The sequence below is a fragment of the Anomalospiza imberbis genome, chromosome 2, assembly GCF_031753505.1.
Source record: "Anomalospiza imberbis isolate Cuckoo-Finch-1a 21T00152 chromosome 2, ASM3175350v1, whole genome shotgun sequence".
NCBI lineage: Eukaryota > Metazoa > Chordata > Aves > Passeriformes > Viduidae > Anomalospiza > Anomalospiza imberbis.
In genome coordinates, this window is record NC_089682.1 from 112,938,417 (window position 1) to 113,010,069 (window position 71,653).

The following is a 71,653-nucleotide window of genomic DNA, read 5'->3' on the forward strand; positions in this document are numbered from 1 at the left end:
TTTGAAGACTTTCAATGCTATTTGTGTTAATTAAGTACATACTAAAACTGCACAGGATCACAGTGTTGCAAAGGTTTATTTACAGTTGCAGTACCGAGCTCATGAAATAGCTGACAGGCCAGTATTAATAGTTATAACTGACAAGTATAATTTTATTTTCTGTTCTTGCCTTGCATAAAGTTAATTGCATGTATTGGGGTAATTTGGTGCTACTGGTTGGAAGATCAAAGCAATTTAAACACATTCTAAATAGCTGGTTTGTGCTTTAGAAAATAACTGGGCATTTAAAAATTACAGTAAAGTTACTGTAGCATTATACAGCAAGCCTGTCAAGCTACAGGAAATCATTCTAATGAGAGGAAAGAAGCTTCATAGCAATGACAAGAAGTAACAGCTTTATTCTGGTTAAGAGGTCTTGTCTCACTTTGTGAAGAACCTCTTAGCAAGGTTTAAGCACTTTTTCAAAGTAGGTCTTTGCAGAAAAGCTTAGGTGCCAGGAATTGTGGGTTTGAACAGAGGAAAAAACAAATTTCACTGATTTTTCTCCCATATTTTACATCTGCTCCATTTAAGTGGATTTTAAGGGGACAAACAGTTTTATAGATGATTATATTCTTTTATAGGCTGAAGTACTTGTCAGCAGGATCCATGATTTTCTTTCATGCTGGGGAATCAGGTGTGTTTTTGGAAAGTTGGATCATTCTTCAATTGTAGTTATTTCCTCAGTATGACATTTTGTTGGTAGATTTACATACTCTGTCTGAAGAGAAAAAAAATTCTATACCATGCAGTAAGCTACAAGTTGGTATCATTCTGAACTTCAGTTTCAGCAGTATCAAAGGTCTTGGTCAAAAAACAAAAAAAGTATCAAAAAACCAAAGTATTTTGGTCTTTTAATACTGAATAAATTATTGCAAGGCAGGAGAAAACAGTTCTAAGGACAGGGAATGTTTCAATATGTCTGAGCAGTACTAGCTGTTAGCAGGAGGAAGAACAGAAGCTGGTTTAGACACTGGATAACCTTAGCTGAGACAATAGAAGGAATTTATTCAGTTAGTATTGGCTGAATTTTCCATATGTAGGCATTGGCTAGATATGTAGATAAAATATTTTGGTTGCTATCACACATTTTTATTTACATTGGCTAACCTGGAGTTCTAGGAGAGTGCCTGCTGCTAGGAAAGATTGTAGTACTCAGAGAATTTGGAGTTTAAAGTTTTGAGGGAAGATAAATAATTAAAAAAAAAAAAAAAAAAAAAGGAGGTATAGTACTGGTGAGGAAAACAGGTTAAAAAAGCAAGCTTGCTGTCATACTGAGGGTACGTTGCAGAACATCAATCCAGGGTGTTCTGGGCACATTCTTCCTAAGAAAACTGAAGAATGGGTAAAGCACTGCAGGGCTTTGTGGTCATGGTGTTTTGGGCTACTTTACTGCTCTCCAAGGAAAATGCACAAAATATGTGTCATGCAAGTTCTGGGAATATATTTAACTCCAGGCAAGAGGCGATACAACTTGGTAATGGTGAGGAAAGCATATGGGGAGAGAATGACTAGAAAGCCATTGGTCTGTAGTAAGATGAGTAAAATAGAATGGATTAGAGGAGTGCAAGTTGTGTAAGGCACTGAATGATTTGGTTGGGAGGATCTTAAAGCAAATAAAATTGTCAGTTCTTTACCATGAGTGTTTAAGGATGCAGTGCAGAAAGTTAGGTATTTTTAGTAATGAGCCTTTCCAGCGATCTCAGGAAAAGTATTATGTAATAGGAGAAAAGAATGAGAAAATGTGAAAGGTCATTGAGTAAATAGAGGGAAAATGAGGAAATGCAAGCTTTAAAAATGTGTGATTAGCAAAGGATATTACAGGTTTCAAAACAGCTCAAAAATCCATTAGCACTAAATGTTAGGGAGAGTGGTATTCAGTGCAGGAGAGCTTTTGAAAATGTACTTTTTGTACTGTGTTATTATTTCAATAACTTTGAAGAATTGCAGCATTCAATCAGTGTTGAAGGTGCTGAGTTTGGAGAGAAGTAAAATAAAATTAGGATTTAAGAGTAGATCGAACTGTTTAAACATGTCAAAATCATATGAATTATCTTCACAGCACTGGTTGGCAAGGTGAGGGCTTCATTTAACTCTGGCAAGTGCTGCTGCTGCACTGCTCCCTGCACAGAAGTGCCTGTGCCACAGTTTGCAGACCTCATCCACAAAGGCCTCTGGCTCGTAGTGGAGTGATTTGAGTTTGTTTGGTAGTGTATCTGCACAGGAATTTGTAAGCCACTCCAGTTCAGGAAAAGCAAGCAATCAGTATGCAATTTTCCAGAAACCTGCTTGTTACTTTCCTACCTGTTATTACTTAATGTGATGGATTGTGGACTGCTGCTGCTCTGTAGCCTTAGTTCTGGCAGCCTGGTAGGAAGTGAGATACCAGGTATTTATGGCTTAAGGTGTATGAGGAAACCTATCTAACTCATACTCCTACCTGCTTTCTATGAAAGCCAAAGGTGGTAGGACCAAAGACAAATTAATCAGGACAGCAAGCTGGTATATAGTTACCAAAACAGAGTTTTAGTAGTCAGAGATTTGGGGATTCTTTGTAAACAATTGAAGGAAAATATATGTGTCACTTCTGGAATCTTCATTGGAATGTGTGGTGTTGCCCACTGAATTTTAGGCAATTAATGACTGATTTACTGATTTCAAGTATGTCTTTGCTTTAGCCAGCTGAGGGAAAGCATCCCCTCACTATGCAGTCACCATACAAACCACTGCTCAAATGGATGGATTTGACAAGCATGAATGGTTTGAAGCCTGTTTGTCGTGATGTGTGCAGATAGACAGAAGAATTACTTGCTGTTGACAGTGTGCAGGTGTGTAAGATACTGTAAACAGGAAAGGAATAAGGATAAAAAGTAATGGATTTTAGGTGCATTAAACCAAGCTATTAAAAAGGCTTTTTAAAAGTAAGGCTAGATAAACACACAGAATAGGCTGCACAGGGGTGCTACAGTATATTGGTCAAACACAATTCACAGGAAACACTGAAATTGCAAATCCTGTGTAGAAGCAAGAGGAAGTTTAACTGTTAAGTCTTTCCAGCCCTGCTGATTTGCACTAAGTGTGACAGGATTTTTACATGGGTATAGGTCAGGCTTAGGAAATATTCACATTACCATTGATGTTTGAAAATGCTAATGGAAAATGCATCCTCACTTAGGTAATTTTTGAAGTGAGAACAGCAACCTTGTAAAGCTGATACATACAGAAACTACAGGTCTCAGTAAAAGTGAAGACTCTGGTCTTAAAATATGTTTGCAAATATGTCCAGGACAATATTTTGTTTTAGTGTTGGCATAGAGCTTTTCAGGTTTCAAAGCAGCATATCTTGTGTGGCAGAAATTTAGTTTTGGACCAAAAGTTAACACTTATTTTTATAAGTCAGTTCTTCTAGTCTTTGACCTGTTGTGGTTTGTAGTTAACAAATTTGACTGAATTGAAAAGAAATCATACCTGGATATCTTCATCAGTTAATGCATTGAATTTGTCTCTTGGTTGTGGTATGGGAGGAAATATGTTCTTGAAACTGCAGTACCTTTGGGTAGAAAATGGGATTGTGGAGAAATTGAAAATACTGCTAATATAATTTACACAAACATTTTGTGGTGTAATTTAAGGACTTTTTTATTTTCAAGATTGAATATCTATTGCTTTACAAATTAAATGAGAAATAAAATATTTTCAGTGGGGTAACTGGTGGGTAACTATTATTACACTTAGCATTTGGGTTATTAAAATTTATTTTGCTATTAGAGTCACAGTAAATACGTTATTAATAAATTACTTTGAATAAATCACATGACATAACTTTCACCACTGAGTGAGAAGTTTTCTCAAAATAACAATATGTTAATTTGGATTCCCTCTTGTCTGGTACTGTATACAGCCAATGCCTTCAAAGCTACCTGGATGTAAAATGCTTAAAAGTAACAACAAAAAAGCTTTTGTAGGATCTGGTAGAATCAATCGCTCAATAACATCAACATCCTTTCCCCCTTTTCCACTTAGTGATTTTGCATGCCAAAGGGCCATCCACAGCAATCCTTGTGGTAATAGTTCATGACACTGATAATCAGATTATTCAGATTTCAGGTAGGAAAGTAGGAGGTTGGAGGAATGTGTTTCATATAGATAATACTCTGTCAGTAGTGTCTAGAGAAAAAAAAAATTGATTTACCTTTTGAAAAGACAATACAGGAGAAGTGTAATTGAGATTGTTCCAAGTGCAATCAGAAATAAAATCACAAAAATAAAGTAATCTTTCCCTTGACCTGAAATAGCCAAGAGAGAGAAATATTTTAGTATGGTAAAAAGCTGCCTTTGTGACTGTACGATGTAATGAATGTGAATTTCACTACATTTTTTTAATGTACTAAAGGACTTCAACTTGACTTCATTATAGAATTTTGTCCAAAAATGCAGATGGGCTTGATACATTTTAAACCTTTCAAATATCTAAAATTTAGAGAATTAAAGTTTAGAGATTTTTTTTTTTTAAATTCTGGAAAAAGAGAAGAATAAACAGACTTACAGAACAATTAATAGAGCAAAATTAGCGTAAAGGGTGAAAAGAAAGATGCAGGAGGAAGGGGATGATATTCATATAAAAACTTAAGAGAACAGAGAGGCAGCCTCATCACAGCAGACCAAAGTCAAGGGTGGGTGTGTCTCAGTCTGCTTCTGTAGCCCTGGCATCTGAGTAACTGCTGCCTTCACAATCCCCGCTAATCAAAGGCTCTGCTGCCACAGTACCGGAGCTACTCCTCCACACTAATAAAATCCCCCCCGTTCCTTCCTTGTAATTGGGTAAAAATTAATATTTTATTCATTTCCGTGACTGTGAGGAAGAAAGGGAAGCAAACAAGGTAATACTGAAAAAAAAAAAAAAATCATGGTCTTACCAAACTCAATGGGTTTACTCCATTCCCCCCAATTTGAGCTTACGAGACAGTTTTCTCCACGTGCTCTGATTTTCAGAGTGTATATTTTTTTCTTATTGTAATTTTGGAATTCATATCTGTCATTCCTTACCTAAAAGGAAAGTGATCAGACTCTGCATTTCACCTCATAGGCAAATATTAACAAAGTTGGTGGGTAAATTTCCTGATACGGTTTCTATAAAAAAATAATTTGTATGATTTTGTTTAGGTATGTACTATCTTGCCAGCAAAACTGTCTGGTTTTTGAAGGTTAATTTTTTTTAAAGCTTATTTTGTCTTTGATTTCTTTTATTATGCTTTTTGGACATTTTTTTTTTTTTTTTTTGGTGTCCTTGTTTGTGGACCCTAAAGGAATCTAAAAGGCACAAAGCAGAAAGTGGAGAAGTACCCTGTAAACTCCCCTTGCAACCTTCATGGGGATTAAAAAGGTGTGGATGGTGTCTGCCATTGCTAAAAAGATTTCATGTTCTTGAGACAATACAATAACAGATAATTTATATTTGGCCTCATGATACTTTATACATAAAGTCTGGAATCTGTCAAGCTCTTCCAAGGCTTAGAAAACCACTCATTTGTTGAGGGAAGAATGACAGTATTTATCAAATTCCCCAGATTTTGAAGATTGTTGTACTCCCTTTGCCTAGCTGTCCTGAGCTATCAGTGGTATTATTCCAATGAGAAAGAGTGTTTCAGATTTTTAGTAAGCAAAATGTCACATCTGTCAGGAACAAAATCTATTTGTGCAATAGATGGAATGTATGAAGTTTTGTGAAACGCGTGGAAAGTTTTGCCTAACCCATCCAAAAGGGATGTATTAAGTTTACACTTAAAGATATCACAGGAACATATTTTTCTGAATTCTCATTGCTACCTTGATACAAAATCTGTAGTTCTATAAGAGTATTTTCTGTATTGGTATTTATATGCTTAAGTAGGCAAAAGCACAAATTTCTATGTGACAAGAATACTTACACGAGGAAGCTTTTTCTCTTCTTTGGGCTCATCCTGCAAAAGAAAGACAAATCTTTATTTTTATTATTTTTTAATCAAACATTTCTCTATATTTTTCTCATTTTCTTGCTTTTGAAGATAATAAGTTATTTTAAACTGAAAAATCAATCAGATATTATTTTCCAGTCATGTCCCAGAATAACAGCGTTTTATTCAGAGTTTTGTCTTCCTACATTTCCTTTGACAAAAGGAAGGAAACATTAATTATTTGTCAGTAGATGTGAGAAGCTGTATTTACCACTAAGGGTATTTTTATACACACTGTGCATTCTCATCCATATCCAAATTACACAAGCAATCACATCATCCTACAAACAGAGCAGATGTGGAAGCTGTGATTTCACAACAGTGTGTGAAAATTGATGTGAATAGCGAATTTATCCTCCTTCCAGTCAAAGTCTCTGTTAGACTAATCCATGCTCAGGGGCTTTCTGTAAAGAGCTGCTTACACATCCTATGCAATCAGAATTTAATTAAGTGGAATCAAACATTGACCTTGGTCAAAGAACCTGAAAATTTTGAAGAAAAGGATAGGTTCAAAAACGAGTGAACAAATTCAACAGCAGTGACTTCTAGCAATGATCTCAGAAAGCATTGAAAGGCTGAGGTCCTGGAAACATCTCTCACATGTAATATCAGGATAGCCAGCATTATGGAAAAGTCAGAGAGGTATAACTGGAAGGAATGTCTCATTACAGAAAACACACCCACAGCATGTCTTTTACCGTGAAGCAGACTAGCATTTCCTCATCACTCACTGTCAGCTGAGTGCTTTCAGCTTAGGACATGATGGAAGTCCCCAGCCTGTGCTGGGAATGAGCAGGGTGCAAACGAGTTGCTTAAACTTTAGATGTGTAGTGCTGCTTTAGCTGTCTTACCTCTGCTGGCCCCTCCTGGAAGGTGTGGGTTCTAGCTGTCATCTCCATGTCAGTACTGCTGGTACCTTCAGCACCTCAAGGGCTGTGAGGCACCTACTGCTCCACAGCAGGGAGCCCTAATGTGCACACTGACCCTTAGGAGATATTCATGCTCCTGTGCAGATGCCTGCATTAAGGTGTCAGTCTAGGAGATGAATTTCCTTCCCAAATGTAGAAATCTACACTGAATCCCACCCATTCTGACTGTGGCACAGCATTTTACAGGAAACAAGAGTTAACATGTATTTCTTTCAAATAAGTGTTTTGACACTATTGCTATGTTGTGATCTATATCTTTATGTAAAACTTCATAAGTATTTCACACAAGATCTTATTGTCAAATTACACCACCTAGCTGGAAAGCTACATTGCTGCCATTGCATGTACTGCAATTGCTCCTTGTACCAATAGGTATCAAGATAGATACTATTAATGTGTGAAAGATCCAAAATCCACATAATCCAAACAGCCTGCAACTCATTGGTCTTGTGTTTAATAAACAAATGAGATTTAATGATGTGTTGCTTTATTGCAATTTTATATTTATGTTTAACCCTTAGCTGATTTTTCCTGTAGTGGTCTTGTGGCTGAGCAGTTGCTACCATGGTAAGCTTGTGAGCTGCAGAAGCTCATGAGAGGTGGGAAACTGTAGCAGGAGGACACCAAAACTTATGAGAGAAAAATTAACAAGTAAGGAAGTCAGAAATGTACACATTATAGATATGCATGAGCATAGGTATGGTAGCAAACACAAACCAAGAAATTGTTTTTACCTTATTTTGTATGCTAATTTCATACTGAAAACACTTTGTGTTTTCCACATGACTTGTAAGGGGTGGATGCCATGTAATTATGCAACCTGTTGGATCTCTGGTACAATGGGCAGTGACATTTAATGGAGCAGTGAGTATTTCTGGGGAAAAAAATTGAATAATTAATATAGGCATGGTCAGTAAACAGCTACAACTCATGCCTTCACAGCAAAATGCATGTGAAGGTGAGGCAGCTGATGTACAACTGTGTGCTGCTGGTGCTAACTGAAGTTATCTGGTAAATAGCAGTAAAACTCCTTTCCAAAACTTGAGAATATATCACTGCAGTTTTTGGACATCTGAAGTAAATGAAGTTCATGTAAAGAAAAGGTATGAGAGATTCAGTATAATCCAGTAGTGAAATCAGCAGAGTGCCATTTTCTTCTACATCTGTTTTCCAACCTCACATTGACAATGCAAGTTTCCATAGGAAAAGGGAAGGACGTTTTGGTATATGTGGTCTTATTCATGATGCATTCAAGGCATCTGAATTGGAGTGCCTATAATTGATTCAGTGTGACCTGATTTCCCTTGGGGCTTAAAGTCACACCTAAAGTCTCACAGAGGTACCCACATATTTAACTAACGCCATCCTCATTTGGAAGCTGAAGCCTCACTCTGGTTTTAGGACATGTAGCTCTTGTGGCTCTCAGAGAGGTGTGAGATTAAGGAATGGTAAAACAATCCCTTAAGAAAGGTGGCCTTGAAAATCTGGCCATTGTGTTTTGTTACTTGGAATCCATGACTATGTCCATGCCTCTTGTCTCAGCAGTTTTTTCAGGCTGCCTCTGCTTGTTTTAGCCAAGTTTTGGAGCTGTAATCTGTCAACTGTTGGAAACAAAGTCTGCCCTGCAGTGCAGGATCCAGCAACAGCTACAGACTTTATTTTAATACGCTTTTCAAGAAAAATTCCCCACTTCCTTATTTTGTAAAACAGTAATAAAATAAAATGTTCAATTACTTACCAATTTTATATAGGTCAATGTACTCATCATAGAACTGGATCAGGGAGTCTTTGCTAGACCCATTCACCAAGAAGTAAGCTTTTTCAATCCCTATGCTCACATTTTGGAAGATACATCCCATATTTCTGCAATTTTCATCTTTAATGTAAAGCTCACATTCCCTCTCCTCTTCATCACTGCGTACAGCAAAGTATTTTAGTTAAACATGGGCACTGTGATGTACTGAATGAGAATTCAGAATTCCCTGGACCAAAGAGATCTACTTACCTTGACTTCTGCCAGAAGAGAAAATACTGTGTGTCTGCTGGAGCATCCCTTCCTGCCTGCCACGTGCAGTTCATCAGGAAGATGTTATAAATCACACAGGAGAAGTTTTCAATGGCTGACCCATTCATGCCTGCAAACACAGGAATATCCACGATAAGGAAAAATCATGTGACTCTTCCAAGCTGGAGGATCATGGCACACGCTTAGGTATGTTAGATACCTGCAAACCCAGCTAGTTATTGCTTGGGTTAGGAATGACAACTGAAAGAAAACTTTACTGTCACTCCACTGTCTCTGAGCTGTGAAACCTGTCAGTGCAACATTCCACAAGTAAAGGAAGGCACATTGCCTTTTAATACCATCCATGCTGCTGCAGAGAGAAGTATTTCTCCTTTTGCAATTAATGCCCAGGAAACCACTTCTGACATGTTTACACAGAGGATTAAAAGAGCTGAGATTTTCAGAAGTAAGGTTGGACTTTTTCCTTCTCTCTAATCAAGAAGGCTCGTCCTTAGATCTTTCCACTTTCATATGAGTGACAGTGACTTGTTCTTTTGCTTTTCTGGATCACATTGAAATGGGAACCTCGTTTCTTTTGAAGGTCCCTCATGGTTGTGCAGGCATGCTCAGCCTTTTCCTATCTTCTCCTTCTACCAGTTTTCTGCTTCTTTCTGTGATATGTCCTAAATTCAGTGAAGGCATGGAGGCTTCCTCTGCTACTGACTCCAGCCCTCTCCAGTGCCCGGTAAAGTGGGTAGCCTTATGGAAGAACAGGGGAATCCTCTGGGGAAGCAGCACACTTGGAAAGTAGGGCCAGCTGGGGAGGCACACTGAAATTTTATGTGACCTGTCTTGTATTTTGAGGGTCACCATGAATGTTTGTGCTGGCAAGTCTACAGGAAGAGAAGAGCAGTGAGCATTTTCTCTGCTCAGACATGAGAAAGCTGCTAATCCATCACCTCTGTCATGTCTAAAATACCCCAGTTACACACAGCTGCTGCACCACTGGTGGCTGGAGAATTTTAGTGGAGAACTCTGAGCTGATAAGGAAGGGAAAAATGGGTCACAAAAACTCATCAACAGCCCAGTAGAAAGGCATTCAATAAAAAAGTACTAAAAATCTTAATTTGTAACAGCCAGAAGAGTTATTTGAGTCCAACCTTAAACCACTGTAATTTATTAGCATTTTGGAGCCTTAGTATAAAAGAGAATAATGCGTTTATGGATACATTTGTTTTAATACATCTCTTGCAGAATGATGGAGACATTTATTACAGAGCAAATAATTTTAACAGATATGAAAAAAAAAGCTTTTAATAGAAAATATAGTTACCTACTATGTAAGTAACTGTTTTCTGAGGCAATGTTTACCTTTAAAAGATTGGAAATGCATAAAACCTTAGCCAGACCGTATACATTACCTCCAGGGAGAAAGTTGCATTGTTTTGAGAAGTTTGTGTTTGGCACTTCAATGATAAAGGTTAGCCCTTTGTGCCGAGGCATGTGTAGTTCTGCTGGAAAGCTGCATAGTGGACTATCCACCTGAAAAGAGAACATGTTGATATTTTATTTCCCTGCTTTTCCTCTTCTGGTGTCAGATGAGGCTGGCTATGGAAGTGCAACTCAGGAATGCAATTCTATACATATGTATGGTTTTGGCTCAAGAGCTATCTCTCTCCTTTAGCACTCAAGGGTGATATAGAATGGAACTGAGGGATCAAAAACATAACTACACATAAAGCTTTGCAGCTCAGGAGTTCCATGCTACACTAGTGCACAGCTATTTTAGGAGACTAATAGTAGCCCAGTGGCATAACAGAAGATGGCAAATACATAGGGGAGTCACAAAGAAATTTAATCAAAGGAGTAAGCAAAATAAAAATCCTCATCTGACCTGCCCAGGGGTTAAAAAGTGTCTATGGTGTTATACATATAATCATCAATAAAGATGTGATGCATTTTGTACTGTGTATTTTTAGGCCACCTGCTTTGCTAGGCTAAATAAGGCATCTCTCTTTGTCAAGCTTCCCATTTTCCTCTTTGGATAAAGTGGGTTTATAACATAGCCTGTGCTACAGGCATGATCCAGTTTACTGGGAAACAAGTGAAGAACTTAACATAACCATAATCCATGGCAGTGTTTCTGGGATTTTTTTTTTTTTTTTTTTTTTTTTTTTTTTGTGGGGGGGGTCTCTTGCTATGAATCTTTAAAGTCTCTGGAAGTCTCACTTAAACTCGCAGGTCCTTTCTTTTTTTCAGCAGCTACATCCCTACTCATGACTCAATATAGCTGCAGTTCAGGCTATCACTTTCTTTCTGCTTTGGTGTCAGAACTTCAATTCTTTAGTATGCATTGGGTGCTCATCTCACAGTAAATGCCCCTAAGAGATCAAGCTGTAGACTGCAAACAGCCACATGTCAGATGTTCTCTGCGACATTCATTTTTTTTCCAAGTAAGTGAAATTGAGAAAAGGTACGATTATTTATCTCAATGAATAGCAAGTTCACCTCTGTGTCTATATATTCCATGTCTCTGTCCATGATGATACATTTGTACTCAGAGAAATTCCTGCTGCTCTCCCAGGACAGTTCCGTTTTTCTCCAGTCCACATTCACATTTGTTATAGGTGATTCCTGTGCGTCTGCTGAAAGTGTTGCAGCATGAGTTCAGTAAGGATATGCTATTGCTTTTGTTGAACACAGAGGATGGTATCTGTCAGGCTTAAGATAGCAATTGCCAGTTTAATTGCAAGTATCTCTGATAAATGAAGAGTTAAACCTTGTTTCTCAGATTATATCTGCAAAAACATACTTACACTCCATACACTGGATGTCAGCATGCAAGGGATGAAATAGCATCATGTACCACAAAATCATACAAATGGGTCCAAGAGTATCAAACACATTTCCTTCTCTGGAAAGAGATAATGAAACCTTCAGAAAGAAAAATGAAAGTATAAAAAAAAATTAAACGAAAATCATGTTGAAGTATATTTTGGTTTTGCAAAACTTAATTTAAAAAAAATATTCTTTAGAAAAGCCAAGCAGAGGATGTGCTTCATGCATCTCTTCTTTGAACTGAGTAGCCACGATACTGCCTATAACAAAGTAGTTTGAGATAAAGAAGCCACAGACTCTCATGGTGATAAATACACTGACTGTATTCAGTGCAGAGACCATGACTGAGAATTACTTTTTCCCACACATCTATACTAACTGTACCATCAGAAAGTCAGGTTTTCTTGCTTTCTGACCCTGTGAACATCACAATGCTGTGCTTTGTATTAGCAGCTAGGATGGTGTTGATAACACACCAGTGTTTTGGCTGTTGCTGAGCAGTGCTGGCACAGCACCAGGGTTGTCGCTCCAACCTCCTCCCACCAACACTGCAGAGGCCAGTGGGATGAGGGTGAGCCAGAGGCTGGGAGGGAACATGGCCAGGACAGCTGACCCCAGCTGATAGGGATATCCCATATCATATGGCATCGTGTTCAGCAATAAAACCTGGGAGAAAGAAGGATTTGGATGGGATGAGGCATTTCTTGTCCAGACATTTGACTTCCAAAGCAACTGCTATATGTACTGTGGCCCCCTGTCTCAGGGAGTGGCTGAATATTTTCTGCTGAGGGGAAGTAGAGAATAAGGAAGAGGGGGAGTAAGAGAGCAGCTTGGTGGGCAGCTGGTGGCCAGCCAAGGTCAGGGCACCACAGTATTTCTTCCTGTTTGCTATCACAAATGGGTCTCCACTTTTCAAACTACCTAACTCCCAAAAGTCTTAGAGGTTTGCATCCATACAGAATAGTCTACTTCAAATTTTATCTTGCTTCAGTGTCAGAAACCAAGGAGTCAGATGTTCCAGATCACTGTAAGCAATTTAAATTACTAAGGAAGTGTGAGCACCTGCAAAGGGCGACTCCACGTTCATTCATGTGGTATGGTGGACTGAGCAAAGCTAGTCAAACACTGGCATCAGCTCTTGTCATATATTTCTCATCCTATGTACAATTTTCCTTTTCTCCAAGAAGGTTAAAACTCTTTAGAAAAGATTTCTCTATTCCCAGCTTTTTTTTTTTTTTCCTACTTGATGAGGCAACTCTGGTTAAATTTTCACTTGCTTTAGCATTATCTAGCAGTGCAACTTCATAGTAGCAATTTTATTGATTACAGATAATAATAAGGATAATTCTAAAACTGAATTAAATTCTTAAAAAGTCATGAAAAAGAGAAACATAGTAATATTTTGTTACTAATCAGCTCTTCTATATTAATTTTTATAGTCATCTCAGAATGCTGATTTCAAACTGACTCCACTTGTGGTGAAAGCAAAAACCTACCACGATGTTGAAAGCAAGTAATTCTGTAGTCTTGAATATTTTCAGAAGTCATGTAACATTTCCTGGAAATTGGCTTGGACATGTCCATCACGTCCCCAGGATTCAAGCTAGGCCAGTATACCACGCTGAGGATGCAACAGAGACAGACTCTTCACTGTAACCTGCTTATCTCTTGCAGCATCCATATTTGTAGATCATCAAACTACAGTAAGGATGTGGCCAAGGCTGCTGGGAAGTGATACTGAAGAATCTCAAGTACAAACAGTATGGAGGACTGGCCCTGAAATTCTCTGTGAGATATTGTCTCAATAGTTATTTCCACTTTCCCATGCTCTCAGGGACTTCCTCAGTAATGCACATGAGAACCTGAAGACCTGTTGTCCTTCTAGTCAGCCTCTTAATCATATTTTTCTCCATTTTGGCCCTTCTGTTCAGTTACTCAACAGTTTCCCCTTCCTTGCCTCATCTTATATTGCTTTTCTAGGCATTTGTTTTCCTATTCTTTGCAACTGTCTGCTCACCTTTCCTTTATTTTATTTGTTTAATTTTTCTTGAGATCTCCCTCTCCCTGTTCTGATTACTCCTGCTCTTTCAAAACCTCCCTCAGGTTTCCTACACATGACTGTAGCCTGATGCTGCAAGTACCCTTCATGCTTTCTCAAGGAAATGCTCATCTGGGATATTGCCGTAGTAATCATCCACAGCCCTGTCTGCTTAGAGAAATGTTTGCTGACATCATTGTCTCCACACCCTGGACATTTCACTTGACATGCAGTGGGAATAGCAGGGCATGTAAGCATTCACTTTCCTCATAAGAAATGACCATTCCAGCTGAATGCCCTAACACATAGCCAGGTTCTCTGTTTTTTCTCTGCCTGCAGAGAGGATGAGTGATGTAGGAGCTGTGGTGAGCCCTAAGCCATTCAGCTGAGCAATCCAGACCTTCTGTACGGTGGCCAAGTGGCTCCAGCATCGTATTGGCAGGAATTTTCTGTCTCCAGGACCTCCACTCTCTCCCAGACTGGTCTTCTTCTGACAGGTGTGGTAAAATTCTCTTTGGTCTAAAGTCACCTCAAGTATTGAGGGTATCAGAAAGAGCACTCATGTCAAAGTGATTGTGAGTGATATTTGGAGGATCAGACTAGAAGAACCATACATATTCTGCTGTAAGCAGTATTTCCTCATATTTCATCAAAATAGAACTTATTAGCATGAAATGCCCAAATGGGATGATTTTTTTTCTGCCTTGCTTCTTTCCTCTTTCTCCCCTAGCCAGCCTCAGAAGCATGTGTCTATCCTGCTACACAGGGGAGGGCCCTGGGGGGTACTCAAGCACCTGGTTTCCAGACCCCTCAACTCTTAGCTCACTCCCTAGCTCTCTCCAGGGCAGTTTGTTATAAACTCAATCTATCCACCTTATCAATGTGTCAGAAGTAAAATACTATCAGGTAACCTGTAGTGGTTTCTACAGAAAGCATGCACTAAATACTGAGTTAAACACTATCAGTTCTTACCCTCTTAGTCTATTGTCTTTGCTCTTAGGTTGTGAGTGCAGGATGGTACCAGAAAATGTCAGCTGAGACCAGTGACTTATTTGCTTCAATGTCTCCAGGAAAATTACTCTTGTCCATGACACACTTCCAGAAAGGAAACTTTGTATTTTACTCATAGGGTAATGTGAGGATAAACCGATACATTGCTGAAATATGGAGAACATAGTACACGGGCTAAGCCTTCCTGGAAGCATGAAATAGGAATAAAAACCATACAGTGCGTACCAAGCAATGAAATATTATTATCAAATTGCTGCCTAAATACAATTATGTCAGTTTTTAGGTCAGTATTCTGATTCCTGTAGACGATACAAAACTGGGACAAGTGGGTGGTATGGGTATATTTTTGCTTCAGAGGGACCTGGAGAAGATGGAGAAATGGGATGACAAGAATCTTTTGGAATTCAGCAAAGGAAGGTGCTGAGTCCTGTGCTTGGGGAGGAACAACCCCTGGCACCAGCAGAGGCTGAGATCTACCTGGAAAGCATTTTACAAAGGGCAGAGGCTGACCACGGGCCAAAAACGTGCCCTTGCAGAACAGAAGATCAAGGCCACCCTGGGCTGCATGAGACACAGTGCTGCCAGCAGGTCAAGGGAGATGTTCCTGGAGTGCTGGCTCTTGTTCTGGACCCCCAGCAGAAGAAAGATATGGAGCTACTGGAGGCAGTCCAGCAAAAAGGCTCTAGTATATGAGAAGAGGCTGAGAAATCTGGGATTGTTCATCCCAGAGAGATGAAGGCTCAGCGGGATGTTATCCCAGCTGTGGGGAATGAGAAAGAGCCAGGCTCTGCTCAGTGGTGACAACTGACTGGACAAGAAGCAAAGGGCAAAAACTGAAATAATGGAAATTCAATTTAAACACAAGAAAACATCCTTTACTCTGAGGTAGTCAAACACTTCAACAGGCTTTCCAGGAAAGCTTTGAAGTCTCCAGTGCTGGAGATACTGACTGGACAAAGCCCTGAGCAACCCGCTGTAGCTGACCCTGCTCTAAGCAAAACAATTTCCAGAAGTTCCTTCCAGCCTCAACTATCCCATGATTTTGTGATCTCCCTTTTCCCCCCGCTGAGAAATATTTCTAGTTAGAGTAATTTATAGAAAGGGTACAGAAAATAGCATTTCTTTCAGTTATTGAAAAACAGATGTCAGATAAAAAATGTCAAATAGTGCAATAGATATAATAGAAATTTCATAGTCTTCCTTGGATCTTGCAGAAATCTTTAGATATATACACATTTCTACTTTTAATCAAACAGGTAAAAGAATCCTCAAAATGTTCTCTATAATTCCTTAAACTCAAAGGGCACTAATCCAGGTTTTGTACATGGGCAAATATGACTGTACCTAACTTAATCCCTGGAAAATATTTTTATCCTGCAAAAAAATCTTTTGTGGCACAAAAAAATCAACACACAACGTAGAGAGACATACCTGCTCTTGAAAAACTCTCCTCATTTATCTTCTTTGATTTTGGTTCACAGCAACAAGGACGCTTTAACGTGTAGTTGTAGTCAAACGCAGAAAACTGTAAAAGTTTTGCTCTGCCAGTTAGCTTTGTTTTACTGCATGGCAGTATTAAGTAACAAATGCTGCAAGTTCGAAAGCTTCCCTTATCATTTCCCTTACTGCTTTTGAGCTTCCTTAAATTTCCTGATTGGCAGATGTTAACAACTTCACATGAAGAGATCATGCAACTAACTCTTCCTTCCTGTTATGTCAGATGAACTAAGCATTAATAGTCACAATATACAAACATATTACCCAAAAACACATAAATACTCAGTAGGGTCACAGTATGTCAACATGCTCATAGAAATACCACTTCTATAAATAAACAGATTTTCATAAATAATATGTTCTGCAAATAACAGCAGTGTTGTGTGACTAGTCCATGTTTAAAGAGACTGCCTGTCTATATTGGTTATGGCACCTGCACAAGTCCAGGTTCTCCTTTGAGGAAGATCAGTCCTTAGCAGGTATATACAAACAGCCAAGAAAGTTCTAGTTTGCATATTTGCAGGCAAAGAAATGCCAAGGAAAATACCAGACCCAAATTTCTGAACTTTCTCACTGCTGACTATGGGTTGTTTTTGTTTGGTTCATCTTAGGCTGCGATGTCATGTTAGGTGAAAAAATGCCTGACTGCAGAAATTAAATGTCCAAAGTGTTTACTGAATAATATAATATTGAATTTCCAAAAAATTTTGCAGTCATGTAAGTATGAGAGGCATAATCCATTTTGTTTGCTTTAACTTCCAGCAACTTCAGATGTGGCTCTGACTGTTAGTCACTTCCCCATTTGTTTTATATGACATCTGATGTGCAGTTATGTAATCTGCATGTAATGGATATTTTTTTTATTATTTCCTGCTGTTCTTGGATGCTTTTAGCAAACAGGAGTCCATTTAACCCCTACCTTCCTCTCCCAACACAGGCACAAGTGCAGGAAGGTGAAGAATTCCCTAGGCTTCTAAGGAGTGATAGACGATCCTTAGTTGTAAGTCTGTTAAAGGAAGAACTGTTCTTAACCCTGCTATCATTGAATCAAAATTATAGGGTGGGTTTGTTTTATTTTGGTTTTGGTTTTGGTTTTGTTGGGTTTTTTTGGGATTTTTTAGTTTGTTTGTTTTGTTTGTTTTGGTTTTTTTTTTTTGTGTGGTTTTTTTTTGGTGTTTTTTTTTTTTTTTTTTTTTTTTTTTTTTTTTTTTTGGTTTTTTTTTTGCTAGTGTATGTGGTCAGATCCAGCAACAGCAAACTACTTTACAGACTTCAAACTTTAACATCTTTGCTTTTCCATCGACACTGCTCAGTCTTGCCCACCTTTACCCAATGATTCTCACTAGAAAGGCATATTGATATTATTTTCCTTTTCAAATCCTTGGGTGAAAAAACCTAGGTAAGTGAAGTGAGTAACAGTTTAGTCACAGCATGTGTGAGGCAGGGCTCAGTGGCAGAATTTTGTCTCTAGAACCACATACTGGCATTGGCTCAGTCCTTGTCATCTTTTTCAGTACCTTGGGGAAAGGATATGTGTGTTACAAATCTTCTACTCACTAAAGGACTTAATTTACTTATTCTATGTAGCCTAAAAAAGCACATCCAGTACATGTGTAGTCCCATTTCAGTGTGATCTGAAATTGTCTATTCATCAAATGTGCTCTACTTGGGTACCACCACCCACCTCAGTGACCACTGCCACCTTGAGCAACCTTCTTGAAGCATCATCCTTCCATGTCACACATATCTGTGATGCAAGGTGTGTGTCAGTGTGCCTGCTTAATTTTGATGAGGGGATTTTTAATCTTAATTTTGATGAGGTTCTAGGTGATGTGAAGGTGGTATTACAGTATCTGCTGACCAGTACCTTCAGGCTGCCCAAAGAGTGGCTAAATTAGTTTTAACTCATCCATTTGTAAGCTGTATGAGGAGTGGCTCACATCCCTGGAAGTGTTCAAGAAATGACTGGAAATGTGTCACTGAGTTGCATGGCTTTGTTGAAAAGGTGGTGGTGTTAGGTCAAGGGTTGGACTCAATGATCTCGGAGGTCTTTTTCAACCTTGATGATTCTGTGATTCAATGATTTTGCATTGTAGCCTGGACTACTTCATCAGGGTTCTGTCTGTAACACCTTTCCTGAATCAGTTATCCCTTTCCAGGAGAAAACAGAAAAAAAAATTGAGCAGTTTGTTTTGGTTCTGCTTAACATGACCTCCATGCCATGTCTGGAGTGTCATGATACTGTCTTTATTATACTTTACTATTCCCTTCCACAGGTTGAACCACTGAGTGGTTGTTCATAGCTCATGGCTAAGTTTTGGTGGACTGGAGCCAAACTATGCCTCACTCTAGCAATTTTGCCCAAGAGGAGAGTTGCTGTGCAAGGTTATATAGACCAGCGCAGTCTGTTACAACCCCATCACTCTTTTAGCAAGTTATTGTAAGAATTTCCACTCTGACCACTGCTGCACACTGGGAAAAATACAAAGATGGTTTACAGGTGTGGCCAGCATGAATTCGGCCTCTTTTAGAAATTTACTTTGTTGTTCTGACCTGCTGCAAAAAGCTTCCCAGGTGAGTCTTTGACCAAAAGGTAATCATTAACTGTGTCAAAGGCAATAGGTGTGCCAAGAGCTGTTTGTGTTCAGCAATGGTATAAGCTGGAGAAAGTACAGCACTGGAACATGTCCAGGAACAACTGTTCCCAGCATTAGTTCAGCCAGGATTTTCAAGTAATGTCCTGAACAGCTCCTGGACATAGTCCAGAGGTTAGTTCAGGCCAGGGCTAATTTCTAAAGGTAGTTTGCATGTGTCCACTTTATTTAGGGGTTTAAGAAAGTGTGTCTGGACTCTTATATGTAAATTGGCCCCTGCGCAAGAAAATAGTCCCAGGAATGTTTAGTCTAATAAAAAAACATCTAGTACCATTATAAAATTAGTCTAATAATCAAATAGCAATGTTCAAATGTCTAGTGTAAAAATCTGAGCGAATCTCGTTTTTCTAGTTTCCCATGTGTACTCAAAGAGCTCCAAAGCAACTTCTAGTATGAACTGACCCATTTTTAACAGTAGAACAATGAAATTCAGGCATCAGAATTAAAAAAAAAATTATCCATCTGAATAAATTAATCATTAATCTTTTTATATGAGACCGAAAGACAATTATTTTTCCTTAAGATTGAAATGTACCTAAAACTTGTTGAGTAAAATATTCCAATCATATTTACAAAACAGAAGATATCCAAACAGTTAAAAATAGCCAAAACTAAAAGCAAATACCATGGCATTTTAAAAGATTGCATATGAGGTGTCATTCTCTCTTGGCTGCATCACTCTTTTATACAAGAAAAAGAAGAAAGTAAAGAAAGCCTATATATTATTCCATAGGGATATACAGTTGTCTAAGAAATGCACTTTCAGACTCCTCCATTTTTCTTGGTTATCTCACGAGGTCAGCAACTAATATTATCTCTTCATTTTCAGATGTTATTGACTGTATCTTGCTCTCCATCAGCTGAAAGGAAAATAAATACTTCCATCAGCTTTATACATAATGTTAGGTTAGCCTCTACTTATGCACAATTCTGAGAGTATTTCATCTGTTTTTGCTGTGTATGACCACCACAGTCTGTCCTGTTTCCTTACAAAATCGTATTTTGAACTGTTTTCTGTGTCACCTTATTTTCTTTCCTGCATGTGTAACTTGCTAGTCGGTAAGTAGGTGAGGTGTGCACCTGGAGGGATTCAAGGGACAGCTTGGACGGGGGGACATGGAGGGACACAGGGCTCAGATACTGGGATCAGGTGTGAGGAACTTTATGGTGGTTGTAGATGAAGAGAGCGAGGAGATGTGCTAATCTCACAGGCAAATTCAGCCCTGCTCGGCTGGGGAGTAGCAGGAGGACTGTGATGTCTAGGACCCTATTTTAGAGGCTGCTGCTGGTGTTGACGAGGTGCTGCCAGCTGTGCTGGCAGCTGTGCTGGTTTGGTTTCTGGCTGCCTCACTGTGCCCTGTTGTGTCATTGTCCATGTCCTTGTGTTGGGAAAGTGAACAGCCCTTCCTGCTGCCTGGATTTACCAATGGGAGCACAAGCCTGTGCACCCGTGAGACTGGAATGGGAGAAACCCCGTGGTTCTGGAAGAGCACTGCATTTGACTTCCCTTAAAAAACTCGCCTGCTGATTTTCTTTTATTTTTCTACAGAATATGGCAAAGAGAATAGTGATCCTCTGTAATGAGTTCCTTATTGTTTAAAAATTCAGCTAGTAGAGTTTGTCTGTATTTCACACATTTAATATAAAAATAGAAAGAGAACATACCTCTGGATTTGTATCAGTCAGTGTAAAAAACGAAGGTTTTGGTCCTGGAATCTGTGGAAATGCTGCCTTCCAACAGCCAGTCCTGGAAATCAAAACGTATTGAATACAAAATTAAAATTTAATAACTGTAATGTGACAACACCATTGCATCCTTGAACCAGCTCTTATATTCCTCTTCACTCTTAGAAGTGAAATGAAAAACATACATAATCTCAACACAGAATGAACATATGACAGGAAAACATTAATTATTTGGATGGTAATAGATTCATTTTTGATTAAAGATTTGCTAGTGGTAAATTTCCTTCTTTGACAGAAAAAGAAATTTGTCCTGCTATGTTACTATGAACAGTGAAAAGTGGGGGTAAAATTTTGATTCTTAAAAGTTTAGAGAGCTGTATCTTCTCTGAATTACTGTATATTTCTGTGCAAAGTGCATCATATAGGAGAATATACTTTTGTTTCCCTTTCTGTTTCACTTATGGGGTTTCTTTTACCTATCCTACAGAGACACCTCCACCTTATTTGTTTAAAAACTTTAGATGTTACACACACACAGAGAAAATAAAATAAATGCATTAATTAAGTTACCTTTTGCAGAAAAAAATTGTGATGATTGCCATTAAGGGTGTTGCAACTGCTACGCCAAGTAAAATCCATACTGAAGAAGATATAATTTCCTCATTTCCTGAAAGAGAACCATTCATAAATTAGTAGTAATAGTAGTGGTCATATGAGGAATAAATCATAGAATTGCAGAACATAGAATAGTTTGGGTTGGAAGTGACCTTTAGAGATCATCTAATTCCAGCCACTCTGCCATAGGCAGGGATGCCTTCCACTAGAGCAGAGCCTCAGCTTAGAGCCCCAGCCTGGCTTTGAACACTTTCAGGAATGGGGCATCCACAGCCTCTCTGGGCAACCTATGCCAGTGCCTCATCACCCTCATAGTGAAAAATTTCTTCCTAAAATCTAACCTATATCTACACTCTTACAGTTTAAAGCCATTCCCCCTTGAGCTATAACTACATGTCTTTGCACAAAATCCCTCTCCAGCTCTCTTGTAGCCCCTATAGGTACTGGGCAAGTGCAACAGGGAATCTCTGGAGCCTTCTCTTTTCCAGGTAGAATAACCCAAGTTTTCTCAGACCATGAGAGGTGCTCCAGCCCTCTGATCCTTCTTGTGACCCTCCTCTGGACTTGCTCCAACAGGCCTTTCTGTGCTGGGACCCCAGAGCTGGATGCGGCACTGCAGTGGGGTCTCACCAGAGCAGAGCAGAGGGACAGAATCCTTTCCTTTGCCCTGCTGCCCACGCTGCTTTGGATGCAGCCCAGGACACGTTTGGCTTTCTGGGCTGTGAGTGCTCATTGCTGGGTCATGTCCAGCCTCTCATCCACCAAGACCCCCAAGTCTTTCTCAGCAAAGCTACTGTCAATTCTTTCATCCCCCAGACTATATTGACACCGGCTGTTGCCCTGACCCAGGTGCAGCACCTTGAACTCAGTCTTGCTGAACTGCATGCTGTGTCAAACACCTGCTGTGGTGATTGACTGTGGTGAATGCCAGTCTGAAAGGTTTCATTCAGTATAAAAATGAATTCTGTCATTTATCACTTTAGCAGAAATGTCTGATGGGAAGAATTAATATTGATCCTCTTTGTACACCCCCTGGAGTAAGCAGGATCTCACTACAGCTGCAAACGTGTAATTTTTAATGTTATTTCTGGTGTTAGAATATTAAGAAATCGATTAAGTCTCTTCCCACTCTTCTCTGTCATGTGGTGTGAAGCAAAATGTTTGCCAGTCCTTTTTACATGTGTGTGTCCATAGGTGTGTGACAATGTGTGAGGTAGACAGGACATTGCTGGGGGGAAGAGTAGCCCAGGGCATGGATTTGTTCTTACCAAACTCAACAGGTGCACTCCATTCCCCCCAGGCTGGGTTCACGAGGCAGGCACTGCCAGCTGCTCTCATTTTCAAGACATACTTCTTTCTTGTATTTGATCTTAGAAATATGTTACTATTTCCCCCTTCCTAAAAAAACACCCAAAAAACTGAGATGCTTTTCTTTGTTCCACGCCTGTGTTGACAATATGCATGTGCCATTTACCAGTGAAACTTTTAAGAGGCTGTGAAAGCATTGCTTATTAAAGAAGACTGCTGTTACAGAGAAAAAAAAATCTTTATTATTATTTATATAATATAAATATATACACAAATATGTATCTCAAAAATAACTTGACACTCATGTAACTTTTTACATTTAGAAGCATTTCATATTTTACACTATAAAAGTATAACCTGTGATTTCTTATGATATGGTTTGATTTATTGATAACTTCCACACAGAGAGGTAGAAAAACATCTAATTTTAGTACTGCTAGAACTGAGTGATTTGAGGAATAAGGTGTCTGTGCACCTGCCTCAGTCTCTGCATTATGAATTTTCAGAAAAAGCCTAACTTTCCAGCCAAACCTGTAAAATAAGTAGATGACTGCAATACTCAGTGTTACCAGAATTTAATGTACTACCCTTGCTCTTGGTGGCTTTTGCATAGAGGTGGATGTGCAAAAGGAAGTGCAGCAAACCTGGATGACAGCCTTCAACTCAAAAAGACTTTTGTGGTCTATGTTTTTCATAAAAAAAATTGAATTCCTAGGAGATACTTTATCTTTTCTCTGTAGTCATTGATGTGTAACTTCAAAGTCTATTCCAAATATTTGAGAAGGAGAGTGGACAATATAATGGAAAATGGGAGATTTTTCAAAATACTTACAGAAAAGCAATAAAGTTCTGCCCCTGAATGTATAATAAATTGCACATGCCATGATGATTTAGCAGTTTGATGTATTCATGAAATCCATAAATAAGGTTTCCATAAAGCATAGGACACTGAGCACATACTGATTTAAAGGTATTTGCATACTATTTACTTTTCACAGTTGACAATGAAATGAACATGTATTGCTGATTAATAAACAAACAGACTCACTTGTATGGAAGTATATATGGGTTTTCCTTTAGGATTATCCTGTAAATGGAAAGAAAAAGGAAAGCAACTAACTTTATTTTTATCATTGCTTGTTTAATGTTTCAATAATAATTAATTTTTATCTACTGTCCCATTTTTCTACATTCTCTTTCTTATGTATTTGTGGTTTGTTCAGAAGAAGTGCTATTTGTCTAACATTTAGTATCTAATATTGAATTAATCTACAATGCCAAGTTTATATAGTAATTCATTCTGCTATGGAAAGATATTTGTTTTCCTTTTCATCACAGTTGAGATATAAATTTTATTTCAGATTGAAACACAAGGCAAACCAGACCTGAATGAAAACTATAAGTTTATTCTTACAGACACCAGGAAAAAAAATCTGTGAAATAAACTTTTTTGTTTGCATCTAATGTTTTAACATTACAATAAATGCTATTGTATGTAATTACAAATATTATGTAAATATTATTTTATTTTATTTTAGATGAAAATATTTGCAACTAGCATGGATTCACAGATATTTTAAGTTGCTGTCCACTACATTTTTAATAGATAGAATAAAATTTGCTCATTTCATTTGAATAGCCGTAAAAATTACCACATAATGTACTGACCACACACAACTAATGACTGCAGACTATGTCCTCTCCATTAGACAACTAGTTATGTATTTTTGTAATTATTTTGCAATACACCATTTTAGAACAAAACTCAATTAATCCAGACTTATTTATCCAAATAACTGCATGCATGCTCATGTGGCATCTGAACAGAAGGCTCTTCAGCCTGGAGAAGAAAAGGCTCTGGGGAGAGCTTCCAGCACCTTCCAGCACCTGAAGGGTCCTACAGGAAGGCTGAAGAGGGATTTTTCACAAGGATATGTATTGATAGCACATGGGGGATGGTCTTAAGATGAAGGAAGGTAGGTTTAGGTTAGATATTAGGAAGAAATTCTTTACTGTGCTGGTGGTGAGGCACTGGGACAGACTGTCCAGAGAAGCTGTGGATGTCTCTGGAAGTGTTCAAGGCCAGGCTGGATGGGGCTCTGAGTAACTTGGTCTAGTGAAAGGTGTTCCTGCCATGGCAAGGGATTTGAATTAGATGGCCTTTGAGGTCACTTCAAACCCAAACCATTCTAGGATTTTATAAAGCAATCTGCAGTCAAGCTAAATTATGCACAGGGATCAATCTAGGAGAAATATCTGGCCAATGAACCCCTTGTTCTTCTTTATTGGTGCAGGGGTAACCTAGAAGTTTTTGGGGATGATTACAGAGCACTAGGGGGATGGTGAAGAGCAGGAAGTCCAGATGATGTCTCCTCAGGCCTTCCAGTGAGAGGGAAAGCTTGAGCAGAATTGCAGTCATCCAGCAGGTCAACACCTGGCTGAATAACTGCTGGCACAGGCAGGGCTTTGTATTCTATGACCCTGGGTTCCTTTTTGAGAAACAGGGGCTACTGGGCAGGCATGGGATACATCTCACCAAGGAGGGTGATTGTGTCCTTGAAAACATGTTTGGGCAACTGGGCCTTCTACTGTGTATAAAGGAGTGCCTGGTATGCACAGGGCTCTGTCTTGGGATAAATAATGAACCAGTAAGAGAACTTGTGTGTAGGCATCAGAGGACAGACCAGCAGAGTTGTCAGTGATAAAGCAATAAATTTGGCAGAAGAAATTTTTGTGGATAAATCTTCCAAAGTTATGATTATCGCTGCATCTGATAAGTGTCAAAGGAGCCTACACTGCTCAATTGCTGGAATGATTGCTGTACTTTGACATAATTAGCTTGGTGAAAACTGCTAATGACGATGAAAAAAAGCTAGAAAGTTCACTCAAGGTATGAATTGCGTATTCTTTATAAAATGAGTATTTTATCTATTAAAAGTTATTAAAAAGTATGTATTGCTTTACTGCAATAGATTTTATTCCAATGTCAGGCAGAGTTTTCAATAATGTTTCTTTGTTAAAACAGCCAAGTGACTGAGAGAAGTAATGCTGTTTCACGGCATTTGGCTGGGCTTGCAAAGACACGTCTGTGAAATAGTAAACCCAACCCAGACTAAGAAATTCCAAATTCCAGAACGCCTTCAATCAACCACTAAGTAGGTGGCCAAATCTGGTTGTGGCTCAGGAATTTTTCCTTTATAGTCTCTGTCTGCCACCCTGTGGCCTTTTGGTGCCAATCTGCCGCAGTGGTTTACATCTTCCCTTGCAGAGGAGCCCGGCAATCTCATTCCTTCCCTGTTGCTGCCAAAAGATTTGTCAAGTCAAGGTCACCCACCACTGACCTGTCCTTAATCACACCGCCTTTCTGCTTTCTCTCACATTTATTTTCCTTTTGTTTATCATTATAAATCTTCGACTTTTGGACCACAGGCGTGATGCTTATATCTGGGCAAGCTATTTGCATTTCATACATGGAGATATTTAATTAATTTATATTAACTTAAAATTGTTATGTGAATACACATTTCTCTTTCCACTCTTTAAAGCCCAGCTCTGCTCTTCCACATATATCCAGTTTCCACTGGAAATACTCCAATCCAGGGCAACTGCAACAAGTTTTAGTGAAAGAAGTGCCTTTTTTAAGTGCTGTCACAGACAAAGCTGTGATATATTTGAATCTTGATTAACCATGCTTCTTCTCTGGGACTGTCCCAGTGTCTCTCCAGCAGTGTCTTACTCAAAGAGGCAGGGATTAAAAAAAAAATAAAAATGGGGCAGTATGGCAGAGCAGGATTTGGTACGGACCTGAAAAGTGCAGTCACAATGAATAGGGCGCTATGTATGGGGAAAGCTACATCAGAGAAGAGAGATTTATTTACTTTTCACTCATGTGTTTTGGTAAATGCAAATATATGAATTAATGTTAAGTGTATGTGAAGACATTCTTACCTTATACTTTATGTTAATTTCATATTTGAAACACATGTCTTTGTTAGAATGACTTATCTGGGGTCGTTGCCATTGAACTATGCAATCATTTTTAATTTCATCACAGTTGACTGTGATATTTGATGGAGGCATGAGCTTTTCTGAAATGATATAACCAAGAATTCAAATAATTAAAATCCCTTGATCACTTTTTTATTTGATGAAAGAGAGTGAAATTGCAAGTAACACCTCTATGAAAGATACTTGTTTGTATCTATTTTCTTAGGACCTATTAGAAATAGTTGAAAGACCAAAGTTTTCTAAATCATGTACACAGGTTCATAGGAAAAAAAAAGGGAGCAAGACAGGGAACATGATATAGGAGCATAGAAAGAAACAATCCTCTCCATTTATTTTTCTAGAGGAGCAAGGTAAAATACTGTCTTCATTTTAAGAGAATGATTATTACTGTGGCTCAACTAGCTGCTGCTATCCCCAAAGTAAGAAATTCAAAGATTTTTTTTTCTCTAAGCCTCCTCATGATACTTCTGTGATATGAAAGTATTGCCTTCAGTCTGTTGTGAACTATGCAGTTTATTCCCTCCTTGCAAAAGAAATAGCCATACAAATTTAAGAAAGACACTCCAATTTTAATAGTCTAGCCAACTTCTTCTTGTATTGCCCCTCACCTCACAGATGTAAGCAAAAGTATGAGGGCATTTATATTTTGATCATTGCCAATGACTTGATTATTGGAACAGCAGAAGACAGTCACTCATGGCAGAAAGGGTGACAAAAGGTTGACAGAGGAAAGTTTAGCAACAGCTAGAACACTACTTTACATCAGTCTTTAGGGAGAGGCCTGATCTGTTTGTGATGAGCTACTTGGTCAAAGAACAATCTTGTTTTATCTGACATGAGGGACATTACAGCTCAATTTCTTCTTACAGAATGAAGCCTTTTTTGTTCAATCTTTTAGCACAATACCAGAACCATTTGTGACATTTCCACTGAGACTTTGCTGCAATAACAGTAACTGCACAGGATGCTTTCAAGTACAGCACCACATGCCTAAGGTATGTTGTACATGTCTTAATTCATTTACTCCAGGGTACAGTGTCCTGTATGTCATCCCCAACGACAAAGAAAACCAGAAATTAGTGCTCAGATAAACTTCGAAAAAGTTTCCTCTCTCTTCTGTTGAGAGGTGCTTGGCCATCACTGAAAGGGCAGCAGGGGAAAGTACAGTTTTTTAAGTCTTGTGGACTTGGCTTGAGAAAAACCTAAAACTCCTAAGGGTAGATTGCTAAAGAATCTGAGACAGAATGCAGCTGTGGAGCTTTCCTGTTTAATTCCCCTCTTTATCTTTTGCTTGGGGAATAGGTTTTCTCGAGGAAGCCACAGTCTCTTACTCTCAACTTTAGGTGAGACAGGATACACAGTTCCTTCTCAGGGATAAATGCCCTACTATTTTCATACAATAATTAACATAAAGCTGAAATAAATTATTTACTTACCAATTTTATATAGGTCAATGTACTCATCATAGAACTGGATCAGGGAGTCTTTGCTAGACCCATTCACCAAGAAGTAAGCTTTTTCAATCCCTATGCTCACATTTTGGAAGATACATCCCATATTTCTGCAATTTTCATCTTTAATGTAAAGCTCACATTCCAGCTGATTGTCCTCTCTGCATACAGGAAAATATTTTAGTTAAACATGGGCACTGTGATGTACTGAATGAGAATTCAGAATTCCCTGGACCAAAGAGATCTACTTACCTTGACTTCTGCCAGAAGAGAAAATACTGTGTGTCTGCTGGAGCATCCCTTCCTGCCTGCCACGTGCAGTTCATCAGGAAGATGTTATAAATCACACAGGAGAAGTTTTCAATGGCTGACCCATTCATGCCTGCAAACACAGGAATATCCACGATAAGGAAAAATCATGTGACTCCTCCAAGCTGGAGGATCATGGCACACGCTTAGGTATGTTAGACTCCAGCTGGTTATTGCTTGGGTTAGGAATGACTTATTTCATTTTGTTTGCTAACACTGAAAGATATTTGCCCTGATTGATCCAATGAAGAACTTTTTATGGATAAATCCTCCAAAGATGTGATTATAGCTGCAACAAAACAATTTGTGTGATAAAAGAGATGGTGATCTCAGGAGCACTGCACAAACTTTATAGACATACAATGGATGGCTGCTATTTTAAGGTCTAAAGATTGTTTTTCTATATGCTATATACAAAGTTAAGGATGAGTAGATGTCAAGCAAGTGGGTAAATAGTTGCAAGCAGAAAATATCAGAATAGGTCACAGCAATATCCACCAACTCAAGTTACCCAATGTTGAATGTGAATGTAGTAAGTTTGCTGAGGGCACTAGTTAGTGTGCTTTCAAGGATGTAGAAGTATTCGAGGCTGGTTTTGTTGGGGCATTGAGCAACCAGGTGTACTGGAACAAATCCCTGAAGGGGTTGGAACTAAATAATCTTCAAGGTCTTCTCCAACCCAAATCATTCTGTGAATATGATTCTATGACTGAGGAACAGTCTCTCACTTCTAAAAATTCAGTACTAAACCCAGTAAAAATCAAAATGGTGTCTAGGATCTTTCTTATCATGCAGCAGGTACTTTATTTGTAAAAAAACTTCATGCAACTTAGTTCTGTATATTCCTCTGACAGCTTTTTAGATTTTATCTCAGACATCCAGACACCCCTCCAGTCTCAAACTTCCTAGAGACTCAGTAAATACCTCAGCAAACAAAACAATTGGAAAGAAAAAGATGGACCTACCTTTTATTTCAAAATGTCTTTACCTTGTTTATCTTTCTATTATAATCTTCAGGTTCAGAGAAGATGGAAAGACTATATTTTAAAAAGCTGTATAACTATAAATAGGGCTGTCTCCCTTGCTGCTTGTGTTTTGGGGAACCATCTTAGCATCGGAAGTGTTGCAAAATAAATGTTCATCACTTCCCCCCTGATTCATAGCAAATTTTGTGATTGCCCAACTCGGGATTTCTTATAATGTGAACAAGAAGTTAGCTGGTTAAATTTCCCCTTTTGTTGCACCACAGTATGGTGGTGTCTGGGAATCCAGAAAGTGCATCAATTTACTTTTACAGGTATTGCTCTCTAGCTCTAAACAGCACTGAGCAGTACAAAGCATGTCTCCATACAAGCCATCTCTGGCGGATGGAAGATGGGGCTTCTCCTTGGAGGGCATCAGGGTGAGGCCCGGCAGTCCCAGCCCACCCCACCTCCAGCCCAGATCAGGGCAGCTGTGGACCCAGGGCAGCCTCAAGCCTGACCACCAGGCACATCCTTGGGGATTGGGATGGGCCGTGGGCCTGAGGGTGGGTCCAGCTTGGCAGGGTGGGGGGAAGCTCCAGGGACTGGGCAAGGATAATCAGATCTGTGAGAGTTCTCAGGGAAATGACAATGCAAACTGTAAATGTTCTCTAAGCAGATGGAAAAGGGGATTTCAAATCTTGGCTATGATGTCTTCAGATAAGATATATCACTATTAAAAAGTGTGATGTGCGTTTGTCCTCAATTCATTCCTCCCAATGTGAAAATAGTCAAACTACAAACTGCCACTAAAACAGAAAAAAATTGCAGGTAGTAAGCTTCCGACTACAAACAGCTGCTTCAGGCCCTGCTGTTGAGCATTTGTTACCTTCTTGGGTCACAGCTGTGCATTCTTTAAAGAAGAGGGTTATTATAAACAGTATAAAACATCAGAAGCTCCTTTATACCCTGAAAGGCTTTGTTTCACAGAAGGCAATGTAATTTGCTTAATATGGAGATTTAAAATCCATGTAAAGTAATTTCTTCACATTGAAATGGAAGCATCACTAGAAAATATGACATTTTTCAAACACCAAGATATATCAATATTTTCTTCTTAAAAACATGCAGATCCTTTCTGCTTGGAGTTAAAAACTTGTAGGAAAGAGAAAAGTCCATGTAGTTTTCTAACACTCCCATTTGTTGGCTACTATATTTGGAAAAAATCACCTGCTGCCCAACAGTCTTCCAGGATGCTCCAGGAATTGCCTTTATCAAAATGCTGAGGTCATTTCAATCCCATAACTCCTTTATTGGCATATGGAATGATTTAACAATATCAGCAGTAGTTCTTATGTATCAGCTATTCACAGATGTCTAGGATATAGTTATGTCCAAGAGAAAAAGCCAAAGGTAGCTCAGTGCTGTCTTTCCTTGGAGACAAAGAGGGCTTACCTTCTAGAGACCCAGAAATGCCCAGGCTCATGAGTATTTCTGCTTCCTGGATCTGGCTGGAGAGTGAAACTGATGACTGATGTGCTAGAAGTGGGCAGTCATTTTCTGGGTTCATTAGCTCGTGTTTATTGTAAATATTAGTTATACTGAGTTGTTGCTGAGGCCAGCTAACACCACAAAGTGCATATGTGACATGCTTTCTTCTCCTCAACACATGTTATATAAAGTGAACAGGTGAAGTGAAGCAAGTATACTCATCATATTGGAAACTTTTTGACTGCAAAATTATTCTCTACCACAAAAAAAAAAACAAAAAAAAAACCAAAAAACACAAACCAAAACAAAACAAAAAAAACCTAAAAAAAAAAAACCCAAACAAACTTACCTCACTTCTGCTCACATGCAGTACTAAAAGCATAGAGCACGGCACAAAAAAAGAAGTGATGTATTAAGTGGCACTCTATGGTTGTGTTCATGCATTTAATCACATCTGTTAATAACTTGGTGTTAACTGAGGGGATGAACAACTCACTTTGAGCAGAACTTCAGTGATCCATAGAATCAAGAACCATGAGAGAATCAACAGAGCCTTGCCTGGTCTTTTGTGGTTTCAGAGGTAAAGACCTAAGGCAATGTTGGCTCTATGAGGTCCAATTCATGGACATTCACTCTCTTCATATGCCAGTAGAGAATAAAAATGTGACAAAGTTTTTCTGAAGCATATCTAAGAGGCAAAGGGTGGGAATGACAAGCATGTATGCATAGGTGGATATTCTACCAAAAAGCAGATTTAATCAAATACGCAGCTCATTTTGGTGAGAATCACTATGATTACCCCTATCACATTATAGAAGTCAACAGACAAAGCAAATGAAACTTGGACATCAGGTCTGAGCCCATTACAGTTGTTCAGAGGAAAAAGCAGTCAATTTTCAGAAGTTTCACTGTACTTCCAGATTGAATAAATTCCATACATAACCATGCACGTTTTTTGTTTTTTTTTTTTGTTTTTTTTTTAAACACTGACTGTGCTGTAAAGACAGAAGAAAGGACTTCTGATCACAAAAAATGTAAAACCCCACAGTTTATTGTGTCCTCATCTTTGGAAGAAAGCACTCAATTTTGTGGTGGTAACATACTACATTTCATGGAGAAGGGGAGTGACAAGTACCCAAGTAATAAAATCAGAGCTGTAAGAAATGTCATGCAGAGTCAAATGAGACTCTGGAAAATTAAGGAAGTCAGAATTTTCATTTGCCTGCTTTTCCATGCTCCCACTCTGAAGATTACTTGAGCTTGCAGAGAAGGCTTCAGGGACGCAGTATGTTTTTGTGTGCTCTCAGATTATGTATCTCTGAAACACAGTGAGGAAGAGTGGAGTTTGAAGTTTTGATTTGGCTACTTTGTCTTTAAATTGGAATTACTGCAGCAGAACAATCCAAACGGCCCAGAAGGTCAGTGGTGTCTTTGCAGAAAAGGGAACTGTTCTACCCAGGGGATTTCTTTTCTTGCCTATATTTAAGCAAATTCCTTGCCTAAGGCTTTCAAAAATGCAAAAAAAATGAAACACATTTTAAAAATTCCCAAGCAAAGAGGGTGCTACTAAGGATGCTACCAAAGCCTGTCATATTTTAGAGACCAGACAACTTGAGTGGCCTTGATATCACTCAGGAGTTGGAAGCAAAATGAGAAGGGAAAGAGAAGAAGGAAGAGAAAGAGAAAAATGAATAAAGGAGAGAAGAGAAACCTGGGCAGAGACACTAGGACTGCTTTCACACTTTTGGCCCTACAGGGAGTGAAGTCATTGCAGAAACAGTATCAAACCAAATGTTTCTTAAGACTCGCAAAAACTTAAAGAATAATTTATTGCTCCAACAAAAACAGGAGTGTTCAGAAGAGCTGTCTGGTGTTTTGCTGTACTGGTGTGTTGCAGCTTTTGCGTATGTCACAAAAATACAAATGGTAGACAAGACCATTAATTTTTTCCTTGCATCAAGAACTTTCTGGTTTTTAGCACAGAACAGAGGAATAGCCATAGGAGACCAGAATAAAGGACTTCTTCCTGTGTGTGCATCCAAGGCACTTAGTTAAAAGATTCTAAAGCCTGACCATTCTTTCCCACTGATTTTGAGGTCTTTGCCCAGGGATGGAAAAGTGATACCTTAGTCCCACACCTACTCCCACCTCCACTGTTTCATGGATATGGTTTATGGTTTTCCTATTAGTTTGCTGGTAGTGAACAAGTTTTCTTAATGACTTTTCTGTCTCAGCAGCTTTCACAGTGAAAGCAGTGGGGATGTAAGGGGTGCATCAATGGCCATGACTGTTGCCCTGATTTCTTAGGATTTTCTAAAGTCTTCTGAATTTACATTCTTGTAGAGAACTTTCTCACGCAACTTTCTGTAAACAACCTATTGTTTTGCATTCTTTCATAGAGGTGGAGAAATTTGATGGACTGGTAGTTTGTCCAGTGTCATTGGAGAGGTGGCACGTTCACCCTCCAATCCACTGGCACCTTTGAGAACTATAAATGATTGGAGTCAGAGGAAATAAATTAGTCTCTTCATCGTGACCATAGCTGTGGTGCGTCGTTTTTCCTTGTGTCCTCTGGTGACACATGACCAACTCTGTGTGAAGCAAGATGGAGAGGATCCAGTAGATTGTATCTGTTTAATTGTCCTTAGATTACAGTGAATGTTGGCTTTAGTTTTCCCATTTAATGCAGGTGTTTTTATCTTTTGGCAATTATAACTTAAGTAGAAGGATCCTTCTCTAGTTGTGTTTAAAAAAGACATTAAAAATAAATTTTTATTGAAAGCTCATTTAGAAACACAGAACCATAGAAAAAATTAGTTCCAAAGATGGTGTCTTGACAGTAACCTGGTCTAGTGGAATTTTATCACTGAGAAGAATTTATTTTCCATGACAGGATTTCAGCTATTTGAGATGACTTTAATCATCTTGAGACTTGATGCAATTATAGAATATCCTGAGTTGGAAATGACCCACAAAAGTCATTGAGTTCAACTCTTCGCCATGCTCAGGACGACCCCAAGAGTCACACCATGTGCCTGAGAGTGTTGTCCAAATACTTTTTGAACTCTGCCAGGCTGGTGCTGTGACCACTTCCCTGGGGAGGTTTTCCAGTGCCCAAACACCCTCTGGATGAGGAACATTTTCCTGATATCCCACATAAGCCTCTCCTGACACAGCTTGAGGCCATTCCCTTGGGTCCTGTCACAGGTCACCAAAGAGAAAAGGTCAGTGCCTGCCCTTCTGCTTTCCTTCACGAGGAAGTTGTGACTGCAATGAGGTCTCCTCTCACTCTCCTCCAGGCTGAACAGACCAAATGGCCTCAGCTACTTCTCATACAGCCTCTCCTTGAGGCCCTTCATCATCTTTGTAGCTCTTCTTTGGACCCTCTCTAATGGCTTTATATCTTTATTATGTTATGGCACCCGGAACTGCCCCCAGCACTTGAGGTGAGGCTCCCCCAGTGCAGAGCAGAGCAGAGCAGAGCAGAGCAGGACAATCCCCTCACTTGCCTGGCTGGCAATGCTGTGCCTGATGCAGCCCAAGACAAGGTTGGACCTCCTGGCTGCCAGGGCAGGACTGACTCATATTCAATTTAATGCAAATGGAAAGTCAAAATATGTGATTAACACCCACATTGAGGGTTTTCTCTCATATCTCCTTATTAATTGGAGGATTCAGGCTGTTATGCTTCTGTTTCATCCAGGTGTTATAAAACCACACAACTAGCCTGTACCATTTACTATTAGCAAGTGACAGGCCTCTGCTGGAGAGTTCAAATGCTCAATTTCAACATTTCCCATTCAATACATATATGTATGTATATCTGTAGCAATGTATGCACAACCTGTTAGCAATCATATATTGAGTAATTTTTTCATCTAACAAAGATAGAAAGGGATGAAAACCAGGAGGCAACAAATAGACTTATGGGAAGATTGTATCCAGAACTCTTTAATAGTACTCAGTTTATATGAGCAAGTGATCTTAAGGGGTTTGATCTTGGCTGGTCTTCATGCAGTGGACTTTCATACAGATGTCAAATTTCATTCCTGAACACAATCTCAGTATGGCTGTACCTTTTTAGAGACACTGAACCAATAGAGATCCTGAATAAACCCCTTAAGTTGAGTTGTTCTTACTTATTCTTTTGCATGTTGTTGAAAAACAGTAAAATAGCTTCCAAAGCAATACTGAAATATTTTTTTTCTGAAATACTGCAGTATTCATCATAATAAAAACCAGAAATAGTCCAAACTTAACTGTTCATAGAAAATGCAACCAAATACAAGGAGGCTTTTAGAGATAAGGTCTCGGGGAATTGTCTTTACAGCCAATGCTCTTCTCCCTGCTTCCAGGAGTGAGAGAATATTAAAAACCTCCTAATTTTTGTCAATAAGGTATATATGCTTGAAAAAAATCAAGTTGTTCATTTCACTTGCATTCCATCACTTCTTCAATATTTGTTATTTCTTCAGTTTCTTCTTGTTTTAATATAGGAATATTTTCTGTCTATTAAAGGAAGAATATAACATTTTGTTAGTGTTTCATGCATGATTTATGCATGATTCACAAGGTCATGATTTATGAATCTCCTGTCATTCAAATTTGTTATTTATTGAATAAAACCTGTAGCAGGACTCTGTCAATTAGAAGACCAAGGTAGACATGTCTAGATCTTCCCTCCATATAACTCCCAAAGAGGAACAAAGTCTTTTCAACTGAAAAGCTGGAAAAATCATCTTTTAAAACATAGAGAAGATAACACGATGAAGGAAGAGAAAATAAAAGTATCTATAAAGGCTCGCCAGTAATTCCACATATCTCTGCAGACAAATTTTGTCTTCCTGACTTTCCTGCAGCCAACTTAAAGACATTTCAAATTGCAGCAAACTGCAACGTGCTCTCTAGAAGGGCAGTTCCTGCAGTGTCTGTCTGTTTGTTCCTTCTCATGAGTCATTCCAGGTTTCCACGTAAGTTAGCACCTCTCAGCATTCTGCTCTACTTTCCCACTTACCATACCCTAGAAACTTTTGCCTCCTTTAGTGTCATTGCCAACTACTAGCATGGCAAAACTACTGAAGATTTCTTTGTCCCTTCTCTCACTTCCTGCTTCTGCATTATTGCTGTGCTGAGAAACTTATGCTTAGTATTATTTTAGTGATAGCATATGGCTTATAGGGACAGAAGGGTGAAATTGCATTTTGTCCAATTCTCCAGGTAGACAGATGACAATTATTTCATAATAGAAAAGGTAAACCACACAAGTTATTTGTGTGTGGACTTCCTCTGTCCATATCCCAAGAAAAAGAAAAATAAAGAAATTTGATTCTTACTTGTGTGCATCTTTCTGACAGTGAGGTCATACCTTTGAGACTAAATTTTTAAATTTCAGGCAAATGGAAAAAAAGCATACCTGGAAGTCCATTGGAGAGGGCCCATGGAATGGGTCTCTTGGCTGTGGTACTGTAGCAGATGTTTTTTTCAAATAAGTCCTTCTACATTGACAAAAAGGTTTGGTGAAGAAAAGACTTAGTTTGCAAACACATGAACACATACTATATAACAATGCTCCTGAAGTACTGTTTTATTTCTCTAAGACATAAGTAGTATTCTTCTAATTCAAAAGAAGCTAAAAATTACACAGGCTGAATACAATATTATAATTTTGTTTTTCAGAATTTGCATGACAATAATTTATTTTATTACTTACTAAGGCCTCATAGGAAGTAGTTTTTTTAAGTGTGTGAAAAGGAAATGTTGCCAAAACATGGAAAAAATTTCATGCACCACCCCTCTACATTGCAGGGTCTGATGGTGGGAAAGAGGTATTGATATAAGGCCTTGGCCCAGAATTGGAAAGCATTGTGTTATATTAATCAAGTGGATAAGGAAGTTGGTAATCAGAAGTATAGAGCATACTTGAGGAACATCCAGCAGATGATTCCTAGTATAGCTCAGAGTCAATATTCTCCCTTCCTTGTCTCCTTTAAAAAGAAGCCAGAAATTTTCTGTTGGGGGAAGAAATGTTATTTCAACTATAGAATAAAAATTTTGCACAAGAAATAAGGCTTACACTGTCATGCAAAGGAAAAATGTGAGACCTGCTGCCAGCCCTGGTATCAGAAACAGCACATATGATGAAGTAGACGTAAGCTGTTGTGTTCCTGAAAATCAAGCAATCATCAAAGCGTTGGTTAGCATCTCAGGACACAAATGATTGCACAGCTATGTGCAATCTGCTTTGCATCAGGGTGTCAAACACTGTATGAAGGGATGACTTCTTTAGCTCAGCACCTCATTGCCCTGTAGCATGCAAAGGAATAGAGTGGCTGAACAGTATGTGGACTGTCCACAGAAACTTGGAACCTGAGGAACTGAGTCCTACAGAGTACTTAAACATCCAAGGTGGCAGACAACAACAGCAGGAAAAAAGAGATTATAAAATCAGGAGCAGAGATGGAAGAAGTAACACAGACTGCAACAGACCTCAAAAAGGTCTGTTTCATTCAGTACCCCTGTGCAAGAAGCACTGTCTCCCAAGAATGACTGGAGAGCCCCCTATTAGTTAGAGACAGGGCAATTCTTCGACTCCCTTTGTCCTAACAAATTAATGTTCAATTATCAATGTGGTTCCATCTGTAAGCATGAAGTAAAAAATGAGGCAGATAGGTAATAACTGAACAAGGTCAAGGAAGAGATTTTTATCCTTACCAAACTCCACAGGTGTACTCCACTCTCCCCAGTTTGGGCTTACTAAGCAAAAACCCGCATCTGTTGCTCTGATTTTGGTGCTGTACCTTTTTTCTGAGCTGAAGCTTTCATATAGGTAGGAGTTATTTTCAATGATTGCTGTCTAAATGCAAGATAAGTAGAATGAGAATTTTTGCATTATTTTTATGTAATTATGATAAAATTTTATATTTTACATTTATATAATCTTTCTGTGAACAGAATAGAGTGAAATAATTAGAAAAATATCCCTTAATAAGTTAGATTGTTTCATCTTAGTTCCTCTTGTTTGAACGTTTTTATTATTGGGTAATATGAAGATGAAATTTGCTGTATGCTTCGCTGGCTCCTTAGACTCTTCTAAGCAATGGGACTTAAAGGAAAAAATCTTTAAAGATCTGGCACTTTGTTATAGTGGATATTTTCAAAACCGAAGTAGAGTTCAATAGCCAGATTATATATTTTTTTTTCTTCCATCTTTATATTGGCCTAATCTTTAAGGTAATATTTTCTGGCCTTTTACATCTCAATCCTTTCCAGAGAGTATTAAAACAAAAAATATTCCCCACATTTTTTGTGTTACACAGAAACATGATCCATATTTTTACATATATATGAATCTTTTAGGATGTAAAAAAGAATGTAAAATGGAAGAATTTGTGAAGTAATATCAAAGTTCACATGTGCAGGTGTTTTTGTACCAAGTTTTATAAAAAACAGTTTAAGACTTCAGATTTAGAAAGCTTATGAAAAATGAGCATGTGCAGTACATTCAAACAGGTAGTGTGAAACCAAACCAAATTGTTTGGAGGATGCTCTGATACAGAAGAAATTTCAGTATAGCATAAATCTTAGATTAATACAGACTTACTGTTTTCGATGCGGTTTTCATGTTTTTCTCAGCATCAGCCTAGCAACAAGAGAAAAGTTTAATTTTTAGGATTATTCTTTTGTTGTTATATAACAAAGGGTCTTCTCTCATGGATGTTTGATTTTCAGAAAGAAAAAAGTATATGTAATATTTTAAATGCCTTCTTTTAAACACTGTGAAATTTAAGCTGTTCTTCCACTAAGTGGTTTTTCCTCTCCACTGATGCTCTGAAATATTGTACCATTTAAATTTGATTGCAGAATTGAGCATCAAAGCACTAAACAAAAGAAAAAAGTCTCAGGTTGACAAATGTTTACATTTTAATTGTTAAAACAAAGTATCTAAAATTTACAAATCAACTTGGACAATGTTTTTTCCATTTTTTTTTGCCTGTATATCTTTTGCATTCTTAAATATTTAATTTAGCTAAGTTATGTCTCCTTTTTTTTTAATTTTTCACCGTTGGAACAACAATAAGCTCACAAATATTTTGAACTTTATTTTTGAAGGATGCAGTATTACTTTCCATATTCATTCAAGCTTCCAAAAGGAGGGGATGAAAACAGGGTTGTGTAGTGTTATGTGTAGAAATACAGACAAACAAAATGCTGTTAAATGTCATAATTATTCTTACCTTGTTTTCTATGACAATTTCATATTTGAAACAACTACTTTTTTTCACATGACTTGTGCGAGGTGGTTGCCACCAAATACTACATCTGTGAGAAGCTTCTGTACAGTTCACTGTGACATTTAATGGAGGGGTGAGTTTTTCTACAATAATATAATCAGAAATACTATTGATTAGTAACAGCTCTCTTCCTTCTGCTGTCTTAAAAATATAGGTAGATGCTCAAGCAACTCATCTAAAAAGATGCAATGCAACTTTGGCAGAATTTCTATATTGTTCCCATATTCTGAAGCAGGAACCCCCTGATTTAACATTTCAGCTGAGGAGCCTGGAGGACCAGCTGCAACAGTAAGGAAAACTAAAACCACAAGCCATTTTTTACATTTTACTGAATTCAGCATATGATGTCTGCAGGTTTGGTTATATTTCTTGGGTTTAAGGATTTTTTTTAAAACTGTATTCAAATTAAACAGATTTTTTTAATGAACATTCTTCCATTAAAAAAAAGAGGAGTTTTTGCTCGCAGCATTAAGGTAACTGGTTCTTTTCTTTATGTGGATGAAAAGCAATACGAGATAATATGACCAAGATTTTAGATAGTCCCACTCAGGAGTCTTTAGCTAGTTAATTCTAAAAAATGACACCTTTCTCTCAAAGAATAAATATTTGACTGAAATGTTCAAAATTTTCTGACCTACAATTCCAGATTGTTTCTGTATTCATTAGTTTTTGTCCATTCTTATACTTTAGGGCTGAGAAAAAGTGAAAAAAACCCCAAACCTATTATGGGGAGAAATATTTTTTAAATGTATGCTTTTTCCCAGGGATGAATTCTTAATTCTTTCAACATATAACTGGAAATTAAATCAACAAAAAAATGCTTACCAATTTGGTATAGCAGTATCTTCTTCTCATATGACTGAATGCTTTGTCCATTTCTGGACCCATTTACCAGGAAATAAGCATTGCTATTTTCTATTGTCACATTTTGAAACTGACATCCTGTGTGCCTTCCACAGGTATCTTTGATGTAATTTTGGCATTCCGTGACATCTTCTTTCCTTTACATGAAATATTGTATCAATAAAATATTGACAATGTCACATGCCCAACCACAAATCAAAATTCCCAATATTCAAGCAGACCTACTTACTTCCGGGGTCTCCAGTACAGGAAATATTGGGTGTCTTCTGTAGCAGTCCTGCCCACATGCCAGGTGCAATTCATGAAGGAAACATGAAAAATGACACAGGCAAAATTTTCAATGGCTGTCCCATTCATGTCTGCAAACAGAAAGAATATCCCATGTCCACTCTGCAGAAAGACTGAAAAACTGCTCAAATAACACAGATCTTTGCAAGCTCCTTTAGCAATTTTTTAGCTTTCTGCTTGGCAAATCTGACTGTATATATTTTCAGTCTTGTAGTTTTTTCCTTACTTGAAGATGGCAATGATTTTATTTCTGTTGGGCCATGAGGATTATCTATCATGGTTCCTGAAGCCATAGATGTTACTGGGATTTAACTGAATCTTTAATCAACTCAAGCATAGGGATTTAGTAGAAATTAATAACAGAGACACCATGGTGTCCTTTGTTTAGACCCCTTGTTTAGCTGAGGCCCAGTCTACAGTGCGATGTAAATTCTACAAACATGAGCAGGGTGGCAAAGTTCTCTTTGCTGTGCTTGTATTAAGTACTCTGACCCTTGGTTACAAAGCACTAATAATTTAAATAAGATGTCCACCACTTTCTTCTGTGTGACAGCTGGCTGTTTACAATCTAACCCTGAGACTGTTTCCTGAAGCTAATCCCTGCAGAGGTGTTGCAATTTTGAAGAGAGAATGATGTATTTTTCAATTAGGAATTGAAACTGGCTGTTAATCTCTTCCAGTACTTTGGATTAAAGGATAGGGGTAATTTTATTAGCACTGAACGTGATAGAAACAGGCCTGAATATCCCTATAATTAGTGTAAAATCAAGACAAAGCTGAAGCAGAAGCTTACAGCTTGCTTAAGTTAACTCACAACCTATGCTCACAACCTGAATGAATTCCTCGTGTGTTTCTCCCCTTCCAAAAGATGAGAACTCCAACAGGAAATGATGAACATTCTGTACCTCAACAGCTATCACTGTGAATTGAAGAATTGAAGGACTGGGCCACAGCTTTCCAAGACTAATCCAACCACTGTTCATTGAGTTTAAGCACCACACACACAACATTTGCATTTGCCTCTCTTGTTAGCCCTAAAACTCCACATCTGATTCTTACATCTTTGGAAAGAAAGAGAAAATTTTAAAGATATGAGGAAGTTGTCAAAGTGCTACTGGATTTCTCAAAATCTTTCTCTCTTCCAAAAGGAAGGTTGAAACTTTTTCAAGAGCTTGGTTCAGCAGCATTTCTTTCAACGGCAGTGTTGGCCTAAGCGTGCCCTGTCCTTTCCCATCCTTCATCGATCCTGCTTGATTCCATCCTGCCCCCCTGGCTCTGCTAATGCCACTTCTTGTGGGGCCCTGAAGTGAGTAGGTTTGAACAAGTGATCATCATCACAACTAATGCTCCTCTCAGGAGTTTTTTGTTGTTTTTTTTTTTTTTTTTTCTTGGTTGCTTTTTTTTTTTTAATCCTCTAGCAGAAATAGTGGAACAAGCTCATCTGAGATGACAGTGTGGGCTAGCAACTAAGAGCTCTCTGGGCTTTTTCCATAGCTATAAGTAGTGACCCACACTTAGTTACTAGAGGTATCAAAGCTCTCAGCATAGAGTTGTTGACATCAAATTTATGTGTAAGTTTATATACATTTAACAAACTGCTTTTGAGAGTTCAGTGAATACAGTACTTGATGAGGTGATGGAGAGCTTGGATCAGTTCTATGGTCTGCTACAGATTCACTTTATGACCCTGGGCCAACCAAGTCTGTGCACTTCACTTCCTCATTTACAAAATGAATAGAGAAATTGTCTTCCCAATTGCTGGGTAAATGCAGCAGTAAATGATCACAAGAGCTGTGCAAGGGTCTTAGAGAGATGGACTTCCTCAAGCCTTTAGCAATGCTGTAAATCTAAGGAAAAAAATAGTTATTCTGATTTTAAATCACTTCACAACGTGGTTCTTGTGAGGGCCAATAAGTAGTTGAAGTGTCCAATGACAAAGGAAATATTCAGGAATATGCTGTGAATTTGTATGAGTCTCTCTATACCTGTTGCTGACTGGACCTTTTTTCCAAGGTTTTAGGGCATTTATTTTTCATTTTTTATTTATTCATATTTCTGTGGTTATGTCAAAGAAATTCTAGTAAAGTATATAAACACCACAACCCATTCTGTAAGGTTTACTTTTGAGCCTACTCTATTCATCCAACACTGTCAGCATTACCTTTGTATTTTTAGCAACACCTGGAATAGAGCTAAGTCTTCATGAGACTTTTATCTCACATAATTTCAAAGAGACATTGATATTTTTCTGCCTCCAGTTTATACTGAGGACTAGCTAAATTTTTCTAGTGTCTTTTTGCTTAACCACTCCTATTTGAAATGCCCCATATTTGTCACTTGCATATGTTTATTTCCATAAAAAATGGTAGGACTGTATTCTTATTAGTCTTTTCTGTGAGCTGTGATGCAAAAACCAGTTTAGTTTCTCTATATTGTGCTCATCCTTCTGGACTGCCTCCTGTATTATTTGATGATAATAGTAAAATACATATGCAAATATGTTAATATCCTCTGAAGCATCCTTTGTTTCAGACACAAATAACTTATTTTCACATATTTTACTATCTTTAGATATATTTGAAATGTTTGACATTCTTTTCATGAAAGAGGTAAGATACTTAACTGAGATGTGACAATTATGATTGCACGCAACTGCATAACAATCCACTGTTTCAAGTATATAGAGTGTTTTTATTTATTTGTTTCTTTATGTCTATTTTGTCAACTTAGATTATCTCAATCTCTTGGGCAGACATCAGAAACAATGTAGGCACCTTGGCTTCAGAAAAATATCAGAGAGAAGAAAATTTGGCTCTGCAACTGTGGCGTTCACATGTCCTCCGAACGGAGACTTAGCTTTCTCAGGGTTTTTCCTGAGAAAAGCTGTGAGAGAAGCAGAGAAAGAAGAAAAACAATTCTTATCTCACTTACTGTTCCTGGTTGTTGTTGCACATATGGAATATGGTATGGATATTGTTTACCCAAGGTGATTGATTGATTGATTGGTTGATTGATTGATTGTTTGATTGGATTCTGGTGATGGTGTTATGGATTGATTGACCAGTTAGGTCACGGCTGTGTTGGGACTCTTGGCAGAGAGTCACAGGTTTTTTGTAGTAGTGATATAGTTCTTATTACTGTAATATAGTGTAATATAGTTTTAGTATAATATAGTACAATAAAGTAATTAATTAGCCTTCTGATACATGGAGTTCTGCATATCATTCTTCCCACATTGGGGATCCGATATGCGACCATTTGTAGTTACCAACATTACTAGCAGGAAAGGACAGGATCTCACCTGAGTCTTGAGCCCAAGAAAATTTTTACTTTTGTTCATTCTTCAACTAAAAAAATATAAACTGTTGAATCTTAGACATAATTGACCAGATACTTTATAAAAGATGTTAAATAACAGACTTGATATTGGAAATTAAAAAAATTAAAAAGCAATTAAATCACTTTAACCTTCCAACCTAACTCTGAAGATGTTAGGTGTGAGGTGGAGTTTGTCTTACCTAAACCTACCAAAAAGCTGTACAGATGCTCATAGGGGAACCAGTAATTCTATGCTGCCTTTAACACTGCCTGGAAAATAAATCCAGCTACTTTAAACCAGTTTATTCAGTCTACTTAGGACATGATGAATGAAGGCTGCACCATATTTACATTTTTCCATTCACTGAAAATATAGCTCAGAGGAATCCCTCTAATTCTGAGCTATCCACTTCTGACAGCTAAATCCAAGAGGATTTCTTCCTTTCCATTCTTACATCATCTGAAATTCACATGTAATTACTAAACAAAAATGCTGACACTATTATTTTCTCAACTGAAAATTTATTATTGGAAATGTGTTTTTCTCCTCATTCTTATACCTGTGTAAGTATCACGTGCTGCTTCTCTTTAGAAAAGCAGTTGCAGCAGAAGAACACTCCTATTTTCTCCAGAGATGTTTCAAACTTCCTTCCACATCTCAAATAGGTCCTGTGCAGATTATTTATGAAAATCTTTAGGAAAAATTAAAGCTTTTTTGTGTGAAGTCATTTCCTTCCTGTACTGTAGTTTATAATGTTTCTATGAAAATTGGCTACTGCTGCTCTCTGTTCTACAGAACAAGTTATTTCTCAGAGAAGCCTGAACCCAATCACTCTTCCACAGGGGATACTCATGTCAGGAATTCAATATTTGAAATGCTACTGCAGTTGATTAGAGAGGTGATTAGATGAGAATAAAAACTGTCCAGTAATCTGCTGATGATGAGTAACACATAGCCATATATTTTATCATATTTTGATCCCTCTATGATTTTTATAGCCAATGAAAAGAAAGTTTTGTAACTGAAAAAAAACCCCAAAACTTATACTTTGTTTTTAATATGACCATATTTTGTGAAGGGAAAGTCTGTGTTGAGTAATAGTACATTAAAGTAGACCTCTGAGATTCATTTTCCCAGCTTTGCTCCTAAAAGATTTTGAGAGATATTACTGTCAGCTGGAAAATATGGAATGGAATTACTGCTTCCATGTTGGATGCGCTATGAGGCTAAGATTATGACTGCGTTCCTGCAGCATTTTCAGGGAATTGTGTACATGAAATCTTCTAAAGTAGTAAAATCATGAAAGAGAAAGGACACTGACATACTTCCATTCTACTCATGCCTAAATGCAGTACTCCTAAAAGAGTTCACTCCATTTAGTGATTTTACTCTGTGGATGCAAAGACCTAACATCCAAACATTTCCAATTTGACTGTGCTTTCAAGAGAAAGTAACACAGGCTCTCCAATTCTGTAAGTCAGGTTTAACTTAACAAACAAAATACTGCTATGTGGATGGGGCCAGTAACACTTGAAACTGCGAATTTTAAAATACAATTATACAATTATTTTCAGATTGTAGAAAAAAATATGCCATCAAAATAACTGTCTGGGATATCCATCAGAGGAAAGTAGGCATTTGCTATCAGGTAGTGTCTATCTAACCCTCACAGTTATTTTAACATTAAAACTAGCAGAAATGACAAAACTCAGTATTTATTTGCCTAGCTTCTTAGAACTAAAAGAAAAGAGAAACAGAAAAAAAAATAGAAAAGAAAAACAGACAATATTAAACCTACCTTTTCCTTGAAAACCTGCTTCCCTGTGGTGCTTACAGTAATGGAGAACAAAAAGGATAGAAACTGTGACTTTGCCTTGGTGTATTTTTGCATGTTTTGACAATGTGATCTCATTGCCTCATTTCCCTTATCCTTACTTCCGTTATACCACGGGGAGAAGCAGGGTCCCTCCCGGCCTTGGGACGAAGGTCAGAACAGAGAGGCGCCCTCTTCGTTACTTGATTCACATATTTTTCATTCATTTCTGTCATGCATTTTTCATATAAATGTTTGTACAGGGCACCACCTGAAAGATAGATGAACATGGGTCTTCCTTCTGGCTCAGGTGTAGGTTAGCTATCATTGCTTCAAGCCCTGCCACTGTTTTCTGCTTATTGCTTAGGGATGCTGCCCTGTACAGGAGTATCAGCCCACTGCTCTGGCCTGCAGAAACTGCTCCCAGCTCTGCACTAGCCAGCCTCATTCCCTGTAGGTGGGTAGCAAACTATGTCACCAGTCTCAACAACCTTCCTGCTTTGTGTGCACATATTTCTGGGTTGGGTAAATTCAATGTGCAGATCAGGAAAAGTTTCTGTATGTATGAAATGTCCTGAGTGTACCAAACCAACAATATGTCACTTGTCTGTTCTGGTGTCCCGGAACTGAAAAGCATAGAACCTGCCTCTTCATGTACCCCATAGTACAGAGCCCCCTGTCTTCTTCATCTTTAAATATTTTTAACAGAAAACTGAAGTCATTAAAGTAGACAACAACATTTGAATCTCGTTATTTATAATGTTCACTGAGTGTACTACTCTTCAGTGTTATATCTCACTGGAAGAGTGGTAAATCATATAAAATCTGTCCTCCTTCTGTTTGTCTGTATGTTGTACATCTTCATTCCCATCAGTCTTTGTTCTTGTTGCTCTTCTAGGCAGAGAAGGAATAGGTAGGGGATGGTTCTTGAGATATTTCCTCTTCTTTAGGTCTCAATTCCTCAAATTTATTCATAGAGTAAACAGCAAGACACTATCATGTACCCTGCTATGACATTTCATTTCAGGACCTGCAGAAGTAAGGACTTCTGATTGCTGATCTGTAGAGGAATTGAAAGAGGTCTGCTGGAGGACTGCGATAATGCCGAGACTTTTGTAACTATTCAGTTTCTGTAATTCTTGAAACTGGACCTTGTTCTGTTCTCAGAACAGAATTATTCTTGGAACCCTGAGTCCCAGCACTAGAGAAGTTGGGTGATGGTGTAACTGCTACAGGGAATTAGGTTACCGGAAGCTGAGCTGGAATTAAAGTCTTAATTCATTTTCAAGTAATTTTTCTTAATAAATTATTTCATATAGATTGGAAAAGGTAGAATCCTCGATATTTATACAGAGTAAACAACATTCTATCAGTTTCAGTGTAGGCAATTTAATTAATTGTATGGAATGTAAGACTTCATGATTATACCCAAGATCACCTCTGCAGAGGATTTCGGGTACTACACAAGCATCCCATTCTTGTCAATTAGAGTTTCATAGCAGTGTTTGACCTGGACATGGATGACTTCACCAGGCCAGGCAACATGATGATGAAGTTCTCCTTAGTTGCTATACACTCTGAAGGATGATTTGATTTGATTTGATTTGATTTGATTTGACTTGATTTGTTTTGATTTGATTAATGAAAGGGAGAGGAGTTGCATGCCAGAGTAGGCTAAAGGCATCCTTTTGAAGACCAACACATTTCACCACAGACTTTTTCAGTCAATCTGTATTCTTTTTAAAACCAGAATAATTGTACAGCTTTCATATTAATAGCTTTGGAGCCTTTAATTTAAAACATAAGAATTCCACAATTTGCATTTAGTCTTCTTCATAGCTAATGCCAAGAGTGAACATTGCAGTTATAGTAATGGAAGAAGTCAATAATCAAAATAGAATCTCTCCTTCATTTCTGATTTCTTTGTTCTGGTTGAATCTATTTTAAACCAGTCACCTTTTATGTGAGATGTCTAAAAACAGGAAGGAAGGTGTAAGCAGAAGTTTGCTAGATATGAATTTGTCTATAAGAGGACCAAAGAGCTCCAAACACAGCACGTCTCAGTACAGGGCTATCCAGTAGGTACACTTGGCAGTTCTATTCAGGATGCTACAATACCTGAAAGCTGAATTAAAACTCAGGTCCTCACTGTGTGGGGATGATGCATCCAGACATTTATTTTAGTTTGCAAGTATTAGTTTTCTTCCTTATTTCCTTTGCTTTCTTGATTTAGCATGTTTGTACCTGATCCTAGGCTACCATCACGTGGCCACTTTGAGAATCTTCCCAAGTAACAGAAACAAAAAGGCTGATTACTCACTGAGTCTGGAAAGCAGCAAGGCACTGCCTGCACACAAGATGAAGGCCACTTAGAGATTTCTGAGGGCATGATTTTGCTTCTTGATGGCACTCAGTCATTCCTTATTCAGACATTCTGTTCTTTGGTTTGTGTCTGTTTTATTCTGCTTTAATTCTCCTCCCCTGCAAATACTGAAAAAACACACTCTAATTTCAGAAGGAAAATTTTTCTGTAAGTAGCAGCCTTGGGTCACTCCATGCATTAAACTCTAAAACACATTTCTACCCACACATTTCAAACTCAGTTTCAAATCATCCCCATGTAAATCCCTTCTGTAAGTCCCCTGATATGGTCCCCCTCAACAGCCTTGCCTCTAGGTTGGAGAGACATCAGTTTGACAGATGGATGGTTAGATGGCTGGATGGGCTCATCCAAAGACTTAAGAGTCAGTGCCTCAATGCCCAAGGGGTAATCAGTAACAAGGGGTGTCCCACAGAGGTCCATGCTTGGTTGAGCACTATTTTACCTCTTCAGTAGTGCCACAGCCAGTGAGATCAAGGGCACCCTTCAGGGAGTTTGTGGATGGCACCAGGCTGACTGGTGCAGTTGTTGCATTAGAGGGAGGAGATGTCATCCAGAGGGAGGCTTGAGGCCTGAAAGACTTGAGGCTTCACAGCCTTGAGGAGTGGGCTCAAGTAAACTTCATGGAATTAACAAGGTCCTGGTCCCGGGCTGGGGCAATCCCCAGTCTCTGTGAACAGGTTGCTCAGAGAAGCTGTGGATGCTCCTTCTTTGGAAGTGTTCAATATCAGGCTGGGGGCAGGGCTGGACTAGAGAATGTTTGAATATCCCTTTTAATCCAAACCATTCTTCGATTTTGGTATTTTATAAAATATTATTGCAGTAAACACTCTCCAAAGCTCAGGCACCTGAGCTAGTATTTCAGACTTACTCAGATATGGAAACATCTGTTTCTATATATGTGCAGCTGTCAGGGTAGGAACAGAGTTCTCCAGGTCCCACAAGGCTATACTGTGAAGGAAAACTTTGCACCGGGTAAAGGTACCTATAGTAGACTCATTCTTATTCATGAAATGATAGCAACAGTAATTAAAAAAAAAACCAAAAAAACAAAAAAACTACATGGTTAATATATTCATTGCAGAACCAAACTGGTTTTCTTATCAGAGCACTTTATCAGCCAATAATCCACATTGGAGTTGGAGTCTACCACAATTTGAAACCTAAATCCAGTCTCCAACAAAAGTGGATATTTATTGTGGTCTTAGCATTTCACCTTAGTCTTTTTTTTTGATTCTTTCTGGGTGAAAATGAATAGGTAGAGGGGGGTGCTATTTTATCAGAGTGTATTTATTTTAATTGAAAATAATGATAGCTGATTTGTGTAGATAAAAATATCTTTGCAGAAAAGATTGAAAATTCTTTATTAAAAAAATTCCTTTGCCTTTCAAGTTACAGTGATATTTACCTGATTATTCCTAGAAAGGTGTTATGCATCAGTCTGAAATTGTGGTTCTACAGCACATAAGTACTTGCATTTCTTTCACACTCTATGTCTTTCATAGAGAATTGTGCTAAAGTCACTTCCAGTCTGGGCTACTCTGAGTTTTGTGTGAGAAAATATTCAGGAAGTCAATCAATTACTTCCTCTGCCTTTCTGTATTCCGTAGAAGACTTGGGCTTATCACGCTCTAGTAGTGAAGTTTTGCATTTGAGATATTTTATTCTTAGATGTACTTCATTCATTGATTCATTGTTGAAGTTTGTGGGATACACTATCTAAGCAAATTCTGCCTTTCTTCTATTTTTCAAGCCTTTTTAACAACTATTTGCCCTGCATTTTACAATTTGTTGTAATTTTTCCTATGAGATGTTTAGAAAAGATGCAGTGCTCATAAACCCCTAAATATGGAATAGCTCTTAGTATGCTTTCCACCCATATTGAGGGCAGTCACTCTATTAAAGCAACTCTGTTTTTAGCTGTAAAGGAAGCAGAAGAGATCCCAAGTCTGACTGCAGTCCATCTTTGCCACAATGACATATCCTTTTCAGGTTTAGCAGCCTTCTTTATTGACCTGTTGACCACAATTTCTCCTGATTTGGCTAATATTTTTGTTCAAAGGACATGTACAAAACTCAGCCATGTAATCATAGGTCTGATCTAATGGGAGATAATCAATATTAGAATTTCACCCATCAGAAGGGATGGCTCTGAGAGAAAAATACCTCTTTACCAAGTTCTCCTGAAGGTATTGGTAAACCTATGTGAGATAAGGCAATGGCTTTAAATTGAAAGATGGTAGAATTAGATTGGATACATTTGAATAATTTCTTTCCTGAGAGAGTGATGAATCACTGGAACAGGTTGTCCATAGAGTTTCCAGTCACCACTCCTGGAAGTGTTCAAGGCCAGTTTGGTTGGATCTTGTCTAGGGGAACCTGGTCTAGGGGAAAGCGTCCTTGCCCATGGCAGGGAGTTGGAACAAGATGATCTTTGAGGTCCCTTCCAACCCAAACCATTCTATGATTCTATGGTTCCTGAGAAATAAAACCTTCATAAACTAAGGAACAATGGATTAAAAAGAAGATAAGCATTTAGCCACACACACTTGCCAGATAAAAATGAAGTGGAAGTGGCTAATTTAGTGTGATTCAGCCTAATGTAGGGAACAGTTTAAAATAGTGGTGACAATCCTGAATCAGCAGGGCAAACGTGCGAACTCTGATGTCAATAGAGCTGGTGGTACTACTTGCGTGATAAAGTGCACTGGTAAGGGTTGGGGGGAAAAAAGTAATGTCTGTGACTGAAAGGGCAGAGATCTGACTGATTTACCAGTTAGCTGATCTGATTGCGCACAGGGGGGTGAGTAAGCTGATCTATGGGAAAAGGGAAGTAACATTGGACAGAATGCGGGAAAGGATTTGAAAATGTTAAGGCAAGCTTGATCCATAGTGGAAGATAGAGTTTTGAGAAATCATCTCAGAATGAAGTATGTTTCATTGGGACTCCCCAGAAGACTAAATGGGGAATTATATAAGCTTCACAGTTGAAATAGCATCATAGAGGGCTGCATCCTCTCATCTTCTTCATCAGAAAAGCATGTGCCCTTCTTGGAGCACTGAAAACCATGGATGGACTGAAACGGCTGTGAACCTCTGCCGAAGGTAAGTCCTAACATTCCTTTTTAAAATGTCAGGAAAATTCACTCCCTTCTCTCAAGTTTCCAGAGGCAGGAGCCCTCCCTCCCTTCTCTGTGCTGGAGCAGCCTTCCTCTGTCTGACAGATTTAAACCCAGCTTCTCCTCCACCTTCACTGCTTTTTATCAATCCTCAAGACAAAAATTATATTTTAGTCAAAAAAATCAAGTACCGTCCACTGGGATACTGAAAAATAACTCCCAGTCTGCACTCTCAAGTTATTTTGAAGCACAGATGCAGATTTCAGATGGCTCTTACTACAAATCTTTCTAAAATTTAGAAAAAAACCCAGATTTATTAACTATCTAACATGTCAGGACTTTATCAAAATATTTCCTGGCTATTTTTTTTTTTTTTACTCATGACAAACAACAATGTCTGTAGATAGGTCAATCTTTTGGGTGAGAATATAACTGTTTCAAAGCTAATTGCTGTTACAATCCACCCCAAAAGGTGAGGGTAAGCCAGATTCTTGTTAATATATCTCTTTGGGGCAGATTAGAGTGAAATGACACTGACTGATAGGTAAATATAAATATAAATAATATAAAATATAAATAATCAGTGTTTATGTTTGCTCTTGGTTGCAATGAAAGCAGGTATGTACATGTTTTGGTTACTAGCCATAGTAATATAAAAGCATAAAAATAACACTTAAGAAAACGTATAAGGGCAAAGAAAGAAAATATAAGAGTAGAGAGATATCACCACCCATGGATCCCAGACAAGACTTGATTATTGCAATTTCGATATCCCTGATGCCCATTGGTCAAAATGATGGTCACAATCTTGATCCATTGGGGATGGTAGAAACCCAAAAACCACGGAGCTCAGTGCATTAACACATGCTCAGGCTCGGTGAGAATGCTGAGACACCACCCATGGGGCAGAGAGTCTTACACTGTCTGATGCAAGACTGTGGATCACGGGGCAGTAAGGGCTCTTTGATGGTTTATGACACATTCTAAGACATTTCAGCTGCCTCTCTCTTCCCCTTAGTTGAGCCAGCTATGGCCCATCAGAAGGGATGAATCTCTTCAGGCCACATCTGAATGCCCCAGTACCTGGGAAGGAGTTTTCACTCCTGAATCCTTTGTGTAGAGGAGGACAGATGACATGGGAAAAGCACTCTCCCACCTCACATGATCTGCATCTTATAGGCCTCTTCCCTTACCTGGCTCAAACCCCAGCTTGTAGCCTCTGGTGGTGGTTGTGCAGCCTCTCTGCACCTGGATGATTACCTTGAGCATGGCCAGTAAAGCACCTGAAACTTTTGCAAATGGCCAGTTGTTTTGAATCATTAACAACCATTTTAACATTCCAGTCACTCACAACTGCCTTTCAGTGGGCTTTCTTTCTCAGTGTATTGGTCCTGAGCAGAGGCTGAGACACCACAAGACCTCAGTGGCAGAATTTGTATTAATGAGCTCCAGGTTAGTAATAAGGAGTTTGAACAAGCACAGTTCTCAACATTGACCAATAATTAATACTGATGAGCAGGGTGCCTAGAAACGCATCTTTCTCCAATACTGAAAGAATTTCTGAATATCTCTCTGGGTGAAGTGACTAAGAGGAATTTTTTTCTTAGACGGTTCAGTTGTGAAGAAGCTGACATGTTTTGAAACTGTGAGCAAAAGCTGTTCCACAAACAAGTAGATTATTTACTTTCACTTGGCAGATGGATGGACGTTTTCCCTCTGCCTGTCTCTGATGAATTTTATATCACCAGACTGCTTGGCTGAGAGTCAGTTTTCTTTCAGCTGAGTGTTAAATGCTGCTCTTCACTGTTGTGCTCTTGGGCAGATAGAGTTTGGTAGGGAGGAGTGTTACAAGGATAAGAAAATCTTTCCTAGAATGATGGCTATGGCAGGTGGATAGGCTTTTTTCTTCTCCATGTTTGGTTCCATAATGAATACTGACATACTTGTCTTCACTGAGAATGTCATCTGCTCATATATGTTGGCATATTTGGTTAGGCCACAATTACCCTATAGGAGCACTAGAAGACATTTTATTTAATATCAGAAATCTAGACAGGAAGCAGATTTTTAGTAACTACTTGTAAATCAATAGATGCTTTGCCAGTGCCAGTCCTAGTTCTTGATGGTGGCATTATTAGGAACATTAGGACCTGAAGTTTAAAAATGTTGTAGGGAATGCTTTTGAGTACCTGAAATGTTTTCTGCATACCAACAAGGGTGAAAAATAGAATGAATCATTCAGAAGGACATTGTTATATTAATTGTATAGAAGCAGCATGGAGATCATTTAAAAATGATTCATTAAAGGAGTAGAATGGAGAAATTTTTTCTTGTTTAGAGTCTCTTTTTTTTTTTAAATCTGCTTGGTTTTAAAGGTTTTATCCTAACAGGGGGAGCACACATTAACTGCTGTCAGCACTTGAATATATGATCAGGAATAGCTGCACAAATTAATAATCAGGTGATGATATATATGCTCTGAAGTGCCTAGGAATTTTCTCTATGTTAGGCTATGTTTCACCAGTTCCCTTGAAATAATACAGAAGGATATCTTCCTAGAAATATTCAATATTCATATTATTGTTTTAATGATAAAAGATAAATCATTCTTTCAAGCCTTATTCTCTTAGGCTGCTTGTAGTGACAACTATTGTGATGAATCAGTAGTCTGACCATCACCCCAGAAGAAATTTGTGTGCATAATGAGACATCAGCTTCTGACCAGTGTATGGAGGGTTTTTTTATGTAGTTCATTAAATTTAAAATGGAAATGACAGAATAGTAGCAATTAGCTATTTCAGATATATCTGGTGTGATTTGGAAAACTTGTATAATCTCTCTGTGCCTCAGCTCCTCACTCAGGAAAGATTAGGGATCTGTTTTTATGTATTCATGCCCTCCCCCATCTCTCCCATTAAATGCAGAGCATATCCTAAGGCAGGTGTTAAATGGGTCTGATTTAGTCTAATGGTTTTGTACTCACACCACTAACAGCACTATGCTTATAATTGAAACTTTTCACTGATTCCCCTTGATTAGCCAAGGCCAAACATGGTTTTTCGGTATTGCACTCCTTTGTAGGACTCTTTCTCACCCCTGTTGCAAAGTCAGCATACCCTACAGTGTACACCAAACCTGCACATTTCTCTCCCTTAAATCTCTGCCTGTAAGATTTGAGAGAAACTGGAACAGAGGCTTTTTGTATCTAAGGCTGACTTTCACTGTCAACAGCTGGCTATTTGTTGCAGCTGATCATTTTCAGAAAGCAAAGAGGTATCTCCTCCAGGAGATCTCTCCTCAAGCCTTGCTTTGGTGTATGTACATACACAAAGTTTGAACAGTATTACAAAATAATCCATGAAAACAGAAATGTGACATTTTGAGACTGCAGATGCAGAGTAGAAAGCTTCATAACGACTGCCATCCCTATTATACGAAACAGAAACATGGGATCAGATTTAGAACAGAACTAAGAGACCCAGGTGGTGGAAATTTAGTCACTGCAGTAGAAAGCTGTGATTTAAAAATTCCCTTCTGTTAACAAGCATGTATCACTTTCAGGACATTCTATTTACCTTACTGCTACCCTTCAAGCCTGCCTCACTACTCCTTTGCAGTGAAACGTGTTACTAACGGCCCAGATTTCTGAAACTTCATTTTCACTTCAAAACAAAGCAAAAGATGAGTTTTCCCCTTCTTCCTTTCTTGGTGTAAACAGAGGTGGAACTCAAGAGCACACCAAATATCCCCAGCACATGATTGCAAACCCTAGCTGTGTAGACAGAACAAACCAGACTGCAGGGACTGTGAGAAGGGACAGACCTTGTCCTTTAGTCACATGCATGGGGCTTCACTGGCCCCACACAGGGTTCAGAGGACTGAGACAGAAAGGGCTGCCAAGTACTAAACACTCCTAGAGCACAGGCTTCATGGAGAGAGCAGTCATTCCTTTCCACAGGCACCTAAACCCTGCTGAAGTAACTATGGAGTGCACTGGTTTTAGATATATTTTTTAATTATATGGCTTGCTGTTTTGATCAGCTCAAACCCACATCTGGTTCCAATGCATCGCTTTGATGGACTGAAACTGTAACACAACTCAGTGTGAGAGTCTATTAAGGATGGGAAAAAAGTGTTGAATTCTTACCATTCCTGCTTTCCTGAATAAATTAACACATGAAGATTTGAAAAATAAAATAAAAATCTTTAATTCTTTAATATTTTAAAAGAGTTCCAGAAAATGTGTGTAAAGTAATAAACTTCTCTGAAGTCACTAATGGCAGTGAGTTATGGTGTAAGAGAAGAGGAAGAAACATACTGCAATTGTTGAGGTGCTACCATTAATTCACAGTACAAACCATACCTTAACCAGACAAAATTTGCATGTTTTTCTAATAAACAGAAGATACAAGGGGAAATGAAGTTTTCCACGTTTAAAAAATTGAGGACTGGGCTTTTGGTCAGGCTTGCCACTATTACCATTGGATTTGAGATTCCAAGTCACGCTTTTCTCATTTAAATAAAACATATTTCTAAATATAGTCAGAGTTCTCCAGAAGAATTTACCTTCCTTTATCTTAGTTCATCATTAGAAAAGTGTGGGTTTTGTACATCCCCACCATAAGATCATGTCTGATTAACCCCAGAACAAGGAAGCAATTGGCTTCAAGCACTTGAGGTAAAGTTGGTTTAGCCTTACCTTGAATTGTACTATCTAGCTTTAACAAAAAAACAAAAAAAAACCCAAAAAAACAAACAAACAAAAAAAAAAACCCAAAACCAAAAAAAAACCCCAAAATAATAATAATTAAAAAAAAAAATAAAAAAACACATGGACCTAAATATATCCTTTTCTAATCTAAGATCAAGATTAGCATATTGAATCGATATATCAGGAAAATCTAGATATAAGTCAGTCAGAGTAATCACTGTCAAAAATATTTTATTGAAAGAAAGAGGCACCCAAAAGACAAAGCTGCTGTTTTCAAGACTTTACCATTAACAACCCAAAACATTTCATTGATCTTCTCTATAAGACCTCTACAGTTGGATTTTTTTGTTTGTTTGATTATGTGTTTGTGTTTTCTTTGGAACATGTATTTTTCACACACAATAAAACTATTTCCGTACATAACTGTAACAGCCTCTGCCTGGGATGAGAGTGAAGATCTTTGGGTTTCTAACACTTCACTGAATAAGCATCAAAGGTGTTCTATGGGATTCTTCCTTTTTCAGCATTTCTCTGTTGTGTGTCCAGTATCTAAAGATGGGGAAAAGCAAAGAAGAAGAGCTAGTTTCCATGCTCTGGAAAGGATCACACCAGCTAGCAAATTATAAAAACTATATTACTTGACCTCTCAGCCCTTTATAGAAGGGATCGTGAAATATTTTGTCCAAATTTGGCAATTTTTGAAAAGGTAGTAAGTAATGCAGTATTGACACCTTAATTTAATTTTTGCACCAAAACCTGGGGTCAGATCCTTAGTGAATAAACTTTTTTATGTGAACAATGTGTCATATCTGTTCCAAGCCAAAATACAAAAACAAAAACAACAAAAAAAAAAACCCCAAAAAACCTAAACAAACAAAAAACCCCAAAAAACCACCACAATTTTTATCCAGTATTGTCCCTCCAAATTCAGCTTAACATGGAAAGCTGGAATGCAAAATTTCAGTGTGTATGAACAAAGTTTTTGATTTCAAGCCCACTTATTATCAAGTCAGTCAACACCCCCCAGAATGACATTTGTAAGTTGTCAGTGTGTCCTGCAATTCCATTTGTGATAACTGCCAATTAAGTTACTTTATAAAGCAAGCCACTTAAAAGGACAATTTCAGAGACTCGGCTGGGCAAACCATCAGCTATGAAGAGTTAGTCTTACCTGTTCAAGATGCAAGATTTATTTGTTTTTCCTTATTAGTTCTGTGACTTTTTTTTTTTTCTAATTTGCTGCACACTGAAAGATGCATATTAGCCACTAAAAACCAGCAGAACAGAGGCAAGTAGGGCAGGATCTTTCTGGGATTTTAATTTCATAGGTCACACTTGAACTGTGTGATTTAATTTCTTCTTCAATCTGACTTCTCTTAACAGAGAAAAGCTTATTAAAATACATAAAATGTTTTGAAACCTTTCTGTTCCATATACAAAATGGGAAAAATAGTAACAGCTGTGACTTTTGAGTTAGTCATGCAGAAATGTGTCTCCTTAGAAGTCCAAAGACCTTGGGTAAGGCTCCAGTCAGTGTTTGCTTTATTCAGAGGTGTGCTTCAGCCCCTCAGTGGGAAGTGGCCCTCGCAATGGGCTTTTCTGAGGGAGTGCCTTGTGAAAAGGGAAGTCTCCTGAATCAATTTCTCATTGTAGTCCCAAATCAAGACACTCTCCAGTGCTGATCTGTCCCACTTCTCAGCCCAAACGATGCATAGGTACCCAGGGCTTAACAAGCATTAAAATCAAGGTAAGTTTTTTAAAAAAGAATGTAAATGGTACTCCTCTTTTGACTCTTCAGCTACCAAGAGATTTAAAATTTATTTGACCTATATTTCTTTTCTTATTTCATTATTCATTGATCAATTTCTATTTTTTCCACTATTAAATATGGGATGGGGGTCGGGAGTGTTAAAAACCTGACAACCTTAAATTAAGTCTAAGTTTTAGGTAGTCTTAATCAGACAAACAGTCCCAGTGATTCCCTTCATCTAAGACTGTGCATTAGAACAATGAATAAAAGATTTCATTGTTTAATGGTTGAATTTACTTTATAAATTTGGCATAATATAATTTTCAAGACCACCTGAAATTGTCTTTTTGACAATTTTACTATTTATTTTTCAAAGAAAATATATGTATATAAAAACTATTTCTTAAAAAATTAACTTTTACATTTAGGAGGATATAATGATAAGCCCCAGAAACTTTCAAAAATTGATTTATCCAAACACATGTATAATGTGGATTTAAAATTAAATAGTTTAATGTCCTGCCGCTTGAACTAACAGCTCTTAAATTTTATGAAACTTGTTTTAGCTATTTTCATTTTTCTTTCTCTGTCTACTTCCCAAATTCACCAGGTGGGTTTTGTGCAAACAACCTCTGCAGCTGCAGTGGTGGATGGGTTGGCAGCTCCTGTCAGTTCTCTTCCTTTTCTCTTACTCTAACAATGCACACTACTGTAAACCAGACATTGCTGGGCACCAACCAACAGGTATTCCCTGTAGTTGAAGCTCAGAAGTGAAAGAGATGGGACAAATAAAAGAAAAAGAAGTGGTAAAATATATATAGTGGGGTTTTTTTTAAAGCCCCATTTTTGACAGGACATGGCTTGGAAAGAATTGGGGTGGGTTTTTTGGCTTTTTTTTTTTTTTTTTTTTTTGCATTAGGGTTATTTTTATGTAATTTAGATTGTTGAGATAATTTCTATCCCACTAGATTAACTCTACTGTCTGCAAGTATATTTGGCTAGTATGCATTTTTTCAGAGACAAAAGAGCCAGAGAGTCTTATTAGAAAAAAATTGTCAGACAATGAATTTTATTTTGCACATCATGGACTGAATTTTAGCACCATATGCTAACTCAAACCTCTTTGCAGCACAGGATGAGGAACACAAAGTCCTGTCTGCATATGTCTGAGAAGAAATGTTCTGTCTTTCAGCTCATCTATGCTGGCATAAATGAAAATACATGTTCTTTGACAAGCTGTGAATCAAAAGCTTTTTATGTATGGACAGGTTTTGTTCCCTCCTGGTCACTTTGAGTGCAATTATGCTGCAGTGCTTTCACTTTACTGTTTTTTGTGGACTAATTAATTGTATATAAACATAAGAAATACCCTGTGGGGTCAGTCCAGCTGTCCTTCTGCTGTTCTGCCTGCAGCACTGAGAACAGGACTTGTTACTCAGAAATAATCCACAACTCTGGCCACCTCCTTCAGCCCATTCCCTAAGTATTCCCCCAGAACTTACAGCTGCTGAATTAGGGATGTGAGCTTGTGCATGCACCTCTAATAGTTTTTGGTAGCTTTCCACGTACCTGTCCTATTTGCAGCCCGCTCACACCTCCACCGTCACAGCGTCGGTGGGGGAAGGTGCACGTGTGCGTTGCCCACTGAGTGGAGAAGCGCTTCTCAGTCCTGCGCAAAAGGTACTCCTAGGAGCAGCTCACCCTGGGGAAATAGCACTGGTCTCTCCTGAAATGTCTTTCTTCGACTCAGGTTGCTTGGCTTTTTTCTAAGCTTGCTCAGACTTACTTTAAAAGTCTTCCTTGTCTGCCCCTGTGTGTCCTCTCCAACTATAAATGCATTTATATTGCCGCACAAATTATGTCTATTTTTGCTTCTAACATCAAAAGCTGTTGGTACTGTAAGATTTATTTTGTTCCTTTTCCTGTTCCACATCCCCTTTTGACTTGTGTTTTCCAAAAAAAAAAAAATCATGTTAATAATAGCCACAGGTATTTTAACTTGCTTAGTGTTTTCCATCCTCATTTTTCCCTTTCTGCTAATTTGAATAAAGTACTTACATGCTCCTAGGACTGTTTTTGATTGCTCCATTCCATGGAGAGGGATGAGCCACTACATGTTGAATAGTAAACCATCGAAATTCCCTTGCTTTTATTTTATATCTTCCCTGACTTTTCCCTCTTACCACACACCATACTGTTCTAGGAGTACAATTAATGGCACAGCTCACCCCTTCCCCCTCCAATTAGAATTGACTTCTTACCTGGGCACACCAAGTAGGAGAATTTACTCTTTTTTTGGTTGGCCATGTGCATAGTGTGACTTGCATACTATAGGTGCTGCTGGTGCTACAGCTGAGATCACTCCGGAATGAACCAGATGGGGAAACCTCTGTGGTACAGCTTTCTGTTATGATTTTTTCACAGCACTTCATAAACAAGGGCAGCATTCCTTAAGTGGTCTCTTTTTCACTGCATAGTGATAAAATAGCATTATAAATTAATCTGAATATGCATGTAATTTTAAGTGTATGGGTATTTCTTTTTTCCAGGAAACCTCATTGTAGATTTTCCTGATGTACTGTAACATTCACACATTTTCCTCTACATGACCAGTGCCACTTATTAGCCAATGTATTGTGAACTTTTTGATATGGTTCCAGGTGCTGATCCCTGAATACAGTATGTCTGAGAATTTAAAAGTGAAAACAATCAGGGCCAAGATGAATCAGTTAGTGAGTGAAAGTCTCTTAACATGGAGGCATATGAACATGGAAGGTATCAAATGTTGTTTTACATTAAGGCAACCTCTGAATGAGACCCTTCAGAGAAATAGCAATGCTGTCTTGCTAAAACCAACTTTGATCAGTCTGAATCTGTTTGCTCACTGTATTCCAAGTTTAGCAAACACCTAAAATTCTCTTGCTGATACTTTTTCAAATGGCAGGATTCATCTCTTATGGTTCATATCCTCCTAAACCAGGTTACACAAGTCACACTCTAGAAATGACAGTTCTCTACGATCACAAGAGGCCAGATGACATACGAGTAGAGCTATTGGGCTTAATTCTAGTCATGGTTATGTCAGGTGGGCCTTGCCTAAACACATGCAGTGTCAATAGTGTCATATCTGTGGTGTTGGCTTGCAAAATGACAGTGTGATGCCACTCAGAACCAGTGCTCTATGGCACACGCTTTCTATGGCCCTGGCACCCAGTTAAAGAGTGGATTTGAATACAAACATCCCGGGAACAGCAGGCACCAGTCAACAATACCTGTCAAACATATGTCATTTCATATTTACTTTCTGTACTTTAGACACCTTTTAAGCATCTAGATGACCCTTTCCTAATATTTCACAGATGCAAAATGAAAGCGTCACGCTCTAAATACTTTCTCAACCAAACTTGGAACTAAAGTCTCAGTTTCCTCAGACCTGTGGCCCAAAACATTTGCTATGGCACGTGTCACAGTCATTCCTGTCCTGCTGATATTAAGCTTTTTCCAACATAAGACACTGTTTTCCACAATCCTGGCAAGGGGACAAGAAGACATAAAGGGTAAGTAGAGTGTTAACAGTTCATCTTATGCTAACCATCTCAGATGTCTAATCTGAACTTGTCAAGGCACTTTCTACAGCCCATAGAGAGAAACAGAGAGCTGCAGTAGGAGAGGTGTCCAAGATAGGCAAAAGTGAATCAATTAATTTTGAAAGCTGCAAAGAGCAGCATGATTCCCATTGCTGAAAGTCATATTCAGCAAAGCTCAGAAATTCCTTCTCCAGGCAAGAACAGAGGTTCTGGTATAGCTACTGGGCATGGAAGCCTTGCTGAGAGATAATTCCTCAGTGTACACAGTGGAGGATTCTCTCTCTATGTAATATCATTGTAATTGCAGATGCATTTAGGCTACATAATGTTCTGTGGACCACCGAGGATGAGTCAAGAGTTATTTTGTCCTGGAACAATAACCTGACAAAAGAAGAAACCAAGAAATACACTGTGAAGTATATTTTGATTTATAAGTTCTTCAACACCACTAAGGAAAGGAAAGTAAGTTCTTCAGAGGTTGCACATATTGTAAAGTAAAATAATATATTGTATTATTCAGTAGATGAGTTTGCATCTTTCCCTTTCAATACTTAGAACTGTCTACCTTCATGGAATTTCTTCTTCCTCCTCTTAGGAAAGACTGCAGGAGAAGGAAAAGATAATACATCTTAAATTACACTCTGGTTTTAATGCTAAAGTTAAGACACAACTTTTTGCAAAAGAAACAGAAGACATAATTAAGGAGAGTGACTGGACAGAATTTACTTACAAGGCACCTCCAGGTCAGCTATTTCCTGCTTGTTGTTAGGACATCCAAGCATTTGTGATAATTTCCTGTCTTACTTGGAGAATTTCTGAAATCTCATCATTATCTTCTGCTACTATTTTTTTTTTTTTTGGTACAGATATGTTAAGAATATGGTTCATAATACCTTGAGATATTGCAGAATTATTTCCCTTATTAAATGTGTTCAGATTCAGAAAACTCCAGCTCTGCTGAGCAAGATGTCAGTATGACCCAAACACTCTTTTCATTTCCTTAGCAACTCATGTATCATAAAGATTGCCTTCTGTATCACATGATTTCAGCAATTCTTAAAAGATCAGAGATTTTAATTTAAGTGGGTTAGTAAGGCTTTTGTAGCAGATGTGCTTCCCAGTTTTCTCACATGAAACTTTTTCACACTTCTGGAAATAAGCCAAGATAATGGGTTTGTAAATACAACCATCATACTGTTATTAGGAAATCAATGTAAAATAAACATGGCTCTTTCTTTTTACCATTTTTTTGTTGCAGTCTACATTCAGAATCTTTCGTGCATCATATATAACATTTCTTTTTTCAATTGCACCTGGCACATCAAAGCAGAAGCTCCTGAAGATATCCAGATCTTTACCTCATACAGGTAAGGATGTTTAGCCAAATAAGTATGAAACCATGATTTTGGACCTAAGTATTTGATTTAAAAAAAATCCTTATATTTCCTTATATATATATATATATATACACACACACACACACACACACACATATATATATATATATATATATATATATATATATAAAATCACACATTTATAAATATATAATATATATAATATATAATATATACTATATAGTATATAGTATATATAGTATATTATATATACTATATATAATATACATATATTTAATAAATGTATATGATATATTATATATAATATATATAATATATTATATTTATATTTATAAAATATATTTTTTAATATATCCTTATACCATATATTTCCTTCTCACAGACATGTAGGAAAGGTTTTTGCATGCCAGCAATATATAAAAAATGCAAGGAAGAAAAATATTGGATGCTATATGAAAGAAATATATTTCCAACCATCAAGGAAAATAAATTTAAACATAACTGTGAGAAATTTGAGAAATAGTTCAAGAGGACTGTCTTATTACAAAGCTTTCACACCTCAGACAATAGGTAAGTATTGTCTATTATTGTATATTATGAAAAGTTTATTTATTGGTTTCTTCATGAGAAGTGAAAAAGGAAATAGGTGTGACAAAGTCATAATATTAATTCTAACTATTTAGGCATTCATCTTAGTGTGAATATTACACAAAAATTGAACAAAATTAATTAGGTTTGAAGGTTTTTTAATTTTTTCATCTGAATTATTAACATTCTTTATCTATCATTTTAATTAAAAGAAAAGAGCTAATATGAGGAAACAATATTTATAAGCATTGCACCCTTGTTTCTTTTTTTTCTTTTCTATCCTTTTTTATAGTGCTGAGCAAGTGTGATTAAGAAAAAAAACCATAAATAGTCACAAGTCTCATTTATAACCTGAATTTAAGAATATGATTGTTTTCAGAGATTAGTAGCATTTTTATTTATTTTTTTTAATTTAAAAATATCTTGGCAGTTATTTTTAATTATCTACTGTTTTGAACGATCATATAAAATTACTTTTCCTAACTTCTCTGGAAGTTTGAATTAATCTCATGGGTGAGAAATTCACCTGAAATTTAGCAAAGATTGCAGATTCAAATGCCTTTTAAGTCTTTAACATGATCATCTTCCAGACCTGTAACCTGGGAATCAGTCACAGCTCAAGGGATAGCAAAAAATATAATTCAAAACTCCAAATATTTATTCTGAGTTAAATCTCATCTAACCTTTTCTAAGACATTTGAATTGTTTGCTTTACCTAAAGCTTTACGCTGCAATCAGAGCCAGCTATAATCTGACATGTGACAAAAGGATGAAATTAAATTGCTGCCTATTCTTGACATCCTTAGAAGGGAGAATGGTCTGGTAGCAGTGTTTCAGAGGCTAAACAAAAATCCCCTGCTTCTTACTCTTCTCATGGCTCATGTCTCTTCACAGCTCCTGGTGCGACCCCACCCTCAAAGGCTGCTAGGGCAAGCACAACAGCTGCTTGGACCTGTGGTGCTGCCACTCACCCTCTCTGCCTCTCTGGCTTTTCTCACTTCGCAGCCCTGCCATCCCCAGATCTCACTGACCCTGTCTGCAGAAGCTTGCCATGCACTTCTTTCTCTGCTGGGAGGGATTTTTCAGAAAACTCCAGCTGGAGTTCTTCCTTTCAGAGAAATGCAGCAACTGCTGAGAAGGACTGAGGATGCCTGAGTACTGAGCACACACTCAGGAGCAGCGCTCTAACAGTTGCCATGCTAAAAACCAGCTGTAGGTTTGCTTATATGAATCCAAGGCTGAAATCCTGGGGACTCAAATGTCCCTTGCTTCCAATACTGTACTTCCTCCAGAGCAAGAGCTTGCTTGCTCCTCTGTAGGAGAGAGAAAGAGAGATATTTCTTAAGCATCTGAAGAAATCTTCATGTATTGAATCAGATAAATTCTCAGGTTTTTCTGAGAAATTGTGGGTGCCCCATCCCTGGAAGTGTTCAATGAGGTTTTGAGCAACCTTTTTTTTTTGAACAATTTTTTTTGAAAAATTTTTTTTGAAAAATTTTTTTGAAAATTTTGAAAAATTTTTTTGAAAATTTTTTGAAAAATTTTTTTTGAAAAATTTTTTTTGAACAATTGACAGGTTCAATGAGGGTTTGAGCAACCTGGTCTAGTGGGAGGTGGGATTTGGAAACAGATGGTCCTTCAGGTCCCTTACAACCCAAACCCTTCTAAGATTCTATGAATTCTGAGATTCTATGAATTTCTATGTGCCCCCTCTGTAACCCCTCTCTGAGATGAAATTCAATTTTTTTAAAGTAATAATACCAGGACTGTGGGTAGACAAAACACATGTATCCTACATGACATGGAGCCAGTAGCAGACTCAGGGAATCCTCAGCACCGGCACTGGCTCCGGAGAGGACCTTGTTCTCCTTCCCACTCTTTCTGGCCTTCCTAGAAAGATACATGAAAAACCCCAGCTACGTCCCTTTATTTTGAGGCACACCCTGAGCAGCAGCTTCGAAGAAAATGTGTCACTCTCTAGAATGTCTTCTTTGGGTGTGGCAAACTCCAAAACACTCAGATGTATATTTTAAGGACTGATGTACTTTCATTTGTTTTACATCTGTTTAAATATGAGAAAGAGTATGAGGTACAGAAGGTCTCTCTCTGCTCTTTATTTTTCAGAGAAGCTGAACCCGCCAATCAACGTCTCAGTTTCCCTTGAAAACAGAAGTATTAAAATTCACTGGAAACCTCCACCTACTATTGGTTCAGCAAGGAAAAAGTGTTTTTTGTACCAAGTGAAAATAACAGATCATAAGGTAATCAGTTTCCCTGGTAGTACACTTAGTCTGTACAACATAACTTCCACAAAAACAAGGAATCCCTCAAACTTAACAGAATTTAATCTCAAACAAACTTTAAAGAAATCCCATTATCTTTAATGAATAATCCAACTTGTCTTTTTAGTAAAAATGAAAAATCAATACATTTTATTAAATCTTTCAGAGTCAGGCTTGCATTGAAGTGAATTTGAAGTTTTTGGCTTCTATATTAAATTTGAATTGTACATTATTATCACAGTATTGACTTTTTGTTATAGAAAAAGAAGTATTGTCTGAAAGCTAGGAAAGGTTGTCAAGTACCATGGGAAACAGGGTTAGAATTTGAAATGCTGGTTAAAGCAAAACTCAGGAATAAGGAAAATCCTATGATTAGGAAATGCATGTCAAATATGTCAACATGAAATAAGGAATTAGAACATAAAAGTCAACACAGAAGAAAAAAAGTCTGTGAAAAAAAGCATTGAACCACAATCTGAGTCAATCATTCTGTGTTAGGCAAAGGTCAAGTGTTATTCAAGTGTATATGACCAGCATGTCACATGTAAGGTGCAGGTTGTGACTAATTTGCCTGTCTAGATGCTGAGTTTCCCCTGAAGTTTCATATTGTGCTTTGGGTACCACAAAATAATAATAGACACCAGAACTGGAAAAGCCTTAAAGGAAAGAGAAAGAAGTGACATGGTGCACAGAGTCAAATCCACACCACAACAGTCAGTATGAGGAGAACAGATCATGCTTTCCTAACTCCAAGGAAGCAAAGATTCCATGCTTCTCCATGTATGAGATTCATACTTTCTACTTCTTTGCAGCCTTCTAACGTCACTTTTAATTTCTACAAGCAAAAGTTTTCTCTCTTTCTTAATACTTCTTAAAATTTTAACATTATTTATAGAAGTTTGCTTCTTTATTTAAAAGTGATTAGGGTTTATTTAAAGGTCCCTCTGCTTTAAATTCCACCACCCCATTTTTGGGCTTGATCTTTAGTAGTGATGTGCTTTTTTTTTTTCATGGGCAAAATTAAAGATGTTTCAGGATAGCCACAAAAACAGTGGACATCCTTCAGCTGAGAAAGGAAAGATTTTATTATAACAGAGAAGCAAGTGTAGCATACTACCCACACCAAAATCTTGAAATTTGCAGTTCCATAGTTACTGTGCTCATCCCACATGTGGTGATAAAAAATGAAAGTGGAATCAGTGTTTTCAAAATCCTAATGTCCTGCCATAAATGATACCTCCTTGCATCTTATCAGTTCCAGTCTCTCTTCATGTTCAGTTCTGAATTTTAACCCACATCAGATGAGAGTCAAATTGTATCTGGACATAAGAACTTTTTCTGAAAATCTCTTCCTACTAGTTAGAGATGTAAATAGTAGTATTTGACATCCCTAGTTTATATCTGTTTGAACTGCAATGCAAAATATTTTAAAGTAATCCCCTAAACCTCTCTTGATAGATTGCAAATGTCACTGCAGAGAACTATAAGTATCCATTTCATAAGCCAGCAAAAAGATGTGCAGCACAAGTGAGGGTAAAGAAAGAGATTTGCATAGCAAACAAGATCTGGAGTGAATGGAGTGAACCAGTATTTATTCATGATGGTAAGTTATGTACTTACTACTCATCACTGTTATCATGGGTTATGTCACTACCATTCAATATATTTACTTCATTATTGCCTCTCTTCTTCAGGCTGCTTTGGGGCATAACTCTGCCTAGGGGTCCATGGCACACACCAGGCTCACACAGCTCTGCCATAGGGAAGTCCTTAGTCTGAGTTCTATTTCCTTGGTCTTTACAGAACTCTTGTCCTGAGTTAAGTTACACTTGACTCTTGACGGCCTTTAAGAAGTAATAAATGGTCAGCAGCTGTCAAGGTCCTAACACCATCATACCTCCACCCTGTTGCCTTGCCCTGCAAAGGACAGCCCATACATCTCTAAAAAATACTTTCAACTGGAGTTATTAAGCCAAGAAATCCACAGAAATCATAACATTCATCAAACCACATAGTCTTTAAGGACTAAGTCCAAAATGTCCCTTGTTACACTGGTGGAATAGTTTCTTATCTGACAGAGATAGGAAATGGTTTAGCTCTCATTTAAATACATGGGCTCTGGCCCCAACACCTCACTCGAGCACAAAGTAAACAAGAGCCTTGCAATACTTTTCCTTTAACCTCTATGAAGAAAACACCTAACAGTGGTGTGCTTACAAGGGAAACTTGTGCTTTCCATGATGAGAAAAATGCCTCCACATGCAGAAGCTTTCTGCCAACAGGTTAGGCAGAGGGGCAGTTGCACAGTGGTGTGATGCTGTATTTATGAAGAGAAACTTGTGTGTCGACACGCAAAAAATTATACAGCACTATGGGTAGTAAAACAAAACAAGGTAAGTATCATTATTTAATACAACAGACTGTGTTTTGGAATACGTCCTTTTGATTTTTGAGCTTCAAATACATATTTAACTGAGGACAGGAAATGCCAGGCATGACATTATTATTTTTGAAATTGATTGAATGTAAATTCAGTTATAGAGTTTACTGGATACTGGCTGCCTGCTCTATCAGATGCCTCATTCATTGTATCCCACTGGTCTGCTGAAACCTTTTTTGGCCTAAATTCATTCATTTAATTTCAAAAGCATTCCACTAGTGAAATATCTAGAGAAAGAAACCTAATTGCCCTTCACTTTCATTGTGGTGAAGGAGAGAAATTTTCAGGCCATAAGAGTCTTGATTTCTTCATTAGAGATTCCCCTCTCTTCTCACTAAAGACAGAGAGAGTCTAGGACCACTGCATGGCCTAGGAGGGGTCTGCCTGGTCTGTCTGCCTGGCATCAGGCCAGACATATCTGTAGATATGGAAATCATGTGTAGATAGGGGAAATCAGAAGAGGTCCTCTGGGAGGAGGCATGCAGATTTATTTGTTCCCTGCCAGCCTTTCACCAGAAGAAGGAAATGGAGTTCAGCAGTCACCCGTTCTGGTTCCAGCCTACCAAACCTTGCTCTCAGCATCTGCCAGTATCCTTTAGCTGTTTTCAATACTGCTGCCTTCCCAGCTTCCTTTACAGCTGTTGCTGAGGTTCAAGAATCACAGCAGCTTTCCTCCACTTCAGAAAAGTTTAGGATGGACAAGACCCCCATGGCACATAAGCTGTAATATCTGCATGTGTTCAGTGCAGCAGGATGATTTACCCTGGAGCATACTGCACGTGTGGTGCAGCAATTCCCCTCCTTCCTACTCAGGAAGGATCAGTGGTTTTATAAAATAAATCTATGGACATACTCCATTGGAGAGTCAGGTGCTCAGCTAAATCTCTTTACATACCTCCTTTACTCCCCTCCTTCCTACTCAGTAAGGATCAGTGGTTTTATAAAATGAATCTATGGACATACTCCATTGGAGAGTCAGGTGCTCAGCTAAATCTCTTTACATACCTCCTTTGATGCTGAGCTAAATTTTTTCTGTCCATTTTACTCTGTATTCTGTGGAAATGATTCTATCTGCTTCTAATTGAAAACATGTATAAATGGACATTATGCAAGTAACTTGAAAAGAAAAACATCCATTCAATATTTTTGTTTTGAATTGTATTGATTTTTCTAGTGTTACACAATGTCTTTCTACTGAAAGTCTTGAAGAAGCATGGCATGACCTGCTTTCTGTTTGCTTCTCCTTGACATTCTACTGTTTCATCTAGGAAATGTGCAACATTTCTTTAAGAATACATTCTAAAAAGGCATTTTGGCCTTTATTTAAAAAAAAAAGCTGAAACATCAAAATAAAATAACATAATTCAAAACATAACTAAAATATTTGTTCTGAAATGTTCCTTTGACATGAAAAGAATTTGCTAATTTTCTCATGAGGAAAACATTAATTCTCCTTTGGAATTAGCATATGCCCTCAAAAAAAAAACCCCTCACAATTTAACCTGAACTGAGCTACTTACTATAGAAACTTTCTGCTAAAAAAAGAAATGTTTAATGAGCTTTATTAGTATGTAGAAACTTGAAATAATTGGTCTAATTTTTAAAGCTGACGAGCATTCACAGATCACTTTGAAGTTCGTAGTAATTCAGAAGTGTTCTGCATTTTTGCAAAGCAAGCCACTTGTTTTGGTTTCAAAGTTCTGTTATTTCTGTCAAACTTAAAGTATTTGCATTTGAAAAAAAAACCCACCATGAAATGGTCTACCCAAAAGAATATATGTGCTTCTTTTTCTTGCTGCTTTCCAAAATGCAAGAAGTAAGAAAGCAGGAGAAGCAAACTTTGTGGTTCAGCTGATGATAAGAACAGGACTTCCTCTTCTCCTGGGTGTGTGCATGATATAAGGTTAGCAGAATGATGCAGAGAAATTACCACAAACTAAAAAAAAATTCTTCTACATGGTCCAGAGGTAGTTCAGAATAAGTTTTCTGAGCCCTCATCTCAGACAGCAAGAGGAAAGTAACTTCATCTTAAAGTGAATAAAGTGTAGTTTTGTACTTTAAAGAAGATAAGGCATATTCGTGTAAGTTCTACCCACAAGTTTCTGAGTTTTGTCTTGGTTTCATATGAAATTTGTGGAAATAAATGGGTTCAAACTCAGAACTTTTATTCTTTTATACTTTGATTTTAATCTAGATTGATCCTAAAACCAGTTTAACTGGCCTCAGACTATAAACAGCTCTATTTTAAGAGCTGTCCTTGCCTGTTTTTCTTCAAAATACTTAGTTAAAACCAGTCCAAACTAGTTGTGGTTCTGAAGCTAGATATTAAACAAGAAATAAAATTTCCCAGAAAAACATTTCTGAGTCAACCAAATACATTGCTATTTTGGGTATTTTGGAGGAAGAAATGCAAGGTACAGAGCAGTAGTATTTGTTGAACAATATAAATATGTATTGATGCCATTTCTTTAGGACTGTGCCAAGCAGGGTTAAAAAGGTAAGTATAATAGAAACCAAATGCTACTTTTTGAATCCAAAAGGATATTTTGCTTGAGAAAATGCTTTTATTTTCATTTTGCCTTAAATCAGTTACAGCTGTGACGTGGTAAGGAGGCAGAAGCAGGGGACCATGGTGTGTGGAGATGGGAGGTAGCAGCAGTGGGAACTCAGGAGCAGCTGGATCAGCAGCAGAAGTACCAATGGCAGATGGACAGAGGGTTTGATATCCAGAGGAGTCAAGGCTGTGTGAAAATATCCAGTGGCGGGGCAGGCCATGTCCAGGCTATGAGAGCAAAATTCCAGGAAAAGGAGGGAATGGAATGAAGAAAGAAGTGCTGGACAAAGTCAGCAGCAAGGCTGAGGGCTAAAAGGAGGAAGTGGGGGAAGGAACAGTGCTGAAGTCAGAAGCCCTTTTCTCCTAAAAAGTCTCCAGGAAATGTTTCTTTAAATCTGTGACAGTTCAGGAATAGAGCAATATTTATGAGTCCATAATTAATCAATTTATTAAATACCCTAGCCTCTCCCATATAATTAATATTGCTTTTCCCTTTTCTTCTTCTTTTTTTTTTTTTTTTTTTTTTTTTTTTTTTTTTTTAAGAAAAGACAGTGGATATCCTAATGCTAAGCCTTGCATTGTTTTGTCCTCTGGTTTTCCTTGGAGGTCTTCTGATATATGCATGTAGAAGGTAGTGTACGTTTCTGATAATTGTATAAATTTCTGGTGGAAGAGGGGTCAGGATGAGAGTAAACTATACAATGGATAAAAGTCAAACATAGATTTTCTCAAGAAGTAGTTAATTGTGCTTTTCCAGCTATTGTTCTAACAAACTAGTGCTTAATGTTATGACCTAGTGTAAGACACTGACACTTGTAATTCTTCTCTCACAGCTCCTACCACAGTCCTCCACAGATCCAGTCTCACACCTTATTCTCTGATGTATTTCTGCCACTATAAATGACATTTTTAAATCTTTCTCTGACAGCTGCCTCTCTAGCTTCAGTGTGACTTTATTCCATGCTTTCACAGGTTCTGCATTCAAGGCCCCCTATATTAATCAGACCAGAGATGAACTGCATGTCATACTGTCCAATTTCATTTCATAATCCATGGATATTGTGAAAGCAGTCTTTCACTCTAAGCTAGAGTTAACTAGAAATAAAAAAGGGAAGTCAGGCTGATGGAACAAATTTCCTTTGCTGTACTATTAATACCATTAATAGAGCAAAGTGATAGAAGTGGCCCTACACACAGCAGCAGTTAATGCTGTAACTCTCTCTATGCCACTACTTTTTGTCTGGCAGCATAACTTCCCTGTTGAGAGCTGCCTATGGCAGCAAAGGCTTTCTTGAGCTGAGAAATAAACTTGTCCAGGATAGGATGATGACTCAAGATACCTTAATATTTGGAAGGTGCAGTATGTAAGTGGAGCCTCTATTGAAAGTAAACATTATTTAATTAATGACTAATCATTATTCCTGATTTATATAAAAGAAGCTATCAATTTTAAATTATGGAAAGAACAGATAGGA

General features: G+C 37.9%; 3 protein-coding genes across 10 annotated transcripts in view; 1 reads left to right on the forward strand and 2 right to left on the reverse strand.

Moving 5' to 3' along the window:
- Positions 1-377: 377 nt before the first annotated feature.
- LOC137469659 (granulocyte-macrophage colony-stimulating factor receptor subunit alpha-like) lies at positions 378-16,650 on the reverse strand. Of its 8 annotated transcripts, none has more exons than XM_068182624.1 (12): positions 16,285-16,450; positions 11,783-11,900; positions 11,475-11,608; positions 10,388-10,508; positions 8,967-9,096; positions 8,700-8,875; positions 7,696-7,835; positions 5,967-5,999; positions 4,956-5,085; positions 4,232-4,325; positions 3,508-3,589; positions 378-760 (listed from the first exon to the last, which is right to left on the reverse strand). In XM_068182624.1, the coding sequence occupies exons 1-12, from the start codon at positions 16,306-16,308 to the stop codon at positions 698-700; spliced, it is 1,245 nt and encodes a 414-aa protein (XP_068038725.1). In that variant the 5' UTR covers positions 16,309-16,450; the 3' UTR covers positions 378-697. The 8 variants fall into 8 exon arrangements, with proteins under 8 accessions (XP_068038725.1, XP_068038724.1, XP_068038728.1 ...); XM_068182623.1 differs by having other exon boundaries at positions 11,475-11,611; XM_068182627.1 differs by having other exon boundaries at positions 11,475-11,611; positions 11,783-11,880; positions 16,285-16,385.
- A 2,929-nt stretch (positions 16,651-19,579) lies between these two features.
- LOC137469661 (granulocyte-macrophage colony-stimulating factor receptor subunit alpha-like) lies at positions 19,580-40,374 on the reverse strand. Its single transcript, XM_068182630.1, has 13 exons — positions 40,219-40,374; positions 39,951-40,126; positions 39,069-39,208; positions 38,435-38,473; positions 37,546-37,687; positions 28,325-28,454; positions 28,058-28,233; positions 26,562-26,701; positions 23,662-23,700; positions 22,574-22,703; positions 21,261-21,357; positions 20,670-20,751; positions 19,580-19,864 (listed from the first exon to the last, which is right to left on the reverse strand). The coding sequence occupies exons 1-13, from the start codon at positions 40,344-40,346 to the stop codon at positions 19,790-19,792; spliced, it is 1,494 nt and encodes a 497-aa protein (XP_068038731.1). The 5' UTR covers positions 40,347-40,374; the 3' UTR covers positions 19,580-19,789.
- A 20,346-nt stretch (positions 40,375-60,720) lies between these two features.
- LOC137467364 (interleukin-5 receptor subunit alpha-like) overlaps positions 60,721-71,653 on the forward strand; it is a 13,849-nt gene continuing 2,916 nt past the window's right edge. Inside the window, exons 1-8 of the mRNA XM_068178869.1 lie at positions 60,721-60,926; positions 61,264-61,418; positions 61,552-61,699; positions 62,215-62,323; positions 62,697-62,884; positions 65,027-65,163; positions 66,643-66,787; positions 70,722-70,809. Of these exons, the coding sequence (XP_068034970.1) occupies positions 60,824-60,926; positions 61,264-61,418; positions 61,552-61,699; positions 62,215-62,323; positions 62,697-62,884; positions 65,027-65,163; positions 66,643-66,787; positions 70,722-70,809 (1,073 nt within the window). The 5' untranslated portion in view covers positions 60,721-60,823. The remainder of the gene's footprint in view (positions 60,927-61,263; positions 61,419-61,551; positions 61,700-62,214; positions 62,324-62,696; positions 62,885-65,026; positions 65,164-66,642; positions 66,788-70,721; positions 70,810-71,653) is intronic.

What these genes read in the sequence shown, in the direction of transcription:
- LOC137469659 (XM_068182620.1), bottom strand. Translation starts at nt 16,543, where the DNA reads ATGATCTCTTCATGTGAAGTTGTTAACATCTGCCAATCAGGAAATTTA. An exon ending in GGAGAGTTTTTCAAGAGCAG is followed by an intron (nt 11,612 to 16,284) that starts GTATGTCTCTCT and finishes CAACACTTTCAG; the next exon opens with CAGACGCACAGGAATCACCT. An exon ending in AAATTAGCATACAAAATAAG is followed by an intron (nt 6,000 to 7,695) that starts GTAAAAACAATT and finishes TTTCTTTTGCAG; the next exon opens with GATGAGCCCAAAGAAGAGAA.
- LOC137469661 (XM_068182630.1), bottom strand. Translation starts at nt 40,346, where the DNA reads ATGAATGGGACAGCCATTGAAAATTTTGCCTGTGTCATTTTTCATGTT. An exon ending in AAATTAACATAAAGTATAAG is followed by an intron (nt 23,701 to 26,561) that starts GTAAGAATGTCT and finishes TTCCATTTACAG; the next exon opens with GATAATCCTAAAGGAAAACC. An exon ending in ACAATTTTTTTCTGCAAAAG is followed by an intron (nt 20,752 to 21,260) that starts GTAACTTAATTA and finishes TTTGATTTCCAG; the next exon opens with GACTGGCTGTTGGAAGGCAG.